Raw genomic sequence first — 72,089 nt, forward strand, 5'->3', positions numbered from 1 at the left:
ACTTGTTTTCAAGTTTTATTTTATTTTATTATATTGAACCTGGAGTTTTGCATAGCATTCATATTAAGCATTGCATTCTGCATACTGCATCAAAAAAAAATGGTGTGCGACGTGACCGCATCATTCATGCGATCGCGTCAAGTTGCGAAAATACTCCCCATGCGTCCGCGTCATTCACGCGGCCGCGTGATCTGGAGATCGGCGTAAATCCCCAACGTCCAGAGAGTTAGGCTGGAATCGTGCGGCCATTGTGCGTTTTGCACAAAACACCCACGCGATCGCGTCCCTGACGCAATCGCGTCACTTGCACAACATCAAGCCCACGCGACAGCGTGAGCGACGCGATCGCGTCGCATGGATTACACAACACCCGAAAAGGAGACAGAGAGTTGCGCTGAAACGACGCTGGAATCGTGTGTTTAGCACAATTTCCAGCGACGCGATCGCATGCCCCAGGCGATCGCGTCATTCACTCTTTTAGTCAATCCATGCGATCGTGCCACCCACGCGATCGCGTCGACCCTCATTTCACCCCAGCCACGCGACCGCGTGCCCCACACGATCGCGTGGATTCAAATTTATAACCCCCAGCCACGCAAAACCCTACCCATTCGCGCCCCCCCAGCCCCCTCTCCTCCCTCTCTTCTCTCCACAACCACCACCCACAACTTCCAACCACCACCCAGCCACCCTATGCCAACCACCCCCCAGACCTCACCATACCACCACTCCCTCCCCCATTCTTCCCCTCTTTCTTCTTCTTTCTTCCTCCGCCACTGCCCCCCTCCGCGACCACCATCCACTGCCGCCGCTCCGTCCCAGCTGCACCACCCATCCGCCACCCACGCCCCCTTCCCTTCCTTCCCTTTTCCCGCCCATTCCCTACCCGAAACCCTACCTCCGAATAGCCGCCACCGCCGCCATGCCACCCTCAACCGCCGTGTCTGCCGCCACCACCGCCATTCCCCAGCCACCTCTCTGCCCCACTTTCTTTCCTTCGCCTTCCAGGTTTCGCTGAACGCCACCATTCTTTTCTTTTATCGTTAATTTCCTATTTTTCTGTTTATGTTCATCATTAGGCTAGTTAGATATGCATGTTGTAGTGGATTCTAGGTTGTTAGGTAGCTTAAGATGTGGTTAGTGGATTTAGGCCTGTTTAATTGCACTGTTCATGTTTCTTGTTTTCTAATTTTTGCAATTCTGCTATTGCTGTGTTGTTACTATTGTTCATATGCTGTAATTTCTTGTTCATGCTGCTTTTTACACTGCTTTTCCATGTTTATATTCCTTTTATGTAATTGCAGCTATATTTTAATTCATATAAGCTATTCTGATTGCTATTTATTTTCCGGGAACATCCAATTTTAGCCGGGATGCTGCCCAAATTTCTGCAAACTATTTTCATTTTCATTCATGTTTTGGTTTTGGCATTTTGAACTCTGCTTTTCCAAACCAATTCATGAATGTCAGGGCATGCTTTCTTATTCTTTTTGATTTCCTGGTTCTTAATATGCATTTTTTATGTTTATATTCCAATTTTTGCTATTTCTATATCTATCTGAATCATCATCAACCTAATTTCCTTGTTTGGATATGAGTTACCTATAGCTTCTAATTGTGAATGCTTGTTACTTGGAACATAACCATTATGCCACTTACTTTAACCCACTTTTTACTAACTCACTAATTTTAACTTCCTAAACTTTTTTTCAATTCTAACGAAACCTAACCTTTCAAAACATCTCTTCTGGTTTTTCACTTTCTTTTAACATTCTAACCAAGGCATGATGATACTTTTTCTAATTGACTTGAATGGAAGTACATTTTAGATTGTGACATTTTTCTTTTCCGTATTCTAACTCTTATACAATCCTTAATGCAAATTTACTTAACTTAATTTCCTCTTCTATTGATCCTTTGCCACTTTGTATTTCTTTTGATTATTTGCCTATTTGTTTTCCTGTTTTTTTTTATATCCTAGTTTTCTGTTTTTCAGGATGTCAGATGATGACAAGTCATCTTAGCCTAGATTAACTAGTCTTTTTCTTTGTTTTTAATAGGATTTATGCACTTTCTTGCATTGTAAGTAAGTAATTTGGAGTGGAATTGCATGGTTTCTTTAAATCAACCAACCACCCTTTAATTGACACAAAATCATGGGGTTTAAGCTTAAATTAATTGATTTTTGAATGAATTTTCAACCTTGTGAATTTGGTGATACTTTGATTGGTTGTTTTGATTATTTGTAGGTGAAGAAATGGTGGAAAAGGGAATTTTGGGCACGCTTTGGAACTTTAGGCCACACTTTTGAAAGCGTGGCCCATGACCATTGAATCTTGGCATTAGCATCATGGTGTCATGCATTGATGCTTATGCATGCATACATTTAATTATTAAGTGACCGAATGAATGAAATGAATGCATGCATGAAACATTTAATTAATAATGCCAAATGAATGAAATAAATGAATGCTATGTTAAGTAATTGGCATTACTAATTAAATGCAATAATATAATGAAAGCATGCATAGAACAATTAATTACTAATGCTAATGAATAAAGGCGTTAAATGAATGAATGATTTAAAGTTAAAGCATTAGCATTATTAATTAAAGCCATGCATTTCTAATGCAATTGGCAATTCATGCTTTACATTAATGCATTAATAAAAGCATGCATTTCATTACTAATGCCCTGGAGGGGAGGCCAACGTTTGCGCCAACGTTTGCCTCAAACTTGAGGTCAAACGTTGGCACAATTTAACACCCAGGGGAGGAGCCAACATTTGCGCCAGTGTTTGCCTCAAACGTGAGGTCAAACGTTGGCTATATTTTAGCATGGAAGAGCACCCCTGTTTGATGGTTTAAATGAGCCACGTTTGCGCCAACATTTGCCTCAAACGTTAGGCCAAACGTTGGCCAAAAGAAATGCATGGGAGGAGCCACGTTTGAGCTCACGTTTGACCTCAAACGTTGAGCCAAACGTGGATGGCAGCAAATGGGGTTTTGCATGATGATTAGTACGAAGACGTTTGAGTCAACATTTGCCTCAAACGTTGACTCAAACGTGAATGGTTCATGGCCCGGTTCACAAGTGGACTTCTTCCCAACACCAAGAGCAATCAACGGAGGCTACTATCAACCCAATTCCATCAAGGCCAAGGCCCACATTCAAGGCTCCAAGACCATTAGAAGAAAGTGTATAAATAGAAGTTTGTTTGATTTAGGAAGGACGTCAACTATTACTTTTGAATTTGTACTTCTTAGAGAATTTTTCTTACTGTAACTTGGATCTTGGAAGAGAATTCAATTCTCTTCCTCTTTGGTTTTCTCGTTTTCTTTACTGCAATTCTTGCTTGAGTCTTGGGTGTGGAGAATTGAGGAAATTTTGTCTCAATCTCACCTTGAGATCTCTGTTTTTGTTTCACTGCATAATTTGAGGAATTGAGATTTGAATTTACTTTTTCTACTGCTTGATCTTTAATTATCTTGCAATTGATTTCTAAATTGGATCAAGGAAGCTAGTGAGATCTAGACTTAGTTTTCTAGTATCTTGACCCCTGAGATCTGGGATTTCTTTTCTGTTCATCTGCTAAGGCTTTTTCAAGCCAATTTACATTTTCTGTTTGAGATCTACGTCAATTCAATTCATCTTTTACTTTCCTGATTGTTGCAATTTACTTTTTCTTGTTTAATTTCGGCAATCCCAATTCCCAATTCCTTTTATAATTCAAGCAATTTACATTTCTTGCACTTTAAGCTTCAATCATTTACCTTTCTTGCAATTTAAGTTTCTGTAATTTATATTACTTGCACTTTAAGATTCAGCTCTTTTCTTTCCTTGCCCCTTTAATTTTCAGTCAATTACCCCTCTCCCTTTAATTTCATGCAATCTAGCTTCTATTAGATACAAATCACTTAAATCAACTCTTGTTCGCTTGACTAAATCAACCACTAAACTAAAATTGCTCAATCCTTCAATCTCTGTGGGATCGACCTCACTCACGTGAGTTATTATTACTTGATGCGACCCGGTACACTTGCCGGTGAGTTTTGGGTGTTTGGAATTTCGTTTTCCAAATTTATCCATCAAGTTTTTGGCGTCGTTGCCGGGGATTGAATTAGATTGATAATGATTAAGTAAAGTAGTGGTCTAGATTAAGCACTTTTTCTTTTTCTTTTTACTAAGCATACTAACTTTTGAATTTTCGCTTAAGCTAACAGTAACTTCACTCTAGCAATAGAGTGTTTAATTCTGGTTCCTGGTTCTTGTTTATGTCAGGAGGAAGAAGCAATGAATCCACACCTTTTGATCCTGAAACACTTTGGAGGTTGAGAAGAAAACCAAGAAATGGAGGAAAATCCAACAAATCCACAAGTGGGAGTGGCCAACGACAATGGTCAGCCCCAAAGGAGAGTATTGGCTTCATATACATTTGCTAATCCAAGGCATTGTGGGAGTAGCATCCTTACCCCAAATGTCGATGCAAATAACTTTGAACTGAAGCCCCAACTCATCACCTTGGTGCAGAACAACTGTTCTTATAGAGGAGGCCCCTTGGAAGATCCAAACCAGCACCTATCCACCTTCCTGAGGATATGTAACACAGTGAAGACCAATGGTGTGCATCCTGACAGTTACAAATTACTGCTATTTCTATTTTCCCTCAAAGATAAAGCCACTCAATGGTTGGAGTCATTTCCAAGAGATAGCATCAACAATTGGGAAGATCTAGTGAGCAAATTCCTTGCTAAATTTTACCCACCTCAGAGGATTATTAGATTGAAGACCGAAGTACAAACATTCACACAGATGGATGCTGAACCTCTCTATGAGGCATGGGAGAGATACAAGGCTCTAATCAGGAAGTGCCCTCCTGAGATGTTTAATGAATGGGATAAACTCCAAAATTTCTATGAAGGACTGACAATGAAAGCTCAAGAGGCACTTGACTATTCAGCAGGAGGCTCAATGTAACTCATGAAGATAGCTGAAGAGGCCCAAAACCTCATTGATATGGTGGCAAATAATCAATATTTCTTTGCTCATCAGAGACAACGCCAGCCATCACAAAGGAAAGGAGTGCTAGAGTTGGAAGGAGTAGACACCATCCTAGCTCAAAATAAGATAATGCAGCAGTAAATCCAGCAACAATTTGAGCAGATGGCTAAAAAGATTGATAGCTTGCAAGTTGCAGTAGTGAATACAAGCCAACCATCAACCACATGGGGGCAAAATGAAGAAAACCAAGAAGATCAGCAGTAGGAACAACCTCAATATGTGAACAACCATGGTTCAGGCCAAAATGAGGTTTATGGTGACACCTACAATCCATCCTGGAAGAACCATCTAAATCTCAGATGGGGAGATAACCACACTCAAAACCAACAACCATGGCAAAGGAATTCAAACCAAAACAACTCAAGAAACAACCAGAACAATAATCAGCAAAACATAACCCATAATTCATATAGAAAACCCCAAAACAACCATCATCCACCTTCCACATCCACATTCCACCCACAAAATAATCCCACAAATAGTTCAAACAACTTCCAGCAACAGCCATCTCATTTTACACAACCACTTGGGTTATGAACCATTCACGTTTGAGTCAACGTTTGAATTTACTTTTTCTACTGCTTGATCTTTAATTTTCTTGCAATTGATTTCTAAATTGGATCAAGGAAGGTAGTGAGATCTAGACTTAGTTTTCTAGTCTCTTGACCCCTGAGATCTGGGATTTCTTTTCTGTTCATCTGCTAAGGCTTCTTCAAGCCAATTTACATTTTCTGTTTGAGATCTACGTCAATTCAATTCATCTTTTACTTTCCTGATTGTTGCAATTTATTTTTTCTTGTTTAATTTCGGCAATCCCAATTCCCAATTCCTTTTATAATTCAAGCAATTTACATTTCTTGCACTTTAAGCTTCAGTCATTTACCTTTCTTACAATTTAAGTTTCTGCAATTTATATTACTTGCACTTTAAGATTCAGCTTTTTACTTTCCTTGCCCCTTTAATTTTCAGTCAATTACCCCTCTCCCTTTAATTTCATGCAATCTAGCTTCTGTTGGATACAAATCACTTAAATCAACTCTTGTTCGCTTGACTAAATCAACCACTAAACTAAAATTGCTCAATCCTTCAATCCCTGTGGGATCAACCTCACTCACGTGAGTTATTATTACTTGATGCGACCCGGTACACTTGCCGGTGAGTTTTGGGTGTTTGGAATTTCGTTTTCCAAATTTATCCATCATCAGACACCCAAAGAAAAGGAAAAGGAAAGGCAACAACTGGCAAACAGAAACGAGGAGAAGCCTCCATGTCTATACTGGACCTCATGCATGATGACTCCTGGCGGGAGAAACACTTTACCCCGCAGGAGAAGGCTGACCAGCTACTCCCTGCCACTGATCCCATTAGATTTGCAAACCGATACTGCGAGCTTAAGTATCCAGTATTTGCAAACTCCAGGAACCTGTACCTGGAGAGGACTCTGAAGATCCAAGAAGAACTCCAGCAATACACCTCTGATCAGATCAAACAAAGAGGCTAGTTCTTCCTGGAGAGAAACCTGACTGAGGTTAATGCATCTTGGGTAAGGGAATTCTACTGCAATTACTTCAAAACTTTTCTAGATGTAGTGAACCTAAGAGGGAAGTAGATTCTGGTTACTGAAGAGGCTATAGAGGATGTTCTGAAGCTTCTGCCTAAATCCGATCAGCCAAATGGATATCAAAAGGCTGAGGAGGACATGCGCTTCATGAAATTTGACTGGGATGCAGTCAAGGCCAGGATAGCCCTTGACCCGACCGTTCCATGGATCATGGGTCAGAACACCACCATGCCAAAGGAAATCAAGCAGATTTACTTGAATGATGAGGCTCAGCTATGGCATCAGATACTTAGCAACTTCATTATGCCGAGTACCCATGAGACTGAGATACCTGCTGCTATGATCACCCTCCTATGGTATGTGATGGAGGGTAAGGACCTGTACCTGCCACGCTTTATCCGGTACTATATGGCCATGGTCCACGTCCGAGGCACTCTCCCCTTTCCTTATCTGATTACACAACTAGGCTGTCGAGCTGACGTGCCTTGGGAGGATGCTGATGAAAAGCCACCTGCTGCAGAATGCAAGAAGATCATCCCTCACAGCAGGAACTTTCTGGCTTTGGGCTACAGACCTCCATTCCTCACTGCTACTGTTACGACAGCCACACCATCTGCCGGCCCCTCTTCCTCCACAGCTACCCCTGCTACCACCACTGTACCTCCACCTGCCTCAGAGCCGGTTTATCACCTAGTGCACCGCCTGTTTCGACAGCTAGACCAGATGGAGCGCTGCAACCGGTGCCGATATGAGAGAGCTGAGCATCGCAGCAAGCGACGCTATGAGCACCTGAAGCTGATGATATGATCTGGGATATCCTCTCCGAGCCTGACACACCATCAGAGCCATCTGAGGAGGAGGCGGATGATCACGAGGCAGATACCCACCCCCAGAGAGAGGCTGAGCAGGCAGGCACAGAGCAGGCTGCATCACATCAAGAGACCCCGCATCAGATTCAGGTTTCTGACCCTGAGATCCCTATTCAGTCAGCACCTCTTCTACAACAGGCAGATCCTCAGACCCACCCCCACAGAGACTCCAGCTACCCACCCTTCCAGTGATGACACCCCTTCACACCCTGCTTGAGTGAGCATCAGGGATGATGCTTCATTTTAAGTGTGGGGAGGTCGCCATCTCTGGCATATTTTTTTGGTGAACCACTACAGACTCTTTCATTTTATTTTGCTATTTTTCTATATTTTTCTCTTTTATTTTTATTTTTATTTTCTCAGCACTTATACATTGCTATTTTCATGTATTTTTACTCTATTTCTGCATGTTGCACCTTAGTTCATATTTTAGCCATTTAGTTTAGTTGCAATTCTAACTTATTAGTTATAGAAATTGTGAATTAATTAGTATAGTTTACCCTTTTTAGCATAAGATAGCTTAGTTTATATTGAAAATATAAAAAAGGAAGTAAACTAGAAACTTGGACATAATAGAAACAACCCACACCTTGTGTATATAGCATTATATGTTAGTTAGTTAACAACATTTCATCAAGAAGAAACATAAACTTTAAAGCCACTCAAAATAAATTTTACATTGAGAATAATGGGAACTCTTGATTTTTACTTGCATGACATATATAACTGATATATGATTTCTGAGTTAGAAAACATACAGCCTGTGAGTTTTGAGCTTAATTGTATGGTTACATTCAAACCATAATTTTTATTCCTGTGTGTTCCACCCTTCTTATTTATTCTGGTGTTCTTTACTTTGTTTTAATCTATATGTCCGATTATAGAATAGAAATACATACCAAGAGAGTGATTGAAGCCATTGTTGATTTTAGCTCACTTATCCCAAATTAGCCTACCTTTTACATCACCCTTGTCAACCCCCTTGAGCTTTTAAAACCCCTCTTATTCTATAAACCACAATACTAGCCTTAAGCAGAAAAACAAAATAAAAATCCAAAGTTGAATTCTTGGTTAGCTTAAGATAGAAAGTGTGTAATTGTTTAAGTGTGGGAAACCTATTGGGAACATGGATGATAAAAACAAAGGGTAGAAAGTTGAAAAGAATAAAATAATTCAAAATAAAAAAAATTTGGAAAGCATGCTCATGTGAAATCAAAATAATTGAATTACCATGTGAATTAAAAATAAATAAATAAAAATAATATATATATATATATATATATATATATATATATATATTTCAATATTTAAATAAAGGGGATACAAAAGAATTCCCCACATGCAAAATAAAGCAATGCACATAGGACAAGATAAAAATTAAAATATGAGCATGTATCAAAAGTGGGAAAAATATGGGAAAATAGGTAAAGAAGCTCTGCTTTACAAAGTATGTATGTTAGGTGAGATCTTAGACTAATCAAGGATTCGCTTAATTAGCTCACTTAGCCTTATACATATACCCTTGCCTTTACCTTGGCCCCATTACAACCTTAATTAAAGACCTCATGATTTTTGGTATGCCTATATTCTATAATTGTTGATTGGTTAGATGAAGAACAAAGTTGTAGAAAGAAAGGATAAAAAGAGGAATAGAGTGATTAACCCAATAAACACTGAGTGACTAGAGAGTAAACACAAAATTCAGTGAGGGTTCAATAGCTCATTAACATATATCTCTGCTTGAATTATTAATTGTTTTGCAAGTTTATAAAATATTTTTCTCTCCCATCTCAATTGTAAAAGTGCTTTATCATTATCTAAGGTTTGGCTATGTATATGTGATTCCTTGAGAATGTGAATTAATTCAACTACATGTAAGCTTTATATACAAGTAAATAACAATTAAGAATTGCATGATGCATGTAGGTAGTTGCATTTAGAATAAATTGCATTGCATGAGATTCTACCACTTTAACCTTACCTTACTCTTTATCTTGGATTTAGCATGAGGACATGCTATTGTTTAAGTATGGGGAGGTTGATAAACCCATATTTTATGATATATTTTGTGCTTAATTTGAGTGATTTATTCAATTCTTCACCCACTTATTCATATTAATTGCATGGTTTTACTTTCCCTTCCTTATCATGTGACGTATGTGAAAAACATGTTTCCTATGCTTAAAAATAATTATTTTGATTACCCTTTATTTCCATTCGATGCCGTGATTCGTGTGTTGAGTAGTTTCAGATCTTCTAAGGCAGGAATGACTTAAAGGATGGAAAGGAAACATACAAAATTGGAAGGAAAGCATAAAACGGAGTTTTTGAAGAAACTGGCAACGACGCGATCGCATGGACGACGCGGCCGCATGCCAGCGCGAACCAACAGCGACGCGACCGCGTGATTGACGTGATCGCGCGCCTTAAGCGAAACGCATATGACGCGGACGCATGACTGACGCGACCGCGCGACAAGGAAAACTCCAATTGACGCGACCGCGTGACAGAGGCCACGCACCAGAAATTACAGAAAATGCTTCCAGCGATTTCTGAAGCCCTTTTTGGCCTAAATCCAAGTCCAGAAGGCACAGATCAGAGGTTATGAAGTGGGGGAATACATCCATTCAAGGGGAGTCTCGAATTTAGTTACTATTCATGATTTAGATGTAGTTTTGAGGGAGAGGCTCTCTCCTCTCTCTTTTAGGATTTAGATTTAGGATTTTAATCGCTTTCAGGATTATCTCTTTCTATCAGGTTCAACATTCCTTTTTATTTATCTTTTCAATTTAATTTATGAATTCTTCTATGTTACAGATTACTCTTTGAATTAATGTTATTTGAGATATTTCAGTTTACAATTCCTCTCTTTTAATTATGTTACTTTTATCCCCAATCTGAAGACATTTTTATTCCAGTAGATTTACTTTTTCCCTTTTGGTCTTGGTTAAGAAATCAATAACTCAGGAGTTATCAAACTCAACATGATTGATAATCGTTATCTTTGCTAATTGAATTGAACTTCAATAATCCCAATCTTTCCTTAGGGATTAACTAGGATTTGAGGATCTAACTAATAAGTCACTTGACCTTCCCTTGCTCTAGCAAAGGTTAATTAAGTGGAATTAAGATTTAATTTTCATCATCATTGATAAAGATAACTAGGATAGGACTTCTAATTTCTCATACCTTGCCAAAAGTTTATTTTATAGTTATTTATTTACTTTACAGTCTTTTATTTAATTCAATTGCAATTTAAATTACTTGCTCCTCATCTTCAAAACCCCGATTTACAATCTCCATAACCGATAATAAGAACATACTTCCCTGCAGTTCCTTGAGAAGACGACCCGAGGTTTAAATACTTTGGTTATCAATTTATTTAGGGGTTTGTTACTTGTGACAACCAAAACGTTTGTACGAAGGGATTTCTGTTGGTTTAGAAACTATACCTACAACGCGACTGTTTTTATAAAATTCTTTACTGGCAAAAATCCTAACGTCAATTAACCAACCGTCCTTATCCATAGGTTCTACAAGCAAGCGGGATAACACCAATCGTCCTTGTCCAAAACATGCAAGCGGGCTTTAACCACTGTCCTTGCCTTACACCACATCGCATCAATAGAGGGGATCCAAATAATTACATCGTACTACATCAAGGAGTGTGTTACATCACACCGCATCAATAGAGTGTGTCCAGATAATTATATCACACCACATCAACAGAATGTATTAAAGAATTACATCACACCGCATCAACGGAGTGTGTTAAAGACTTTATCAAATCAACACGCCATTCAACACCTTTTTCTTAAATTATTTTCCTTTTTTAAAACTCATTTCCACTCAATCAAAGTTTCCTAAACCAACTTCAAAATCATATCCAGTTCAAGTCTCTTTCAGAAAACTCAAAAATCATTATGTTTACAAATTACAATACTAATCGAAACGACATAAATCATTTGTACTTACATTAATCACTTAAGTACTTTAAAACAAGATTATTAATTAAACCCTGCGGTAAGGTCTCTAGACTTTAGGGGAGCAGCAACAAATCTCATTTCTTTATATTCATTTAGATCCTTAAATCATAACTCCTTAATTAGAATAAATCAAATAGCTCACTTTCGATTGAACCGAGTTTCCTCAAAACAATTTCCCGCTTCACTTTTAAGTTTAAGACATTTCAAAAAGCCTTGAAATCCATTTCATTTCTACCAAATTAAGTTTAAATAATTTAACTCCTCTAAAATTTCTCAAGCCAGAATGCTGCAATCAAATTAACCAACTTCAACTTCTTTTCAAGTTCAAAACCTTCAAACACCATTTAACCTTAAATACCCATTTCCATAACTTCATTTTTCGTTTAAAACACCCCCAAAACAAAATTCCTTTCATAATTAACTAAACCCAAAATAAATTAATCCTTATTATTAAATTCACTTAAACACTTATAAAAATTTCGATAGTACCTCCTTTAAAACTCGGACTTTTGCCACCCTTCAAAGGTCCCATCCAGTTCAGATTTTCAAATACAAAATCATTTCTCAATATAAATATATAAATTAGATTTCCAAATCACGCTTTCATTAACTACCACAATGCCAACTCAATCAATCCAGAATTCAATCAAGTAAACAATCACATTCACCCAAAATAACTTAGTCAATCCATAAGACTCACATAATCACCAAAAATATATTTCTCATATCAATATTGATTTATAACAATTCCATAATATAAAATATGTTTTAAGAAAATCCCCTACCTCGAATAGTCAAAATCCACAAAACCAAACGCGTCTAGAAACCTTATTTCTCTTGATCAGCAATAGTAGTAGCCGCAACCACAGCTCCATTATATCCACAGTCACAGCAACAACTTTAATTCACCAACATGCAATAATCGAAACTTGATCCTAAGACATTAACGTCACAAAAATCTCATCAACATATAACAGAACAATGACTAAAAGGGTTCAGAACAAGGAATAGCTTATCGTGCTTATGAATAAGCGAGAGAACAGAGCAGCGGCAGCTTCAGTGATAATGCAATAGCTTGATGTCGCATGCAACATCCATTGAACTCAGCATGCAAGAATCAAAACTCAATCCTATGTCACCAAAACTTCAGAACCTTTAACAACTTAGAACAGTATACTGATTTCAAAGGTTCTGGAACGAAACGCTTACCAAATCTATTCAATATGTGCATGGTGCACGAAATTACGATCATCAACAATGGCGCCAAAGACTTTGTGCTCTCAAACGTGAATCACACTTTGTCACAACTTCGCACAACTAACCAGCAAGTGCATTGGGTCGTCCAAGTAATAAACCTTACGTGAGTAAGGGTCGATCCCACGGAGATTGTCGGCTTGAAGCAAGCTATGGCCACCTTGTAAATCTCAGTCAAGCGGATTCAAATGGTTTTAGAGATTTGATAATTAAAAGATAAATGAGACGTAAAATAAAGATAGAGATACTTATGTAATTCATTGGTGAGAATTTCAGATAAGCGTATAGAGATGCTTTTGTTCCTCTTGAACCTCTGCTTTCCTGCTGTCTTCATCTAATCCTTCATACTCCTTTCTATGGCAAGTTGTATGTTGGGCATCACCGTTGTCAATGGCTACATCACGTCCTCTCTGTGAAAATGGTCCAATGCGCTGTCACTGCATGGCTAATCATCTGTCGGTTCTCAATCATACTGGAATAGGATTTACTATCCTTTTGCATCTGTCACTACGCCCAACACTCGCGAGTTTGAAGCTCGTCACAGACATCCCTTCCCAGATCCTACTCGGAATACCACAGACAAGGTTTAGACTTTCCGGACCTTAGGAATGGCCGTCCATAGGTTCTAACTTATAACACGAAGACTCTAATATCTCGGACTCGGTCCCCTGTATTAGATACCTAAGAGATACTCATTCTATCTCATCTTCATGTAGAACGGAAGTGGTTGTCAGGCACGCGTTCATAGGTGAGAATGGTGATGAGCGTCACATAATCATCACATTCATCATGTTCTTGGGTGCAAATGAATATCTTAGAATAGGAATAAGCTTGAATTGAATAGAAAAACAATAGTACTTTGCATTAATTCATGAGGAACAGCAGAGCTCCACACCTTAATCTATGGTGTGTAGAAACTCTACCGTTGAAAATACATAAGAACAAGGTCTAGGCATGGCCGAGAGGCCAGCCTCCATGATCTCAGAACTACACATCCAAAAATCCCTAAAAGATGTAAATACAATAGTAAAAAGTCCTATTTATGCTAAACTAGTTACTAGGGTTACAGAGATAAGTAAATGATGCAGAAATCCACTTTCGGGCCCACTTGGTGTGTGATTGGGCTGAGCATTGAAGCTTTCACATGGAGAGGTCTTTCTTGGAGTTAAACGCCAGTTTATAACCTGTTTCTGGCGTTTGACTCCAGAATAGGGCAGGGAGCTGGCGTTGAACGCCAGTTTGCGTCGTCTAAACTCGGGCAAAGTATGAACTATTATACATTGCTGGAAATCCCTGGATGTCTACTTTCCAACGCAATTGAGAGAGCGCCATTTGAAGTTCATTAGCTCCAGAAAATTCACTTTTAGTGAAGGGAGGTCAGAATCCAACAGCATCTGCAGTCCTTCTTCAACCTCTGAATCTGATTTTTGCTCAAGTCCCTCAATTTCAGCCAGAAAATACCTGAAATCACAGAAAAATACACAAAATCATAGTAAAGTCCAGAAATGTGAATTTTATTTAAAAACTAATAAAAATATACTAAAAACTAACTAAATTATACTAAAAACTATGTAAAAACAATGCCAAAAAGCGTATAAATTATCCGCTCATCACAACACCAAACTTAAATTGTTGCTTGTCCCCAAGCAACTGAAAATCAAATAGGATAAAAATAAGAGAACATACTATAAATCCCAAATATCAATGAAACTTAGCTCCAATCAGATAAGTGGGACTAGTAGCTTTTTGCCTCTTGAATAGTTTTGGCATCTCACTTTATCCATTGAAGTTCAGAATGATTGGCATCTATAGGAACTTAGAATTCAGATAGTGTTATTGATTCTCCTAGTTCAGTATGTTGATTCTTGAACACAGCTACTTTATGAGTCTTGGCCGTGGCCCTAAGCACTTTGTTTTCCAGTATTACCACCGGATACATAAATGCCACAGACACATAACTGGGTGAACCTTTTCAGATTGTGACTCAGCTTTGCTAAAGTCCCCAATTAGAGGTGTCTAGGGTTCTTAAGCACACTCTTTTTTTGCTTTGGACCTCGACTTTAACCGCTCAGTCTCAAGTTTTCACTTGACACCTTCACGCCACAAGCACATGGTTAGGGACAGCTTGGTTTAGCCGCTTAGGCCAGGATTTAATTCCTTTAGGCCCTCCTATCCACTGATGCTCAAAGCCTTGGATCTTTTTTATTACCCTTGCCTTTTGGTTTTAAGGGCTATTGGCTTTTTGCTCTTGCCTTTTGGTTTAAAGAGCTTTTGGCTTTTTCTGCTTGCTTTTTCTTTTTCTTTCTGTTTTTTTTTCTTCGCCATTTTTCTTTTCTTTTTTTTTTCGTAAGCTTTTGTATTCACTGCTTTTTCTTGCTTCAAGAATCAATTTTATGATTTTTCAGATTATCAATAACATTTCTCCTTTTTCATCATTCTTTTAAGAGCCAACATATTTAACATTCATAAACCACAATATCAAAATGTATATGCACTGTTCAAGCATTCATTCAGAAAACAAAAAGTATTGTCACCACATCAAAATAATTAAACTAGTTTCAAGGATGAATTCGAAACCCTGTACTTCTTGTTCTTTTGTAATTAAAATATTTTTCATTTAAGAGAGGTGATGGATTCATAGGACATTCATAACTTTAAGGCATAGACTCTTAAATACTAATGATCATGTAATAAAGACAAAAACATGAACATAAAGCATAGTAAATGAAAAACAGTAAATTAAGAACAAGGAGATTAAGGAACGGGTCCACCTTAGTGAGGGTGGCGTCTTCCTCTTCTTGAAAAACCAATGGTGCTCTTGAGCTCATCTATGTCTCTTCCTTGTCTTTGTTGTTCCTCCCTCATAGCTCTTTGATCTTCTCTAATTTCATGGAGGATGATGGAGTGCTCTTGGTGCTCCATCCTTAGTTGTCCATGTTGGAGCTTAATTCTCCTAGGAAAGTGTTGATTTGCTCCCAATAATTCTGTAGAGGAAAGTGCATCCCCTGAGGCATTTCAGGGAATTCATGGTAAGGAATTTCCTCATGCTCTTGTTGAGGTCCATGATCTCTTGTTTGCTCCATCCTTTTCTTAGTGATGGGCTTATCCTCTTCAATGAGGATGTCTCCCTCTATGTCAATTCCAGCCGAATTGCAGAGGTGGCAAATGAGGTGAGGAAAGGCTAACCTTGCCAAAGTATAGTAACTTCAGACTGGTTGCTAGTAGCAATGATTGAGCACTGAATGAACTCCAACCATCCTCTAGCTACAGGCTTAAGGTCTAGTCTTCTCAATTAAACCGGCTTGCCTCTTGAGTCAACTTTCCATTGAGCTCCTTCCATATATATGTCCATGAGGACTTAGTCCAACCTTTGATCAAAGTTGACCCTTCTAGTGTAGGGGCGTGCGTTTTCTTCCATCATTGGCAAGTTGAACGCCAGCCTTACATTTTTCGGACTGAAATCTAAGTATTTCCCCCGAACCATGGTAAGCCAATGCTTTGGATTCGGGTTCACACTTTGATCATGGTTCCTAGTGATCCATGCGTTTGCATAGAACTCTTGAACCATTAAAATCCCGACTTGTTGAATGGGGTTGGTGAGAACTTTCCAACCTCTTCTTTGGATCTCAAGTCGGATTTTCGGATACTCATTCTTTTTGAGATTGAAAGGAACCTCAGGGATCACTTTCTTCTTGGCCACAACTTCATAGAAGTGGTCTTGATGGACCTTTGAGATGAATCTCTCCATCTCTCATGACTCAGAGGTGGAAGCAATTGCCTTCCCTTTCCTCTTTCTTGAGGATTCTCTGGCCTTAGGTGCCATTGATGGTTATGGAAAAAAAAGTAATGCTTTTTACCACACCAAACTTAAAATGTTTGCTCGTCCCCGAGCAAAAGAAGAAGGAAAGAAGGAGAAGAAGAATAAAAATAAAGGAGAGGGAGAGAAGTGTGTATTCGGCCAAGGGGGAGAAGAAAGGGTTGTGTTGTGTGAAAATGAAGAAGGAATGAGGGGTTTATATAGGAGTGGGGAAGGTGGAGGGTTCGGCCATTAGGGTTGGGTTTGGGAGGGAAAAGAGTTTGAATTTTGGAGGTAGGTGGGGTTTATGGGGAAGAGTGGATGAGGTGATTGGTGAAGGGTATTTGGGGAAGAGAGTTATGAAAAGGTGTGAAGAGGAGAGAAGAAGTGGTGGGGATCCTGTGGGGTCAAGGACTTAACATTCCTGCTCCAATTAGGCGTTTAAAACGCCCTTAGTATGCATGTCTAGCATTAAACGCCAGCTTGCTGCTTGTTTCTGGCATTTAACGCCACTTCCATGCTCTGTTCTGGCGTTAAACGCCAGTCTGGTGCTTGTTTCTGGCGTTTAACGCCAGCTTGCTGCTTTTTTCTGACGTTAAACACCAGTTTGATGCTTCTTACTGGCGTTTAAATGCCAGTAAGTTTTTCCTTCAGGGTGAGCTATTTTTAAAGCTATTTTTCATTCTGTTTTTGATTTTTCAGTAGTTTTTGTGACTCCACATGATCATCAACCTAAAAAAAACATAAAATAACAATAGAAAAGAAATAGATATAATTAAATAACATTGGGTTGCCTCCCAACAAGCGCTTCTTTAATGTCAATAGCTTGACAGTGAGCTCTCATGGAGCCTTACAGATGTTCAGAGCATTGTTGGGACCTCCCAACACCAAACTTAGAGTTTGAATGTGGGGGTTCAACACCAAACTTAGAGTTTGGTTGTGGCCTCCCAACATCAAACTTAGAGTTTGATTGTGGGAGCTTTGGTTGACTCTGCAGTGAGAGAAGCTTTTCATGCTTACTCTCCATGGTTACAGAAGGAGATCCTTGAGTCTTAAACACAAGGTTGTCCTCATTCAGTTGAAGGACCAATTCTCCTCTGTCCACATCAATCACAGCTCTTGCTGTGGCTAGGAAGGGTCTTCCAAGGATGATGGATTCATCCTCTACCTTCCCAGTGTCTAGGATTATGAAATCAACAGGGAAGTAAAGGCCTTCAACCTTTACTAGCACGTCATCTACTAGTCCATAAACCTATTTTCTTGAGCTGTCTGCCATCTCTAATGAGATTCTGGTAGCTTGCACCTCAAAGATCCCAAGTTTCTCCATTACAGAGAGTGGCATTAAGTTTATTCCTGACCCCAGGTCACACAGAGCCTTCTCAAAGGTCATGGTACCTACGTTACAGGGAATTAGGGATTTACCAGGATCCTGTTTCTTTTGAGGTAATTTCTGCCTATCCAATGCATTCAGTTCATTGGTGAGCAAGGGAGGTCCATCTTCCCAAGTCTCATTACCAAATAATTTGGCATTTAACTTCATGATTGCACCAAGGTACTTACCAACTTGCTCGTCTTCATTCTCTTCAGAAGAAGAATACTCATCAAAGCTCATGAAGGGCAGAAGGAGGTTTAATGGAATCTCTATGGTCTCTAGATGAGCCTCAGATTCCTTTGGTTCCTCAAAGGGATACTCCTTATTGGTCAGAGAACGTCCCATGAGGTCTTCCTCATTGGGATTCACGTCCCCCTCCTCCCTTGTAGGTTCGGCCATGATGGTTAAATCAATGGCCTTGCACTCTCTCTTTGGATTTTCTTCTGTATTGCTTGGGAGAGTACTAGGAGGAGTTTCAGTGACCCTTTTACTCAGCTGGCCCACTTGTGCCTCCAAATTTCTAATGGAGGACCTAGTTTCATTCATGAAACTTAGAGTGGCCTTAGATAGATCAGAGACTATATTTGCTAAGCTAGATGGATTCTGCTCAGAATTCTCTGTTTGTTGATGAGTGGATGATGGAAAAGGTTTGCTATTGCTAAACCTGTTTCTTCCACCATTATTAAAGTCTTGTTGAGGCTTTTGTTGATCCTTCCATGAGAAATTTGGATGATTTCTCTATGAGGAATTATAGGTGTCTCCATAGGGTTCACCCATGTAATTTACCTCTGCTATTGTAGGGTTCTCAGGATCATAAGCTTCTTCTACAGAAGATGCCTCTTGAGTACTGTTGGATGCAACTTGCATTCCATTCAGACTCTGAAAAATCATATTGACTTACTGAGTCAATATTTTGTTCTGAGCCAATATGGCATTCAGAGTATCAATTTCAAGAACTCCCTTCCTCTGAGGCGTCCCATTACTCACAGGATTCCTTTCAGAAGTATACATGAACTGGTTATTAGCAACCATGTCAATGAGTTCCTGAGCTTCTGCAGGAGTTTTCTTTAGGTGAATGGATCCACCTGCAGAATGGTCCAATGACATCTTTGATAACTCAGACAGACCATCATAGAATATATCCAAGATAGTCCATTCTGAAAGCATGTCAGAATGACACTTTTTGGTCAGTTGCTTATATCTCTCCCAAGCTTCATAGAGGGATTCGCCATCCTTCTGTCTGAAGGTTTGAACATCCACTCTAAGCTTACTAAGCTTTTGAGGAGGAAATAACTTGGCTAAGAAAGCCGTGACCAGCTTATCCCAAGAGTTCAGGCTATCTTTAGGTTGAGAGTCCAACCATATTCTAGCTCTGTCTCTTATAGCAAACAGGAAAAGCATAAGCCTGTAGACTTCGGAGTCAACCCCATCGGTCTTAACAGTATCACAGATTTGCAAGAATTCAGTTAAGAACTGAAAAGGATCTTCAGATGAAAGTCCATGAAAATTGCAGTTCTGTTGCATCAAAGAAACTAATTGAGGCTTTAGCTCAAAATTGTTTGCTCCAATGGCAGGGATTGAGATGCTTCTTCCATGTAAATTGGAATTTGGTGCAGTAAAGTCACCAAGCATCTTCCTTGCATTGTTATTATTTTCGGCCATGTCTCCTTCTTTTTCGAAAATTTCTGTCAGATTTTCTCCAGAGTTGTGCTTTAGCTTCCTCTTCAGAGTCCTTTCAGGTTCAGGATCAGCCTCAACAAGAATGTTCTTATCCTTATTCCTGCTCATATGAAAAAGAAGAAAACAGAAAAGAAAATATGGAATCCTCTATGTCACAGTATAGAGATTCCTTATGTAAGTATAGAAAGAGAAGAAATAGAAGAAGGAAAAGATAAGAATCCAAACACATGGGAGAGGAATGGGTTCGAATTCTTGAGTGAAAGAGGAGTGTTAGTAGATGAATAAATAATTAGAAGGAGATGAGGGAGAAGAATTTTCGAAAATCATTGAAAAGAAAAGAAAAATATTTTTGTTTTTAAATTAAATTTAAAGTTAGAATTCAAAAATACAAAAAAGAAAAATTAAATTAAATTAAAGTAAAAATTAAAACAATTAGTTAATAAAAAAAGAATTTTAAAAAAGAGGGAAGGGATTTTCGAAAATTAGAAAGAGAGAGTTAGTTAGGTAGTTTTGAAAAAGATATGAATCAAACAAAAAGATAAGATTAATTGAAAAAGATTTGAAAATCAATTTTGAAAAGATAAGAGGTTAGAAAAGATTTTGAAATTGATTTTGAAAAAGATGTGATTGAAACTTATTTTGAAAAAGATTTGAAAAATAAATTTAAAAAGATTTGATTTTGAAATTAAAGTTGATTACTTGACTAACAAGAAACAAAAAGATAGGATATTAAAATTTAAAGATTGAACCTTTCTTACTAGGCAAGTAACAAACTTAAAATTTTTGAATCAATCACATTAATTGTTAGCATTAATTTTGAAAATATGAAATAAAAATAAGAAAAAAATTTTTGAAAATCAATTTGAAATTTTCGAAAATATGAAAGAAAAAATGAAAAAGATTTGATTTTTGAAAAATATTTGAAAAAGATAGGATTTTTAAATTGAAAATTTGATTTGACTCATAAGAAACAACTAAATTTTAAAAAGTTTTGAAAAAGTCAACTCAAATTTTCGAAAATTTATGAGTGAATAAGGGAAATATATTTTTTTGATTTTTGAATTTTTAATGAAGAAAGAGAAAAACAACCAAAAGACTTAAAACATGAAAATTTTGGATCAAAACAAATGATGCATGCAAGAACACTATGAATGTCAAGATGAATACCAAGAACACTTTGAATGTCAAAATGAACACCAAGAACTTATTTTTGAAAAATTTTTAAGAAAAGAAAAACATGCAAGACACCAAACTTAGAAATTTTCAATAGTTATACACTAATAATTCAAGAATGCATATGAAAAACAAGAAAAGACACTAAATAAGAAATTTTAAATATCAAACAAGAAGACTTACTAAGAACAACTTGAAGATCATAAAGAACACCATGCATGAATTTTCGAAAAATGCAAGAGAGTTTGAAAAATATGCAATTGATACCAAACTTACAATTTGACACTAGACTCAAATAAGAGACACAAAATTATTTTTGGTTTTATGATTTTATTAAATTTTTTTTTTCGAAAATTATTTTGAAAAGGAAAATAAGGATTTCAAAATTTTTAATAGAAATTCCAGGAATCTTGCAATGTTAGTCTAAAGCTCCAGTCCAGGAATTAGACATGGCTTACTAGCCAGCCAAGCTTCCAGTGAAAGCTCCGGTCCAAAACACTAGACATGGCCAATGGCCAGCCAAGCTTTAGCATACAAATCAGGCATACAACAGCTGATACTTCATCCAACTTCATTCTATGCTGATAAGTGGAAGCCCTAGTCCAAATGAATTAGACATGGCTTTACAGCCAGCCAGGCTTCAACATGCTTCATGAAACTCTAGAATTCATTCTTAAAAATTCTGAAGAACATAGAATAATTTATTTCTTTGAAAAATATTTTATATATTTTTTATTTTTTTCGAAAATATAAATAATAAAAACAAAAAGCTTAAAATTAAAATAAAATTACCTAATCTGAGCAACAAGATGAACTGTCAGTTGTCCAAACTCGAACAATCCCCGGCAACGGCGCCAAAAACATGGTGCACGAAATTGCGATCATCAACAATGGCGCCAAAACTTGGTGCTCTCAAACGTGAATCACACTTTGTCACAACTTCGCATAACTAACCAGCAAGTGCACTGGGTCGTCCAAGTAATAAACCTTACGTGAGTAAGGGTCGATCCCACAGAGATTGTCGGTTTGAAGCAAGCTATGGTCACCTTGTAAATCTCAGTCAAGCGGATTCAAATGGTTTTAGAGATTTGATAATTAAAAGATAAATGAGACGTAAAATAAAGATAGAGATACTTATGTAATTCATTGGTGAGAATTTTAGATAAGCGTATAGAGATGCTTTTGTTCCTCTTGAACCTCTGCTTTCCTACTGTCATCATCCAATCCTTCATACTCCTTTCTATGGAAAGTTGTATGTTAGGCATCACCGTTGTCAATGGCTACATCCCATCCTCTCTATGAAAATGGTCCAATGCGCTGTCACTGCATGGCTAATCATCTGTCGGTTCTCGATCATACTGGAATAGGATTTACTATCCTTTTGCGTCTGTCACTACGCCCAACACTCGCGAGTTTGAAGCTCGTCACAACTATCCCTTCCCAGATCCTACTCGGAATACCACAGACAAGGTATAAACTTTTCGGACCTCAGGAATGGTCGTCCATGGGTTCTAACTTATACCACGAAGACTCTAATATCTCAGACTCGATCCCCTGGATTAGATACCTAAGAGATACTCATTCTATCTCATCTTCATGTAGAACGGAAGTGGTTGTCAGGCACACGTTCATAGGTGAGAATGGTGATGAGCGTCACATAATCATCACATTCATCATGTTCTTGGGTGCGAATGAATATCTTAAAATAGGAATAAGCTTGAATTGAATAGAAAAATAATAGTACTTTGCATTAATTCATGAGGAACAGCAGAGCTCCACACCTTAATCTATGGTGTGTAAAAACTCTACCGTTGAAAATACATAAGAACAAGGTCTAGGCATGGCTGAGAGGCCAGCCTCCATGATCTCAGAACTACACGTCCAAAGATCCCTAAAAGATGTAAATACAATAGTAAAAAGTCCTATTTATGCTAAACTAGTTACTAGGGTTACAGAGATAAGTAAATGATGCATAAATCCACTTCCGAGGCCCACTTGGTGTGTGCTTGGGCTGAGCATTGAAGCTTTCACGTGGAAAGGTCTTTCTTGGAGTTAAATGCCAGTTTACAACCTGTTTCTGGCTTTTAACTCCACTTTGCAACCTGTTTCTGGTGTTTGACTCCAGAATAGGGCAGGGAGCTGGCGTTGAACACCAGTTTGAGTCGTCTAAACTCGGCCAAAGTATGGACTATTATATATTACTGGAAAGCCCTGGATGTCTACTTTCCAACGCAATTAAGAGAGTGCCATTTGGAGTTCTGTAACTCCAGAAAATCTACTTTGAGTACAGAGAGGTCAGAATCCAACAACATCTGCAGTCCTTCTTCAACCTCTGAATCTGATTTTTTCTCAAGTCCCTCAATTTTAGCCAGAAAATACCTGAAATCATAAAAAAAATACACAAACTCATAGTAAAGTCCAGAAATGTGAATTTTATTTAAAAACTAATAAAAATATACTAAAAATTAACTAAATTATACTAAAAACTATGTAAAAACAATGCCAAAAAGCGTATAAATTATCTGCTCATCAGTGCATAAACAAACTAAATTTAAAAAATTCATAAGTCTCATAAACTTACCTTCTTGTTCATTTTGGGTTATTATCCTCATAACTTTGCTATCAGTATATGGTGCAAGTTGTGATCTACCACTTAGTTGAGGCATTGGATGCTTATTTATTGCTCTTATTCCCTTTTTTTTCAAGTTTTGCAGTGTTATCCTGTACATTTTCTCCTTTATCTTGGGTTGTATTGTTATTTTTTGCATTGGGTTCCTCATTAAAGGGTGCATGTTGCATCTGGAGTTGGTTTAACATGGACTTCATTAGCATCCCCGTATTCAAGTTGCTCCTCATTTTGGCCTTTCCTCAAAATTGGATCATGTACCTCCTCGTTTTACTCTTCAAATTGAATAGGGGGTTTATTCTTATTTTTTTTATTTTTGGAGGGTTAGACTACATCTTCAACATTAATTTCTACAACTTTTACATTAATCTCATGTGTATCCTTTGAAACTTTCACCTGTTTAACAACCTCAAAGTTTGCAATAACAGGGTGCTCAAAAGAAAAATGAATCTTATTTTCATTCTTCAATGTAGAATCACACATCTTAAACACATTTGCTTTTTTTATAAACACTCTTAACGCATTAATCAACTCCAGCCCTAGCTCCAACCAATAAATCTTATTATAGCCAGTATACCCCCAATCCAAAAATAACTCGTCAATGAAGAATATATTGCAAATAACAATGCTCACCTTCTCAATATTACTCACAAAATCTGCATTATACTAAGCCCATTTTACTGATTTTTATCTAATCTACTCATGTGATGATAAACAAAAGTGGTATGCATTGTCATCTACAAAATAAACAAATAAAATAAGAAGAGAGAATGTTTAATTCGTTAGTTGTGTTATGGTGTCGAGTGAATTCGTTGTCTGAGACATTATTTACTAGAAGGCTAATTTTGTCTTTCTCATTCAATTAGAAAAGTTATAAAATTAGGGTTCAAATTTGAGAGTGGATTGAGAATCTAACAATTTTAATTATGTAATGGATGCTATATTAGCATTTTTATTTGACACTTCAGCTATCCATTAATTGAGAAGGTTTTTTCTTTTTTACAGTTTGACCTTTTTAAAGCATTTCAAAATGTATGAAATATTTTTGTTAGCATTTTCATAATTTTGGGGTAGATTTGATATTGTGAATACGGGTGTTCATGAATTAGATGATATCCACAAACTCGCAGTATTTATCTGTATCCAATCCATAATTTGTGGATACAATTGGATCTAAAAGTTAATTGGATCGGATCAGACATTCGAGTTGGACTGGATCGCGGATATCTCATATATATATATCAACGGATTTGATTCACATGTCCATGGATCCGTAATTAATAAATAAATAATATACATACTATATTTATATTTTATTTCAATTAATAATTATTATTCACATATATTGTATTATTTTACTTTTGTTATTTAAACAAGTTGGTTTATTAAAGTTTTAAAAATAAATATGTTTAAAAGAGTGAAAAAAGGAATTTTATTGACTTTTTTTTATAGATGCAACCATGAGAAATCGACGAGTCACTACTTGCTAAGCTACAACCACTCTCGACATGTGTAGAATTTAAGGGCAATAAGTCCTGAAACAACACATGATGGCGAGACAAGCAGAAATTTCAAAAGTTGTGGCGGAAGAGTATCCAAGAAGCAAATAGGGACCAAAGAAGTGAAGAAATAATTAGACTTACATCTTTCACACTTTGAAAAATCTAGATAGCCAGAAATTAAAAAATATTTGAAGCGAAAGAGAAAATCCCACCAGAAGTCATGGAGGAGGCAAGAAAATTAGTTGGAGAATTCACAGCCACTAGAAGAAGACACCAGAACCTTTACCTTTTCTCTCTCTTCTATTATGATATTTCTTTTCTTTGAGTAATCTCGACATTTTTAATTTGTTGTCCACAAATGACTCACTATGTATTCCTTTTTCATTCATAGAATAAAGTACTACCTTTGCCAAAAGAAAGCCTTTTTAATATATTTTTTATTTTGCAGGTACATTTGATATCCGATATCTGATCTGCATCCGCAAATACGGATCGGATCAGATTCGAGCATAAAAATTGTGGGTATTAGATCTGATATAATTCAATGTGTTTAGTGGGAATCTGATCAGGATTTTAGTCATATATAATCCGATCCGCGAACACTCCTAATTTTGAAGGAAAAAACCTTGATCAGTAACATTTCTATTATTCAAAATAAAGTAAAAGTCATTTTCGGTCCCTAACCATTTATCTGATAGACATTGCACCCCTAACAATTATAAAAACACAAATTAGTCTCCACCCACATTTGTATTTGTTCAATCTCGTCCCTGCAACCGATTGGCAGTAGGTCACATGCTGACGTGTTAGGTAACGTGCCTACGTGGCTTTGTCACCTTCGTAATAGACAACTATCTAGCGTGATCTCTCCACCACTTCTTCCGCTCCCTCTCTGCCGCCTTCTCCTCCCTCTCCTTCCGAAACTCTCTCTCCCTCCACCTAAATCTCCACCACCATAAAAGCATCCGTCTCCAACAAAGCGAATGCAAGAAGTGGTCGGAGCAGGAGGACCAACCCTTCTATCCAAGTACTCTGAACTACTCGGCTCCAGCACCCTAGCTAAGCTCAAGACTCGTGAGAAGAAGTTCAAACCCATCGCTGACCATGTCAACTCCCACCACCACGATTGCAATCCCTTCCCTTTCTCGTGATCATGGCATGACGTGTTCATAAAGGTCTAGAACATGTGCCACTTGTACCTCGGCGTCAAGCAAAAGATCCAAGCTCTCTCGGCTCACTCGTTCAACTGGTCTGGTGGTCTCAATCATTGGAAAAGTTTTCTTTATTATAAGAAAGTTTTGAGGGATATTCCTTCGTCTTCCTTGATTGTGAGAAACAGTTTTAATTATGTGGTTTCGTTATAAAGCCTTGGATTTTTTAATTCTGATGATGATATTATTGATGACGATGATTATTATGATGAGGTGTATAAGTGCGGTGGTGATAATTTTGATAATGATTCCAGGGGAGAGGTGAGGCTAATTGGGGGTGTTGGGTTAGAGTTTTGGAGCTGAGGGAGGCGATGGCGAAGGGGCAGGAGAGAAGGAGGGAGAGGAAGAGGGAGAAGGCAGTGGGAGAAGTGGAGGAGGAATTACGCTGGATGGTTGAGGGACTTGGGGGAGATTTGTCCATATTAGGAAGGAGACAAAGTCACGTGAACACGTTACCTGACACATCAACATGCGACCTGCTGCCAACTGGTTGCAGGGACTGGATTGAACAAATATGAAGGTGGGTGGGAACCAATTTGTATTTTATAATTGTTAGGGGCACAATGTGCATTGAGTAAATAGTTAGGAACCAAAAAGTGCTTTTACTTTTCAAAATATAGAGTAAAGTACCATTTCTACCCATGAAAGTTCAGAACGCTGACAAATCTACTCACGAATAAACAAAACTACCATTTCTACCAATGAAAGATGGACTTTTGCTAACAAAACTACCCAAACCCTAAAAAATTATTTAAAATTTTTAAAATACCCTCTAATATAACCTAACTCTAACTTCTCTTTTTATTCCACACCACTACTCTCCCAATCCCAAACCCTACCACCACCCAAATCCTTTCTCACCACCACTCTCATCCCAACTACCACCATCACCACCACTACCATAACCGTCTCTTTCTCTAATATCACGACAAAGGAAGAAATAGAGTGACAACAGTGATGGCTTGGCAGTAGCGATTCCAGCAGTAACGGCAACAAGATCTGTGCATCATCATCGTCTTTGCCTAAAGATTTGTGTTCGTCACCGTTGTCACTACATCAACGAGGGTCGTGAATGTTCTCTGCCTTTCCTTCACAAACACGCATGAGGTCCTCATGGTGGTGGCATTCTTGATTCCCTTGAGCTCCGCTTCGATGACCCAATCCTTAGTCTTTGTGTTGTCTTTATAAGAATGTCGTGGACTCTGATTGGGACCATCTCTGACAACAGCCTCTGCGCCAGCGTTTCGACTTTGAACGCTGCTCTCGGAGTTTTGAGGCAGGGACTGAGGGGTTCGAAGATTCAGCAATATGCCGTCGTCGTGGTCTTTTTTAATTTTTGTTGCTGCATTCTCTAATTCTACATCGACATAATCTGACTTATTATTGAATTGTAGATCTATGATGGTTGAATTTGAATGCTCCACTTCTACTGTTAGGATTTGAATTTGTGTTTGCAGTTCTGTTGGTTATGTTGCTGAATTGGTAATAATATGGTTCTGTTGAGGCATTATTGTTTGAATTTGAATGTGAAATTTTAAATTTAAATGCTCCTCCTCTTTAAAATAAAATTTTTAATAGCAATGAGTAACTTCTTTTTTTAGTTATTTTCTAACTCTCTTTTTGTTTCGTTTCGTTCTTCTTCCATTGTTTGATGGTAGTGGTAAAGAGAAAGATTTAGAGAAAATGATGACGACAGTAATGATAGTGGTTGAAGATAAGAATGGTGTTATGGTGATAAAAAAGAATTTAGGTACGAATGGTGGTATAGAGACGGTAAAGTAAAAATAGAAGTTAAAATTTTGGAGATATTAAATAATTTTTTAAAATTTAGTTAATTTTATTAGTAAAAATCCATGGTTTATGATTGAAATGATAGTTTTATTTGTTCGTGAATAAATTTAGTTTTGAGTAAAGTACCGTTTTTGTCCCCAACGTTTGGGGTAAATCTTATTTGTGTCCCTCACGTTTAAATTGTCCTATTTGTATTCCTAACGTTTGTAAAAGTGATTCAATGTTATCCTGTCGTCAATTACATATCATGAGTGCTTTAGTTTGAATTTTAAAAATCTCTTATTGAAGTTAGAATACAAATTTGTGGCATAGAATCGATGATCTACTCCGAAGAATAGCTCATCAAATATTTAAATTAATTCCTACAACATTTACTTAATTTACTTTTCTAGGGATATAATTGAATCTAAACCCAAATAGTGGGTATAATATTAAAATCGAATACATCCAAGTGAGACATAATTGAGAATGAATACATTCAAGTGAGAATAATTGAAAAATATAATCTGATTTGTTAGTATAATTGATAGTAGAATAACACTGAATCACTTTTATAAACGTTAAGGATACAAATAGGATGATTTAAACGTTAAGAACACAAATATGACTTACCCAAATATTTGGGACAAAAACATACTTGTTTTTAACATTTATGGTAGAAACTTCAAAATATATAAATAAAAAAATTCTTCAATTACATGTTTATTGTTGTGATGTGTTCTCCGTTGCTCTCTTCGCTCTTTTCTCTTCAAGCTGCTTCAATCCTGAATTCCTCATCTACGTGAATCTCTGTGTGTTTCTCTCTTCATCAAGTTTCAATTTTGATCACAATACCCCCTTGACTCCCTCTCCAATCCCTTTATTCAAAACAGAAAAGAATTAAAAAAAAAAAAAAAAAGAGAAACAGAAGAACAAAAAGAAAGAAATGGGTTGCACTGTGAGGGAAAAGCACATCAGAGCGAATCGGAGGCCCCGATCATCATCGAAACCCGATTCTGATTCGTGCGACAGAGACCCGATTTCCAAATCTATAGCTGAGTCTGGCCTCAAGCCCTTCAGGTACCATCACCATGTGCCTCCCAACAACAACAACAACGAACCTTCTTCTACCCAGAACACGAACCCTAACTCCGATGAAACGGGTTGGGGTTACTGCACGGAGGAACAGTTGGAGGAGATCCTCTTGAAGAACCTCGAATTCATTTACAACGAAGCGGTTTCCAAGCTCGTCGCTTTGGGTTACGATGAGGACGTTGCGGTCAAAGCTATTTTGAAAAACGGCCATTGCTACGGCGGAATGGATGTTCTCACCAACATACTACATAATTCGTTAGCCTACTTGAATAATAATAATAACAATAATAATAATAATAGTGCTGGAAATGGTGGGAATTTGGACGAGAGTGAGGCTGCTTTCTCTGATTTGAGGCACTTGGAGGAGTATTCTCTTGCTGGTATGGTGTGTTTGTTGCAACAGGTGAGGCCTCATTTGAGCAAAGGTGATGCAATGTGGTGTTTGCTAATGAGTGATCTTCATGTTGGTAGGGCCAGCACTATGGAGATTCCGGTCCCGGGAAGTGGGTACCCGAGTACTGCCACTGTGGCTGCCACGGTTGAAGGTGGTGGTAATTCGGTGGTAGTTGGTGATGGTGGTGGCAATTCGGCGGTTGGTGGTGGTGGTGTTATGGCTCCTGCATTGTGTAGGTTTCATGGTGGTTGGGGATTTGGGAATGGGGCAGGCTCAGGGTTTCAGGCGAATGGGTTGTTCTCTTATGGTGCTGCTGAGATGAATTTGCATCTGCAAAGGGATATTGAGTTCCCTAAGAGGTTTAATCTTTCGCCTTCCATGAAATCATTGTTGAAGAGGAATGTGGCTGCGTTTGCTGCTGGTTTTAGGGCGAATTCGAAGCAATTGCAGACTCAGGCTCAGGTGAAGGCCTTTTCTGGTAGTGCTTCTGTGTCGAAGTTGGATTCTCCGGCTGTGAATGGGGCTGAAGCACTGGTTGAGCAGCCTGGACAGGTGGGAGAATCTCAGAATGTTGATAGCCAAGATGCTGTGAATTCAGTGCTGAGTAAGTTTCGTGATCTTAATCTTGATGAGAATTTGGAGCTTGTGGCAGAGGATCAGAAGGATGAGGTGATAGTCACTTTGTTTCATCAGATCAAGGATCTTGAGAAACAGGTCAAGGAGCGAAAAGATTGGGCTCATCAGAAGGCAATGCAAGCTGCGAGAAAGCTAAGCAGTGATCTTACTGAGCTCAAGATGTTGAGGATGGAAAGAGAGGAGACTCAGAGATTGAAGAAAGGGAAACAGGCACTCGAGGACACCACCATGAAGAGGCTCTCAGAGATGGAAAATGCTTTGAGAAAGGCTAGTGGTCAAGTGGACCGTGCGAATGCAGCCGTGAGGAGACTAGAGACAGAGAATGCAGAAATTAAAGCAGAGATGGAGGCTTCCAAGTTAAGTGCATCAGAGTCCGTGACAGCTTGCTTAGAGGTTGCAAAAAGGGAGAAAAAATGCTTAAAGAAGCTTCTTGCTTGGGAGAAACAGAAAGCTAAGCTGCAGCAGGAGATTGCTGATGAAAAAGCAAAGATATCGGAGACACAAGAAGTCTTGGCTCAGATTAGACAGCGCCAAAAAGACGCGGAGGTTTGCTCGGACTCTCTCCCCCTCATTTATTTATATTTTATACATTAATAATGTTACTTGCTGAAATAAGGATTTGCGATTTTTTCCTATGTTTGCTTGGTGAATTACTGTACTGTGATAATTGATTAGATTTGAATCTCTCACTTCAGAATTATAGTTAAATGTTTCAACCATGAGGCATAGCTCAACTCTGAAAGTGAGCTCCGTGGTTGGGCTTAACTGTAATAGAGAGGCTTGATGCCCATTGCAAATGCTTTGTGGTTAGGGCCAAGCACAAGTCTGAAAGTGCTAATCCAACATTAGATTGGTGTGACGCACAACTTGCTATTGCCATATTGACATTGAATCAAGACAAAGACTGGTTAGTTTTAATTAAAAACTGAATGCATTAACTTCCCTTGAAGTTTGGCGTCATAGTTGATAATGCGATCTTTTTCTTGGGGAAAAAAAACAATCAAAATATTAAGTATCCCTTCCCTATATCCTGCTCTTTCATTATTTCAAATAACAGATTGCATTGCTTATATGTATTGGTTTACATGTTCGACATAGAAGTTAAATACCAACTATGGCATAGTCAAAAGCTAAAATCTCAAAAGAAACACCAAAGATGAAATGAACTATTGGTTGTCTTGAAATAGAGATAATGAGTAGTTCCCTTTGTAAATGGAAATAAAGGATGTAAGAAGAGCGGCTTATAATTTAAGACAAAGAAGGATGGAAGAAGAGAGGTTTATAACACTCGATCAGGCGGGGAAAAAGAGGAACGAATCAGAGAGAAGACAGAGGGAGCAGACTTAAGCAGCGGTGGTGATCTGCGGCGATGATCTGCAGCTGCGATCTGCAGTGGCGACGGCTTCATTTCTTCCTTGAGCTGACTGCACTTCCAGCAGCAGAGAGAACGACAGAGAGGGAAGAAGGAGATGGAGGAAGAAGAGTTGGAGTCGGATGGTGGTGCCTGGCATGCCGCCGATGGCTCTTCTGGCAGCACCCCAGCAGTGCAGCAGAGAGGGATTCCGAGAAAGATAGAAGAGATTTTTGGGTTGGTGCCGGAGGAAGAGACTGTTTCTGAGTGAAAGTTCCTGAGAAAGATGATATCTTGCTTTTAGAGTTTTCTAAATTACCGAAATGACCCTCAAATTCAAAAAAACTTGCAACAAAACCTGCCATTCATGTTGTAGATCGCCATGGTGTTGCTGCGATTGCGGCCACCATGGTGTTGCTGCAATTACAGTTGCCATGGTGTTGCTGCAATTGTGGTTGCCATTGCGGGCAGGGTGATTCTGACACCGCAACAGCCTTTACACTGATTGGAAATCCCTAATTTTGTGCATACAGAGGCTTCATCTTCCTCAACCGTGAGTGCTGCAACAAACCCTAAAAATTTGCCTGTGTGATGGCAGTGAATCTAACTCTCCCTCAATAAGTGGATGCATCGTACAGCTGGATTTTAGTCAGCGTAAAACACGGATTTTTGAGTGAGGGTAGAAGTGTAAAACAAACATTTAATTCCTCAATTATGTGAAGGGAGAGCTGCAGAAAACCCTAAAACTTTGCCCCTATGTGTGATGGGTCACGGGAATCCAGTTCTCCCTCAATAGGTGGATACGTCATACAGCTAGATTTACATCAGCGGAAAACAGGGAGTTTCGAATTTCGAGTGAGGCAGAAGTGTAACACAAAGATCTTTTGAAAAGGAAGAAGCCGGGGTTTCTATGCAATGGCAATAAGCCACTATTTACACTGTATGATCTGTGGCAGCAGGAGCTCTTTGAAGCAATAAAGCAGTGGTTTGCCACTACCATCTATGAGTATGCCTGCTTGATAGGATTGTGGAGATGGTATTCAATAGTCTGGGATTGGTGCTATAGATTTTTCTTTAAATATGTTCCATGTACAATGAATAATTGTAAATCAGATTTAATTTAATCTTGACCAAGAAACTGCCTGATAATTTAGGAAAGAAGATAATGCGGCATAATATATACTTATTCGATTCCTTTTAGGCGGTTTTATTGGAAATTCATTTTTTTTTAAAAAGGAAATAGAAATCAATACTCATGAGTCATGATCTATGTGGCCAGCGTTGTCTATTGGGAAAAGTTGAGGGTTTTCTATTTCATTAGCTCACTTCATATGTCTGAGGTATTCTAGCTCTTATAAATGTATTTGTTTTTAGCTAACTTGAAGAAACCATTAACATATCTCTTTGCCCATCTATTTTCTATTTTATATTCTTGTTTGGTATCAGGCTATTTATTTCGTGACATGTTACAGATATTCATGATATTTAACCAATCCAACTCAATGGCATCACCTCTCAGTTGTATCGTGAGATTTATCTCTGCAGTTTGAATCTACCCATTTGTTAGGACTTAGGAGTGTGTTAGGATGGACATGGGATTTCTGTTTGGCATTTATAAGGCTTTGGCCTTTCAGATCACAGTAAATAGCTTCTATGATGTGGTTCTCCCAAGGTTCGTATCAATTTGTATTAGTGTCTTCAACCATATGTTAGTTGCAGGAATGGTGCTGGCTGTAACAATAAAATTGTAGTGATCATTTGATACTAGTAAGAAAGGGAGTTAGCACAAAGCCAGCCCACATAGCCAAGGGGGCTGCAGAGCATCCTGGAATGTTAGGATCCTATTTAAATATATGGGACTCAAGATCCACATCAGAAGTTTGAGATTCTTGTGTGGCATATATATGGCCTTCAGCTGGCTCTCCTACCTTGCAATGGTTGGTTCTGCGAATGTAGCTCCGTTTGTCATTGTTCTCTGTTATGCTAATAAACTTAAACATCAAATTCTGTCCCTTAAGGCTGCATTTGGGTCTGAGAACAGAATAAGATAGCACATTGAAAATAAGACACAAAGGACAGACACAAAAATTAGTATTTTTGTATTTTGTTTTGTGATATAAGAAACAACAAATTATAAAAGTCTAATTTACTTTCATGTTTATCTATACAGAAAATTTAGAAAGAAAAATATAATGATATAAATCTAATTATGAAAAATTGATAGGAATAATGAAAGGAAAAATGAAAAAATAAGTCTTTCTTACTAGTGTTTCTGTGTTCTTTTTGTCAAGAAAGACACAAAATATACTAATTCAATGTCTTAGGACACAATGTTTGTATCCATGTCTCATTTGCCAAACATAATTTTGTGTATGTGTCCTTGTTTTAGTGTTTCATACCTGTAAACAAATGCAACCTAAGTTGAAATCTCTTGTATTGTACTGACGTACTAGGTTTGGAACTCATGGAATTGAATTAATTTCAATTAATCGAATGAACTACAGTAATTCTGTTTATTTCTAGCCTTGATCATTTTTGTTACCTTAAGATCTGGTCCCAATCCAGTTATCAGGTAAGAGATCCTGCCTACTTTTCGTTATTGAGTTGCCACTTGAAAAGTAAATTTTCTCAGTTCTTGAGGATCCTAAATTGTACAACTATGGAGTGTTATAATCTTGGGGGATTATCATCTTATTATTGCTCATTATTAAATCTTGGTTTTTCATCAAGTCCTCTCAATTTAGCTGTTGAATTTTTTATTTTTATTTTGTTTTTCTAGCTCCATAGAACGTATTTGTGCTGGTTTCGTTGTCCTTCCTGCTGAATTCCATGCTATGAAAACTTTAGTTTCTGCAAAAATACTTGTCAAATAAATTGTTTAGTATTTCTGATACATAGTTAAACCAGTGAGTTTCTATAATGACTTATGACAGGTTAAGTGGAAAGAAGAGGTGAAGGCTAAAGAGGAAGCTTCAGCACTAATCGAAGAGGAGCGCCACTCTAAGGAAGCAGCTGAATCTAATAATAAGAGGAAACTCGAGGCTCTACGTCTGAAGATTGAGATAGATTTCCAGCGCCACAAGGACGATCTACTGCGACTTGAGCAAGAGCTCTCACGGCTTAAAGCGTCTGCACAGTCTGCCGAGCTGCATCATCAGTCAAATGCTGCTTCACCTGTTGGTGGCAACTCTGAGGGCGCAATGCCCCAGAGAGATACAATTGCCAAGCTACTTCAAGAACTAAATAATCTAGAGGATTATTCGGAGAAGGAAGTCAATGGCAACAGAGAATGCATTATATGCATGAAAGATGAAGTTTCCATTGTTTTCTTGCCGTGTGCACACCAAGTTATGTGTGCCGGTTGCGGTGATGAGTATGGAAGAAAGGGAAAAGCTGCTTGTCCTTGCTGCAGGGTTCCGATCCAACAACGAATTCGGGTGTTTGGTGCAAGCTCATAGGTTATTTTACAGTTTTTTTGTTCAATGGGTAATGACCAGGTATAAGCTTTGAATTTTTACAATTATTACTTTGGAATTAATATTTGGGACTACTTATCTCCTATGATCTCACATTGCATACAGTGAGAACTTAGCATGTTGAGGAATTATTATATATTAATTATATAATAATTATTATTGTGTAAATAAAAGGCAAAGTCTTGGGCTCTTGGCATTACACTGTATCTTGGAACGTCTGTAATTTTGTTGGTTCCTGCCTTGGCTTGAAAATATAAGGAATAAGAGTTTTGGTTTGCAAAACAGTCTAAAGATTAAACTTATTAAGAATCTCTTATTTCTATTCACTTGTCTAAACAGTGATAAAAATGTCTGTGCGAGTTAAATTCTCTCACACTGAATACAATCTATTGTTTTTATAATTGGATATGCATTTTGTTTGGTTATATTTGTATGGCATTCCTCTTATCCGATTAGCTAAATTTTATTCCTTTATGAATGAAAATCAATATTGGGATAATTCTAACTTCTAAGTTTAATTTGACTTTAAACGTATATTGTTGCGTGGGATGTACTTTAGAACTTAGGAAAACATGAGTGATGGATTTTGGTGAAAGGTTGAGAATTTTGTGGATGGTTGGATGAGTTTCATAGATGAAACTGACTGGTTGAGAATATTTGTAAGGCTGTATTTGATTTTGAGGATAGAATAAGATATGATATTAAGAATAGAATATAAAAAATTGAGATACAAAAATTAATATTTTTGTATTTTGTTCAATGATAAATTAAATATAACATAAAAATAGATAATAAAAATTTCAATTTATCTTCATTTTTTCTTCAAACAAAATTTAGGATGGTAAAATCTATAATTAAAAAAATTGATAGTAACAATAAAAAGAAAAAAGAAAAAAATAAATTGTATCTTCGCCGAGCATTTTTGTGGTATAATAATTCCGTGTCTCAGTTTTTGTTTATGTCTCATGCAAAACATAATTTTTTATGTCCATGCAAAACATAATTTTATGTCACTGTATTCATATCTCAGTGTTTTGTGATTATAAACAAATGCAGTCTAAGAAATTTTGTTGTTTAAGCTAGTAAGGGAATAAAGCAGGTGTTAGATAATTGAAATGAATTCATATCTGAAGGTATTTATAAGGTGGTTGATGAGCCAGCCTGCTTGGGAGTTAAATTACGGAACTCTCGTGAGTAGTTGATCTCTTGTTGATTGTGGGATGGTTATTAGCAACTAATAAGGCATTGGATGCAAAATGGAAAATAAAAAGAAAGAAAATGGAAGGAAAGAAAATGAGAGGAAAGAAAATAGATAGAAAAGTTAAATTTTTTTTGAATAAATTACTATTTGTACCCATAAAAGATACAGATGCTGACAAATGTATCCATATAAGAATAAAACGACAATTATAATCACGGAAGATGGCTTTCGTGTGCCAAGAGTACCCGGATGTTGGTTACACAATTGGTCCGTTAGGGTATTCTTGGCACACGGAAGCTATCTTCTGTGGGTACAATTATCGTTTTATTCTTATATGGATACATTTGTCAGCGTTTGTATCTTTCATGGATACAAATGGTAATTTATTCTTTTTTTTTGTTGTTTGGATGAAGAGAAAATAAATGGAAAAAAAATAGAAGGAAATTGTTCTTTTGTTTGAATGAAAAGAAAAATAAGAAAAAAGAAAACTATACCAAAATAAAATTACATTAATACCCTTACCTATATTATATATAAATTATAATTTATTAATGTATTCAAGTTATTTTTTTAATAGAAAAAAGTCATTCAAATTGTATTTTAAGATTTTAATATATTATTTTTATTAATTGTTACGATGGGTAACCGGAGATTAGTGGGCTGGACGGCGTTGGTTGGCCCAAACGTATGGAGGAGGAGGCTCGCAAGTGGATCTGCAACTCGGTGCCCTCCGTCCGACTCGTGAGTATGAATGAATGGGGGGTGGTACCTGCAAAGACATTCCGATGCCTAAGTCAGCAAGAGTGTTAGCAGGTCTAGAGAGTATTGGGACTTAGAGATACCTGAGAAGTGTCAGTGTATTTATAGTGGTGAACCAATAACCACCGTTGGAGTAGTGCCATTTTTTTAGGGTGTTAACCGTCCCTTTATCTTAGGGAAGTTAAGATATGGCTTGGGGAAGTGGTTAGAGAGATTCTAGGGGCAGTTATTCATTCAAATGAGTGCTTATCTACCAGCTAACCCTCGTTCCCGACTTCTTTAGAGCAAGTCGTGACAAGTACCGACTTCCTGAGACGAAGATTGGTACTGGGTGAGGCCCAACCCTTTGGATTAGGCCTTTCGCTTGGTTCTGGGCCTTTATTATTGGGCCAGGGTATGAACAGTGCCCCTACTCGAGCCCAATTTCTCTTTAAGATTTGGGTTCGAGTACTCTACTCGGGGTTGTAGCCGACTTGTTGGAGGACCGACGTGATGGTCTGAAGCCGACGTGATGGTCTGAAGCCGACGTGACTTTTCGTGACCTTTTGGTTCTGACAGTTACGTCTAATCAAGCGTCGTATCCGTTAGGGATGTGCGTAGGGATTAATGGCCTTGGTAACGGTGCGTCTTTAATGACTGCCCCGTTTTTTACCATTGTGCCCCTAACGTACTTATAAATACTTTCCCTCTCTTTCATTGTTTCGTTTCTGCGATTTTTTAAATTTTCCCTTCATTCGTTCGTGTTGCATTCTCATATCTTCGAAGGCTTTCGTTTCCTCCAACCCTCATTTCCAGATAAAGGTTAGTTCTTTTTGGAACATGCTTTTCTATTTGCATGCCTTTATTTTGTAGATAGGTTGGTTTGTAGATTTTAGTTCCGTATTCCCTCCCTTTAGAGACCGTGTTTTTTATTTTTCTTTTCTTTTTTTCCCTTGTAGGTTTTTGTTACCTTTTTAAGAAAAAGAAATGGCTTCTGTAGATGTCCTTTCTCAGTGGGTTGATGTCACGGTCCTAGGGGAGGAACCCTCGGTCGATACTGATTTTATCACCCACCTTCGTACTCACCACATAATTTGTACTTCTGAGGAGGACGAGCCGAAGTATGAGTTGGTAGTCCCGGGTCCTGAAGAACGGGTTTGCTTTGGGAGGGCCAATGAGGCGGCCCCTCATTTTTTCTTTATGTATGAGTGTATGATCACCCGTTTGGGTGTTTTTCTTCCTTTTTCCAACTTTGAGATGTCTGTTTTGCATCACTGTCGAGTTGTCCCTACCCAGCTTCACCCCAACTCTTGGGGTTTTTTAAAAATTTATCAATTTATTAGCCAAGCTTTGGAGTTCCCGACTTCTTTGAAGATTTTTTTCTATCTCTTTCATATGACCAAACCCTTCAGTGGGCTGAACAATAAGCAACAGTGGGTGTCTTTCCGAGCCATACAGGGTCGGAGAGTTTTTACCCTTTTTGACGAATCCTTCCATGACTTTAAAAATTATTTTTTCAAAGTTCAAGCTGTAGAGGGTCACCACCCCTTTTTCCTGGATGATAATTCTTCTCCCCGCTTTCCTTTGTACTGGCTGGAGGCCTCCCCCTGCGAGAAATATGGTCTGGATGACCTGGATGAGGTAGAGGCAGCCGTTGTGGGGTTCCTCCGAGAAGTATGGGGGAGGGCCCCGTACTTGGACACTAAAAAGTTTCTCCAGGGGTCCCCGACCTTTGTCTAGGCACAGCTAGGTAGCTTTTATTTGTTTGTTAGATTACCGACTTGTTTGATTGACCTTCCCGACTTGTCTTAATCTATTATCTATTGTTTTTTCAGAGATGGCGAAGGCAAACGCTCAGGAGTCTTACCAGAGAGTCCAGGAGGCGAAAGCAAGGTCTCGCGCCAGGACTGGTGGCGCCAGGGCGGTTATCTCTCCTCCTCCTCCTCCTCGAAACGTTGGGACTCCTTCCCAACCCATTGTGATTTCTTCCTCTGCTTCCTCTTAGCCGCCCCCTCTGCCCGACCTTCTCCTGAGCCAGAGAAGAGGAAGCATAAGACCTTAGAGTCTGGCTCTTCTGGTGAGGTTAAGGCGGATGCTCTTGCATTCGTCCGAAAGAACATCTATCCCCATGCTCGTATAAGCATGGATGATGCTTCTGTTCGGCACTACCTTACCACTCTGGTTGAGGAGAGTCTCAAGGCGGCGGGGGTTTGCAGCAAACTCTTAGATATTTTTGAGAAGACTCCTCTCAGCTCTTTGGGGGTGACCTCGAGGGTCGAGGAGCTGGAAAGGAGGCTTCTTATGTATCAAGAGCAGGAGAGGGAGTTGAAGGAGAAAGTCGCCAAGTTGAAGGAGGAGAGAGATAGCCTCCGGGAGAAGGAGAGGAAGTTGCAAGCCCAATGCAACATGGAGGTGGGCTTGAGGAAGACAGCACAGGACAGCTACCAAAGTTTATTTGACGATCTTGTGTCTGTAAAAAATGATCTGCTGAATTCTCAGAAGGCCTATACCGAGTTGGAGGACTCTATTGCTGATGGGGCTGAGGAGGCTTGGAGGATCTTTAAGGAGCAGGTCGGAGTCATTGCTCCTGACTTGGACCTTTCTCCTTTAGATCCTGATAAAGTTGTCGTTGATGGTGCCATTGTGGATCCCCCTGTCCCCGTAATTATTTCCGAGTCAGAATTGAAGACTTGGGGGCAGAGGATCATAGAGTCCCCTCCTCGCCCTAAGGACGCTCCGAGTTCTTCTACTGTTCCTCCGACTTCCTCTTCATCTCCTATGGATGCCTCTCTTCCTGGTCCTGGCGGCGTTCTTCCTGACTCTGGTGGTGGTGATCCGTCTACTCTTCTTCCTAAAAAGTAATTTATTGGCTATTTTGGGGACCCGGCCTGTGGGTCCCCCCTTCTTTAAACTTCTTTATTTGTGTTGGTGGTGATGTTCTGAACAATTTGTTTTTGGCCTTATAAGGCCGTAAACAAAACATTTAAAATACCCTTTTTTAATAAGGGTTTAAATTAACAAAAAATAAATACCCTTTTTGGATAAGGGTCTAAGTTACCTTATGCGTTCATGCTTTTCTGATTGCGATTTTTTCGAATTCTCCTTGATCTTTTCTGGAAAACCTTTTCTTTGGCTTGTCTGTCTTTCTGGACCCTTTAGTTTCAAGGATCTTTAGGACAGCCTTTTAATTTTTCTATCTCTTTCGTTATTCCTAGTACTCAATTTTGTTTTATTGAGTTTTCATGACTTAGGTTATTTTTGCGATTCGTTTTCTATTTCTACTCGGTCTTTTCATTTCGACTTATGAGTCGGAATGTTTCCGAGTTTCTTACGATCACCTTTTATAACCTCTTTACACCGACTTGTACCTCGTCGTTTTATCCTGACGACTATCTAGGTCGGTTCATGGGATTTTCACGTTTTGTCGAGCTTAAGTCGGCGCGTTTCGTAGAAAGAGAAAACAACAAAGGAATTTAAGAGATATTTGTAAAAAAGATCTTTATTAATTGGGGAGGTACTTTATTGCTGCTAAGGATTTTTGACAGTCTATTTCCCTTAGCCCCTACTATGATGCCTCATTAAAAACCCTTCTCCAGAAAAAATCCTTTGGTTTTGGGATTGGAAAAAGAGTACATCAGGGAGTAGAGTTCGCTTTTAGCTATAGTACCTTTTCATATTACAAGCATGCCACGACCTTGGTAACTCGGCGCCGTCCAGGTCGGTCACTTTATAATAGCCTTTTCCTAAGACCTCATTGATTTTGTATGGTCCCTTCCAATTTGCAGCAAGTTTTCCTTCCCCTGATTTGTTGACTCCAATGTCGTTTCTGATCAAGACCAAGTCGTTCGGGGCGAATGCTCTTCGAATGACTTTTTTGTTGTACCTTGTAGTCATTCTTTGTTTCAGCGCTACTTCTCTTATCTGGGCTTTCTCTCGTACTTCGGGGAGCAAGTCGAGCTCCTCTTTGTGCCCCTGTACGTTTCCGACCTCGTCGTGGAGAATTACTCTTGGGCTTTGTTCGTTGACTTCTATTGGTATCATGGCTTCTACGCCATAGACTAGTCGGAAGGGCATTTCTCCAGTGGCGGACTGGGGGGTTGTCCTGTAAGCCCATAGTACTTGTGGGAGCTCTTCGGCCTAGGCTCCTTTAGCATCTTGTAATCTTTTCTTCAGCCCTGCCAGTATGACTTTGTTGGCGGCCTCGGCTTGCCCATTGGCTTGCGGGTGCTCCACCGAGGTGAACTGGTGTTTGATTTTCATACTGGCTACTAGGCTTCTAAAGGTAGAGTCGGTGAACTGGGTTCCGTTATCTGTAGTAATGGAATAGGGTATCCCATATCTTGTGATGATATTTTTGTAGAGGAACCTCCGACTTCTTTGTGCGGTGATGATGGCCAGTGGTTCCGCTTCTATCCATTTTGTGAAGTAATCTATTCCCACGATCAGATATTTGACTTGTCTTGGCGCCTGGGGAAAAGGACCTAACAAATCCATTCCCCATTTTGCAAAGGGCCATGGAGAAGTGATGCTGATGAGCTCCTCCGGGGGAGCCACGTGGAAATTTGCATGCATCTGGCATGGTTGGCACTTTTTCACAAATTCGGTCGCATCTTTCTGCAAGGTCGGCCAGTAGAATCCAGCTCGGATCACTTTCCTAGCCAATGACCTTGCTCCGAGATGATTTCCGCAGATCCCACTATGGACTTCCTCTAACACCTCGGTGGTTTTTGAGGTCGGTACGCACTTTAACAATGGTGTTGATATCTCCCTCCTGTAGAGAATTTTTTCACCAATGTGTAGTGCTGTGCTTCCCTTCGGATTTTCTTGGCCTCTTTCTCCTCCTTTGGGAGGATGTCAAATTTCATATATTCGACCAAGGGGTTCATCCATCCGAGGCTTAATCCGACTACTTCAAGGACCTCTTGTTTGTCTTCTACTTTTACCACGGAGGGTTCCTGGAGAGTTTCTTGGTTCAGGCTTCTGTTATTCCCTCCTGGCTTGGTACTTTCTAACTTGGATAGGGCGTCTGCTCTGCTATTTAGATCCCGAGTTATGTGTTTGACCTCGGTTTCTGCAAAGCGCCCAAGGTGTTCCAGAGTTTTTTCCAAGTACTTCTTCATATTTGGGTCCTTTGCCTGATACTCTCCACTTATCTGGGAGGTCACCACTTGCGAGTCGCTGTATATCATCACCTTTGTAGCACCAACTTCTTCTGCCAGCTTCAATCCAGCAATCAAGGCTTCATACTCTGCTTGATTATTTGAATCTGGGAATTCAAATTTGAGGGAAACTTCTATCTGGGTTCCTCTTTCATCCACCAATATTATGCCTGCACCGCTTCCTGTTTTGTTTGAGGATCCATCTACATAGAGTTTCCATGTAGTTGGTTTTTCCTCTTGGTCTCCTGCGTATTCTGCAATGAAGTCGGTGAGGCACTAGGCTTTAATCGCCGTCCGAGTTTCATACTTCAAGTCGAACTCGGAGAGCTCTATTGCCCATTGAACCATTCTCCCCGCAACATCCGTCTTTTGGAGGATTTGCTTCATGGGTTGGTTCGTGCGCACTCTTATTGTGTGAGCTTGAAAGTAAGGCCGTAGCCTTCGTGAGGCTATTATTAAGGAGTAGGCAAACTTCTCTAGTTTGTGGTACCTTAGCTCAGGGCCTTGTAGAACTTTACTGATGAAATATACTGGGTACTGACCGACCTCGTCTTCTCTTATTAGGGCCGATGAGACGGCCTTGTCTGCTACAGATAAGTATAGGACGAGGTCTTCTCCAGCTATAGGTCGGGTCAGAATAGGAGGTTGGCTCAAGAATCTTTTGAACTCCTGGAACGCTTCTTCACATTCAGGAGTCCATTCGAGCTGACATCCCTTTCTCAATAAGGAGAACAGTGGAAGGGATTTTAGTGCTGATCCTGCAAAAAATCTGGAGAGGGCTGCAAGTCGGCCATTCAGTTGTTGGACCTCTCTTAAACAAGTCGGGCTTTTCATCTCCAGGATAGCTTTACACTTATCGGGATTTGCTTCGATCCCTCTTTGTGTCAGCATAAACCCTAGAAATTTTCCTGCCTCTACCGCGAAGGCACACTTTGCGGGATTTAGTCTCATCCCGTGTAACCTTATAGTGTCGAAGACTCGTGATAGATCTGATAAGAGGTCAACTTCTTTTTCGGTTTTCACCAACATGTCGTCGACGTATACTTCCATTAGGCTTCCAAGGTGAGAGTCGAACACCTTATTCATCAACCTCTGATATGTGGCCCCTGCATTTTTCAGTCCAAATGGCATGACCACATAGCAGAAATTAGCTCTGGGTGTGATGAATGATGTTTTCTCCTGGTCTGGCTCGTACATCGGGATTTGGTTATACCCCGAGTAGGCGTCCATGAACGACAAGTATTGATACCCCGAGCTGGAGTCTACTAGGGTGTCAATACTTGGCAGTGGATAAGGGTCCTTGGGACAGGCCTTATTTAAGTCGGTATAGTCGACACACATTCTCCATTTGCCATTTTGTTTTTTGACTAGCACTACATTGGCTAGCCATGTTGGGTATTTGACTTCTCTGATGAAGCCGGCTTCTAGGAGTGCCTGTACTTGCTCTTCTACTACCAGGGCTCGTTCTGGGCCGAGCTTGCGTCTTCTTTGTTGTACGGGTTGGGACCCCGGGTAGACCGAAAGCTTGTGGGACATGAGTTCGGGGTCTATCCCAGGCATGTCGGAGGCCTTCCAGGCGAAGAGATCGGAGTTATCTCTTAGGAGCTTAGTCAACCCTTGTTTTAGGGTTTCTCCTAGGTTGGCTCCTATGTGAGTATTTTTCCCTTCCTCTTCGCCTACCTGTATCTCCTCGATTTTTCCTCCTGGCTGTGGACGCAGCTCCTCTCTGGCCCTCGCTCCCCCGAGCTCTATTGTATGAACTTCTCGACCTTTTCTTCTCAGGTTTAAGCTTTCATTGTAGCATTTCCTTGCCAATTTCTGGTCTCCCCTTACCGTTGCTATCCCCGCTGAGGTCGGGAATTTCATACAAAGGTGGGGTGTGGATACCACCGCTCCGAGTCGATTAAGGGTAGCTCTGCCGATTAAAGCATTATATGCTGACCCTACATCGATGACTATGAAGTCTATACTCAGAGTTTTTGATTTTTCCCCTTTTCCAAAAGTGGTATGGAGGGGCAAAAATCCCAGTGGCTTTATTGGCGTGTCACCTAATCCGTACAAGGTGTCGGGGTAGGCTCTTAACTCTTTTTCATCCAACCCTAGTTTGTCGAAAGCGGGCTTGAAAAGAATGTCCGCTGAGCTTCCTTGGTCTACTAGGGTTCTATGGAGATGGGCATTTGCTAGGATCATAGTTATTACCACTGGATCATCGTGTCTAGGGATTATTTCTTGCCCATCTTCTTTTGTGAATGAAATGGTAGGAAGGTCGGATGACTCTCCTCTGACCTAGTAGACTCTCTTGAGATGCCTTTTGCGAGAGGATTTGGTGAGTCCCCCTCTCGCAAACCCCCCTGAGATCATATGGATATGTCTCTCCGGAGTCTGTGGTGGTGGGTCTCTTCTATCCATATCATCTCGCTTTCTCTTCCCATGACTGTCCGACCTTTCTATGAGATATCTGTCAAGCCGACCTTCTCTAGCCAGCTTTTCTATCACATTTTTAAGGTCGTAGCAGTCGTTTGTGGAGTGGCCATATATTTTATGGTACTCACAGTAGTCACTGCGGCTCCCCCCCCTTTTTATTTTTAATGGGTCTGGGGGGTGGTAACCTTTCAGTGTTACAAATCTCTCTGTATACATCCATTATAGAAACTTTCAGAGGAGTATAAGAGTGATATTTTCTTGGTCTATCGAGACCGAGTTCTTCCTTTTTCTTGGTTTCCCTCTCCCTCTCTTTTGCTGAGGGAAGGTGCTCGGGTCGCCAACTCAGGTCTCTTAACTTGGCATTTTCCTCCATGTTGATGTACTTTTAAGCTCTTTCTTGTACATCACTTAAGGAGATGGGGTGTGATGAGCGGATAATTTATACGCTTTTTGACATTGTTTTTAGTATGTTTTTAGTAGGATCTAGTTACTTTTAGGGATGTTTTCATTAGTTTTTATGTTAAATTCACATTTCTGGACTTTCCTATGAGTTTGTGTGTTTTTCTGTGATTTCAGGTATTTTCTGGCTGAAATTGAGGGACTTGAGCAGAAATCAGATTCAGAGGTTGAAGAAGGACTGCTGATGCTGTTGGATTCTGACCTCCCTGCACTCAAAGTGGATTTTCTGGAGCTCCAGAACTCGAAATGGTGCGCTTCTAATTGCGTTGGAAAGTAGACATCCAGGGCTTTCCAGCAATATATAATAGTCTATACTTTGGCCAAGAATATATGACGTAAAATGGCGTTCAACGCCAGCTCTCTGCCCAAATCTGGCGTCCAGCGCCAGAAAAGGAGCCAAAACCAGAGTTGAACGCCCAAACTGGCACAAAAGCTGGCGTTCAACTCCAAGAAGGACCTCTACACGTGCAACACTCAAGCTCAGCCCAAGCACACACCAAGTGGGCCCCGGAAGTGGATTTATGCATCAATTACTTACTCATGTAAACCCTAGTAGCTAGTTTATTATAAATAGGACCTTTTACTAGTCTTTTTGACCATCCTGGATTGTATTCTAATCCTGTGATCACGTTTTCGGGGGCTGGCCTCTCGTCCATGCCTGGACCTTTCACTTATGTATTTTCACGGTAGAGTTTCTACACTCCATAGATTAAGGTGTGGAGCTCTGCTGTTCCTCAAAGATTAATGCAAAGTACTACTGTTTTCTATTCAATTCATCTTGTTTCGCTTCTAAGATACCCATTCGTACTTCAATCTGAATGTGATGAACGTGACAATCATCATCATTCCCTATGAACGCGTGCCTGACAACCACTTCCGTTCTACCTTCGACTGAATGGGTATCTCTTAGATCTCCTAACCAGAATCTTCGTGGCGTAAGCTAGAATGATGGCGGCATTCAAGAGAATCCGGAAAGTCTAAACCTTGTCTGTGGTATTCCGAGTAGGATTCAATGAATGAATGACTGTGACGAGCTCCAAACTCGCGATTGCAGGGCGTTAGTGACAGACGCAAAAGGATAGTAAATCCTATTCCAGCATGATCGAGAACAGACAGATGAATAGCCGTGCCGTGACAGGGTGCGTTGACCATTTTCACTGAGAGGATAAGATGAAGCCATTGACAAGGGTGATGCCTCTAGACGATTAGCCGTGCCGTGACAGGGCATTGGATCATTTTCCCGAGAGATGACCGAAAGTAGCCATTGACAGTGGTGATGTATCACATAAAGCCAGCCATGGAAAGGAGTAAGACTGATTGGATGAAGATAGCAGGAAAGCAGAGGTTCAGAGGAACGAAAAGCATCTCCATTCGCTTATCTGAAATTCCTACCAATGATTTACATAAGTACCTCTATCCCTATTCTATTATTTATTATTCGAAAACACCATATCAAAAAGACACCCTGGTACGCGGAATCGTGATTACACTTTAATTATGTAAAATTCATCGCTCTTTCTTTCCCTGGTAATGGCGCCAAAAACATGATGCCAAGACCATGGTTTACAACTCCGTGTAACTAACCAGCAAGTGCACTGGGTCGTCCAAGTAATACCTTACGTGAGTAAGGGTCGAATCCCACGGAGATTGTTGGTATGAAGCAAGCTATGGTCACCTTGCAAATCTTAGTTAGGCTGATATAAATTGATAATGGTGTTTTCGCTCCATCTCCTCTTTTAGGTTCTTTTCAGTTTCCTTTTGTCGCTCCCGTTCTTGTTCTAACTGTTCTAGGCGACTGTGGACTAATCCCAGGAGCTCAGTTGCATGGGAGGGTCCTTCTTTCTCTAATTCGCGCCCTTCTGAAGAATTCACCTTCGGATTTTTTATTCTGGAGGTACCTTCCCTGTGTTGGTCATTGGCTTCCTGGTGAAGGGTCAAGTCTGCATCATTGTTTCCGGTGTCCAGATTCTCTTGTTCAGAATCTAACTCCACATGACCCTCTTCAGGGGATCTATCCGCCATCACTGGTCGATCTCTCGGGTCCCCGGCAATGGCGCCAATGTTACGATGGGTAACCAGAGATTAGTGGGCTGGACGGCGTTGGTTGGCCCAAACGTATGGAGGAGGAGGCTCGCAAGTGGATCTGCAACTCGGTGCCCTCCGTCCGACTCGTGAGTATGAATGAATGGGGGATGGTACCTGCAAAGACACTCCCAGCAAGAGTGTTAGCAGGTCTAGAGAGTATTGGGACTTAGAGATACCTGAGAAGTGTCAGTGTATTTATAGTGGTGAACCAATAACCACCGTTGGAGTAGTGCCACTTTTTTAGGGTGTTAACCGTCCCTTTATCTTAGGAAAGTTAAGATATGGCTTGGGGAAGTGGTTAGAGAGATTCTAGGGGCAGTTATTCATTCAAATGAGTGCTTATCTGCCAGCTAACCCTCGTTCCCGACTTCTTTAGAGCAAGTCGTGACGAGTACCGACTTCCTGAGACGAAGATTGGTACTGGGTGAGGCCCAACCCTTTGGGTTAGGCCTTTCGCTTGGTTCTGGGCCTTTATTATTGGGTCAGGGTATGAACATTAATAACCACTTTTTTGAAGTTATTGTCTTTTAAATGTGGTAAACAAAAAGATGTATTATTATTTTTTAAATATATACAAATAAATAATTTTATAAAAAACTAATAAAAATTACTTATACATTATATCATTAATTTCATTAATTATATTTAAAGAAAAGATGAAGTTTAATGGTGCTATAAAACTGGAAAAAACACAAAAAATGGGTTTTCAGATTTAGAAAAAAATAAAATGGAGAATTTGATTTTTTTTATTAAGTAGAGGGTAAATTTGTAATTGCCTCATTATTTTCTCCTCCTTGTTAGTTTTCATCGCAAAAATGATGAGAAAAGTTTTACGTGGACTCCATTTCATTTTTTTCTTTTCCTCTCCATTTTCTTTAGTGATTCAAACAATGGAAAAGTTGATTTTCCACCCATTTTCTTTCTCTATATTTTCTTTCTCTCCATGTTCCTTCGAAACAAACAGAGTGTAAGTCTAGGTGATAACGGTTGAGTTGTGCCTGGGAGAATCCTGCTTTGGGCGTGAGATTCCTGGGTTGAGGATAATGGTGGCTTGCTAACTAGTCAGCTAGGTCCTTGAGGGTCCCTTCTTATTGGGCCAATTGGCATTGGGCTAGGTCGAATTTTTGTGATTTGAACGCTTATTTGGGCTAGATGCGTGCTAGGCTTTAATCTATTACGCCTATGTCGAAATAATGCTCCTACTCAAGTAATAAATTATTGGCCAGCGGCAGACCCTTAAATGAAGCTCAGATCCGCGACGGATTAGTCTTTGACCTGTCGGGTTGGAGGATACTGTGCAAAACCAAAAGAAAAAAAGTTGTTAGCCAGTGGTCAAGTGAGATAAACTCGTACAAACTACAAAGTGTTGATTCAATCTTGTAGAATTTTAAGCTTACTTATCCATCAATTATAGATTCGGGTTGGAATCATATTTTTTGTTATCTTATTTTAGCACATAGAAAAGAGGTTCATGTTTTCTTTCTTTTGGTTTTCCACGATATCTTTCATTCTGGCAGGTTAAAGATTAATTCGTCACAGACCGGAACTTCATTTAAGGATTTGTCACTGACCAATGGATTGCTGGATGCACAAGGTAGGATTTGAATCTCAACATTTATTTAAACGGACTAGTGAACTAACTGCTAGACTAACTCAACTCAACATGATTTGAAGGAAGTGCATGTTGACAAAGTCTGAATTCGAAGGAAGCTCATATGCGAGTACAAAAAATGGTTGGGAATCAAACACATCTTTTCGATTCTAAATTAATATGAAAAGACAAAAATGACCCTGCTTGTAGAGATAAGAGAAGAAAAAGGACTTGGTCAAAGTTCAGTTAATCAAGATTAGTTAAATATGTGGAATTGGGATTTGCTAGTCTTGGTCAGTGTATATAAAGGATGTGGTGCAAAGTGTGAGCGTTGTACAAGTCTATTTCCATCTTGTATTATTTTATTATTCAGTATTGAATAATAACAACTCATTCTTTTTTCCCTATTTTCTCTGGATTTCTTATTAATTGTGTAACCATCCCAATATCCCTTTATGGCATCTAATATAACATCTTGAATATTTGAAATTTAAAATAATGAGTTAATTATGATTTATTATAATTGTTTAGGATTTTATATGCAAAAAATTATTTCACTAAAAATATTTAAATCAAATTGATGATACTTTGAGTTTATATTAATTAGGATTCAGAGATTTTTATAGTAATTAAAAGATTTTCTTATTTACAATTTAAAGTTTTAGCAATTGAAAAATAATGAAGATTTGTTGATTTCATTTGAATAATTGGAATTTAGTTCAATTTTATAAACTAACAGAAATTAATTGATTTGTTTCTAATTTTAAATTAGAGTACTTATTTGAAAATAATTTGTAAGTTGATAAATAAATAGTATTTTTAAAGATAATTATATTGAATTATATTTAGTTTTCAATTACTACTCTACCCTCTAATTTTATTAAAATTTCTATATTACCCTTAATTTTTTTACCAAACCCTAACCTTAATTTCCAACTCAAACCCACACTAACCCTAATTGACACACACACAGCTACACTCACTCACTCTTGCTCTCTCACGCACCATACTGAAGAAAGGGATTTTTGCTCTAATTGAATATTTAAAGAAACTGAAATAATTTGAAAGAATAATTACCATGGAAAGTAGAGGAAGGAAACTGAAATGATGTTTTTACAGAAATGATATGAAAGAACAAATGACTGAAAATGAGAATTGCTAAGGCTAACTGAGAACTAGAAACTGAGAAAGATATAGGGATTAGTAAACGAAAACTAAATAATTGAAGGTTTACCTGGCATGGGCGAGGGTTTTGTCCCACTTGCCCAGTGCACGTACTGATTAATGGTTGAACTTGAAAAAATCCCACGTACTGATTGATTGTTGAACTCGGAAAAATTCACGTACTGATTGATTGTGGAACTCGGGAAAATCCACGTACTGATTGATTGTTGAACTCAGGGATGCCCATGTACTGTTGATTTTTGTTTCCCATTGTGCATATATTTTGGCATTTAGCTTTGCAACGATTGCCGGTAGTCACGTACTGATGGTGTTCTTAACCATATCGACACATATGCACGTATAATATGCAATAGAAAACCATATCTGGGAATGGTTCTTAGGTAATGTCAGGTTGCAGGGTGTAAACCAACACATGAGTTCATGGCCTATATAGGACAGACATGCATCATATTTGGTTGCGCATATTTTTTTATGATGTGTTTTCTGTGAATATGTGTGGGTGCTTTGTATGTACTTTATGATTATTTAACTTTTCTGTTATTTATTTGTTAATTCAAATGTATTCTGCTACTTGTTGCTGTTGGCAATTAATGGTAAAATGAACTTAACTGCTACCCCGAACTTACTAAGGACTCTGCAGTTCTTACTCCCTCTTTCTAACCCTTTCAGCTACAGGTTTAAAAGCTCATTGTAGAGTTATGGAAGCATAAAAAAGTTTGTTTGCGAGTTGAGTTGTTGCTAGAATTTATTTTCTCCTTGCCTTGTTAGTTGGAGTATAATTCAGAGGAGTAGGTTTTGTAATTGATTCTGTATATACTATTATAATGTATTATTAATATTAAACATGTGAATATGTGTTATTTGTTGTTGACGGAAATGTTTTAACTTTTTAGTAAAACTGTCAATAGATTAACGCGTAAAGGCTCAATATTAAATAGATAATAAAAGAATTATGTTAGTGACGCCTTACTTTTGGCACGATCATGATGTGCTGGAAGTTGGGTCGTTACACGCGAGCAAGTGACTAACAAGAAGAAGTTGCTGCCTTTCATGCTCGTCGCTGCTAAATCTTCGATCACCACTGCTAGGTCTTGTTTCCATCGTCATCGCGGCTTTGAAGGAAGTCACCGCCATCGAGCGATGAGAAGAAGACGAACGCAAACTAGAGAAAGAACAGGGAGGTTGCTGCTGCTGGAATCACTGTCGGGGAAGGAGAAGACCACGTCGCCGTGATTCTAGCCAGTAGGAATGGAGATTTTGTCGCCAGAACCACCGCTGGAGCTACTGCTGCTCTGTTCCGTCGTTCCTCCTTAGTTACAGTAAGTATTCTTGTTTCGAAACCCTCGCCATTGGTGTTCTGTTTTAGTTTGTTAAAGATTTTGAGGTATTGATGTCGTAGGGTTGAGTACCGTTATTGCATGCTGGGTTTGTGGTTATTGCTGCTGTGGGAACGATCAGAAACTGATGCCGCTACTGTAGAATAAGGTTGAAAGGAGTTTGTTGCAATTAAATACCGATTTTCAACTAATCGAGGTAGGGGCTTTTCTCAAACCCATTCTTCTTTAAGGAATTATTATAAATCGATATTGATGTGAAAAATATATTTTTGTGATTTTGTGAGTCTTATGAATTAAATTGGATTGTGTGTGTGGTTTTGAACTGTGACTGATTTACTGATTGTTGGAAAATGATTCCTTTCTGGAATTCTTGATTAGGTTTGACTGGTATATGCTGAGTATTATTGAATGTTTTGGATGGTTTGATTGGTATACGTTGAAAAACTGTTTGGTTTAGATGGAATCCTTGAAGGGTAGAAAAGTTTGAGTTCCTAGAGAAGACTCTGCTTTTATAAGAATTTGAGTTAAACTGAATAATAAGGATAATGAAAATCGGTGCTAATTTTATAAAAATTAGAGACTTTGTTTTGGAGTTTTATTTAGTAAAATTTTGACTGAAGAATTATGTTTTGAGACATTTTAATGAATTTAAAGTATTTGAATTTGAATGGTAAAACGAAATGATTTTCGAGTCTTTTAGGAAAGTCTTAAACAAAAAAGAAAGTTGAAATTAATTTTAAAAACTTGATTAAGCAAAAATGAATTTTATTTGATTAATTCTGATTAAAGGACTATGTCTTTGTGGAACTTTAATGAAATCTAAAGTAATAGAAGTGAACTGAAAAATTAACTTATTTGAGTTGAATAACCATGAAAAGTATTATGTTTTTGGGGTGTTTTAGCAAATTTAAAGTAATTGTTTAAGAACAAATGATTATGTTTCAATTAAGATTTGATTGGAAAAATAAAATAATTTTTAAAGGCTTTTGACATGTTGTGGGGATGGCGGTTGATGAGCGGATAATTTATACGCTTTTTGGCATTGTTTTTAGTATGTTTTTAGTAGGATCTAGTTACTTTTAGGGATGTTTTTATTAGTTTTTATGTTAAATTCACATTTCTAGACTTTACTATGAGTTTGTATGTTTTTCTGTGATTTCAGGTATTTTCTGGCTGAAATTGAGGGACTTGAGTAAAAATCAGATTCAGAGGTTGAAGAAGGACTGCTGATGCTGTTGGATTCTGACATCCCTGCACTCAAAGTGGATTTTCTGGAGCTACAGAACTCCAAATGGTGCGCTTCCAATTGCATTGGAAATTAGACATCTAGGGCTTTCCAGCAATATATAATAGTCTATACTTTTCCCGAGTTTAGATGACGCAAAAGGGTGTTGAACGCCAGTTCTACGCTGCAGTCTGGAGTTAAACGCCAGAAACACGTCACGAACCAGAGTTGAACGCCAAAAACACGTTACAACTTGGCGTTAAACTCTAAAAGAAGCCTCTGCACGTGTAAACTTCAAGCTCAGCCCAAGCACACACCAAGTGGGCCCCGGAAGTGGATTTATGCATCAATTACTTACTTCTGTAAACCCTAGTAACTAGTTTAGTATAAATAGGACTTTTTACTATTGTATTTACATCTTCGGATCATTTTTAGTCTTGGTTACTCCGGTTCCCCTCTGGGGCTGAGACCAATGAACTCCATTATCACTTATGTATTTTCAACGGTAGAGTTTCTGCACTCCATAGATTAAGGTGTGGAGCTCTGCTGTTCCTCATGATTTAATGCAAAGTACTACTGTTTTTCTATTCAATTCGACTTATTCCGCTTCTAAGATATCCATTCGCACCCAAGAACATGATGAATGTGATGATTATGTGACGCTCATCATCATTCTCACTTATGAACGCGTGCCTGACAAACACTTCCGTTCTACATGCAACAAGCTAGAATGAGTATCTCTTAGATATCTAATACAGAGGACCGAGTCCGAGATATTAGAATCTTCGTGGTATAAGTTAGAACCCATGGATGGCCATTCCTGAGATCCAGAAAGTCTAAACCTTGTATGTGGTATTCTGAGTAGGATCTGGGAAGGGATGGCTGTGACGAACTTCAAACTCGCGAGTGCTGGGCGTAGTGACAGACGCAAAAGGAGGGTGAACCCTATTCCAGTATGATTGAGAACCTCCAGATGATTAGCCGTGCCGTGACAGAGCATGTGGACCTTTTTCACAGAGAGGATGGGATGTAGCCATTGACAACGGTGATGCCCTATATAAAGCTTGCCATGGAAAGGAGTAGGAAGGATTGGATGAAGACAGCAGGAAAGCAGAGGTTCAGAGGAACGAAAGCATCTCTATACACTTATCTGAAATTCTCACCAATGAATTACATAAGTATTTCTATCTTTATTTTCTGTTTATTTATTATTATTATTCGAAAACTCCATAACCATTTGATATCTGCCTGACTGAGATTTACAAGGTGACCATAGCTTGCTTCAAGCCGACAATCTCCGTGGGATCGACCCTTACTCACGTAAGGTTTTATTACTTGGACGATCCAGTGCACTTGCTGGTTAGTTGTATCGAAGTTGTGACAAATTATGAATTAAGATTAGAGCACCAAGTTTTTGGAGCCATTACCAGGGATCATAATTTCGTGTACCATGTTTTTGGCGCCGTTGCCGAGGATTGTTCGAGTTTGGACAACTGACGGTTCATCTTGTTGTTCAGATTAGGTAATTTTCTTTTTGTTTTATTTTCAAAAATTTTTCAAAAATCTTTCAAAAAATTTCTCATCTGTTTTCGAAAAATATTCTAAAATTTTAAGAATGAATTCTAGTGTTTCATGAAGCATGTTGAAGCCTGGTTGGCTGTAAAGCCATGTCTAATTCTTTTGGACTGTGGCTTCCAACCATCAGCATAGAGGCAAGTTAATTGGAATATCAGTTGTTGCATGCTTGATTTATATCCTAAAGCTGGCTGGCTATTAAGCCATGCCCAACCCTTGGATTGGAGCTTTAGGCCAACATTGAAAGATTCCTGGGATTCTTATTAAAAATTTTGAATTTCTTATTTTCTTTTTCCTATATGTTTTTCGAAAAAATTTTTTAAAAGAAAATACAAAAAAATCATATAATCATAAAATCAAAAAATATTTTGTGTTTCTTGTTTGAGTCTTGAGTCAATTTTTAAGTTTGGTGTCAATTGCATTTTTTTCTAAAAAATTTATGCATTTTTCGAAAATTCATGCATTCATAGTGTTCTTCATGATCTTCAAGTTGTTCTTGGCCAGTCTTCTTGTTTGATCTTCATATTTTCTTGTTTTGTGTCTTTTCTTATTTTTCATATGCATTCTTGCATTCATAGTGTCTATACATGAAAAATTTCTAAGTTTGGTGTCTTGCATGTTTTCTTTTCTTGAAAATTTTTCAAAAAAATAAGTTCTTGGTGTTCATCTTGACATTCAAAGTGTTCTTGGTGTTCATCTTGACATTCATAGTGTTCTTGCATGCATCACATGTTTTGATCCAAAATTTTCATGTTGTGAGTCATTTTTCATGTTTTTCTCTTTCTTCATTAAAAATTCAAAAATAAAAAAAATATCTTTCCCTTTTTCACTCATAAATTTTCGAAAATTTGATTTGACTTTTTCAAAACTTTTTAAAATTTAGTTGTTTCTTATGAGTCAAATCAAAATTTCAATTTAAAAATCTTATCTTTTTCAAAATCTTTTTCAAAAATCATATCTTTTTCATTTTTCTTATTTATTTTTGAAAATTTTAAAAATATTTTTCAAAAATCTTTTTTCTTAATTTTATATCATATTTTCGAAAATATCATCAACAATTAATGTTTTGATTCAAAAATTTCAAGTTTGTTACTTACTTGTTAAGAAAGATTCAAACTTTAAGTTTTAGAATCATATCTTGTGATTTCTTGTGAATCAAGTCATTAATTGTGATTTTAAAAATCAAACCTTTTTCAAAACTAATTTCAATCATATCTTTTCAAAAATATATTTTTATCTTATCTTTTTCAAAATCATATCTTTTTAATCATACCTTTTCATATCATATCTTTTTCAAATACCTTTTCTAACTTCTTATCTTCTTATCTTTTAAAAATTGATTTTCAAAATTTGTTTCAACTAACTAATTAACTTTTTGTTTGTTTCTTATCTCTTTCAAAACTACCTAACTAACTATCCCTCTCTAATTTTCGAAAATACCTCCCCCTTTTTCAAAAATTCTTTTTAATTAATTAATTGTTTCAATTTTTAATTTTAATTTTAATTTTATCTTAATTTTCAAAAATCATTAACTCTTTTTCAAAATTTATTTTTCGAAATTCTCTCTCTCCCATCTCCTTCTATTTATTTATTCATTTACTAACACTTCTCTTCATCTCAAATCACTGCTCCTATCCTCACCCTTGTGTTGGGATTATCTATTCTTCTTCACTCTTATTCCCTTTCTTCTTCTACTAACAACAAGGGAATCTCTATATTGTGGTAAAAAGGATCCCTATTATTATTTTCTGTTCCCTTCTTTTTCATATGAGCAGGAGCAAGGACAAGAACATTCTTGTTGAAGCAGACCCTGAACCTGAAAGGACTCTGAAAAGAAAACTAAGAGAAGTTAAAATACAACAATCCAGAGACAACCTTACAGGAATTTTCGAACAAGAAGAGGAGATGGCAGCCGAAAATAATAATGCAAGGAAGATGCTTAGTGACTTTATTGCACTAAATTTCAATTTATATGGAAGAAGCATCTCCATCCCTACCATTGGGAGCAAACAATTTTGAGCTTAAACCTCAACTAGTTTCTCTGATGCAACAAAACTGCAAGTTTCATGAACTTCCATCTGAAGATCCTTTTTAGTTCTTAACTAAATTCTTGCAGATATGTGATACTGTTAAGACTAATGGAGTAGATCCTGAAGTCTACAGGCTCATGCTTTTCCCGTTTGCTGTGAGAGATAGAGCTAGAATATGGTTGGATTCTCAACCCAAAGACAGCCTGAACTCTTAGGATAAGCTGGTCACGACTTTCTTAGCCAAGTTCTTTCCTCCTCAAAAGCTCAGTAAGCTTAGGGTGGATGTTCAAACCTTCAGACAGAAAGAATGTGAATCCCTCAATGAAGCTTGGGAGAGATACAAGGAACTGACCAAAAAGTGTCCTTCTGACATGCTTTCAGAATGGACCATCCTGGATATATTCTATGATGGTCTGTCTGAATTAGCTAAGATGTCATTGGATACTTCTGCAGGTGGATCCATTCACCTAAAGAAAATGCCTGCAGAAGCTCAAGAACTTATTGACATGGTTGCTAACAACCAGTTTATGTACACTTCTGAGAGGAATCCTGTGAGTAATGGGACGCCTCAGAAGAAGGGAGTTCTTGAAATTGATACTCTGAATGCCATATTGGCTCAGAATAAAATATTGACTCAGCAAGTCAATATGATTTCTCAGAGTCTGAATGGAATGCAAGCTGCATCCAACAGTACTCAAGAGGCGTCTTCTGAAGAAGAAGCTTATGATCCTAAAAACCCTGCAATAACAGAGGTGAATTACATGGGTGAACCCTATGGAAACACTTATAATCCCTCATGGAGAAATCACCAAAATCTCTCATGGAAGGATCAACAAAAGCCTCAACAAGGCTTTAATAATGGTGGAAGAAACAGGTTTAGCAATAGCAAGCCTTTTCCATCATCCACTCAGCAACAGACAGAGAACTCTGAACAAAATACCTCTAATTTAGCAAACTTAGTCTCTGATCTATCTAAGGCCACTCTGAAATAAAACAAGGTCCTCCATTAGAAATTTGGAGGCACAAGTGGGCCAGCTGAGTAAGAAGATCACTGAAACCCCTCCTAGTGCTCTCCCAAGCAATACAGAAGAAAATCCAAAAGAAGAGTGCAAGGCCATTGAATTGACCATCATGGCTGAACCTACAAGAGAGGAGGAGAACGTGAATCCCAGTGAGGAAGACCTCCTGGGACGTCCAGTGATCAATAAGGAGTTTTCCTCTGAGGAACCAAAGGAATCTGAGACTCATCTAGAGACCATAGAGATTCCATTGAACCTCCTTATGCCCTTCATGAGCTCTGATGAGTATTCTTCTTCTGAAGAGAATGAGGATGTTACTAAAGAGCAAGTTACCAAGTACCTTGGTGCAATCATGAAGCTGAATGCCAAATTATTTGGTAATGAGACTTGGGAAGATGAACCTCCCTTGCTCATCAATGAACTAAGTGATCTGGATCAACTGACATTGCCTCAGAAGAAACAGGATCCTGGAAAGTTCCTAATACCTTGTACCATAGGCACCATAACCTTTGAAAAGGCTCTATGTGACCTTGGGTCAGGGATAAACCTCATGCCCCTCTCTGTAATGAAGAAACTGGGAATCTTTGAGGTGCAAGCTGCCAGAATCTTATTAGAGATGGCAGACAACTCAAGAAAAGAGGTTTATGGACAGGTAGAGGACGTGTTAGTAAAGGTTGAAGGCCTTTACATCCCTGCTGATTTCATAATCCTGGATACTGGGAAGGATGAGGATGAATCCATCATTCTTAGAAGACCCTTTCTAGCCACAGCAAGAGCTGTGATTGATGTGGACAGAGGAGAATTGATCCTTCAACTAAATGAGGACAACCTTGTGTTTAAAACTCAAGGATCTCTCTCTGTAACCATGGAGAGGAAGCATGAAAAGCTTCTCTCAGTACAGAGTCGACTAAAGCCCCCACAGTCAAACTCTAAGTTTGGTGTTGGGAGGCCTCAGCCAAACTCTAAGTTTGGTGTTGAACTCCCATATCCAAACTCTAAGTTTGGTGTTGGGAGTCTATAAAATTGACCTGATCACCTGTGTGGCTCCATGAGAGCCCACTCTCAAGCTATTGACATTAAAAAAGTGCTTGTTGGGAGGCAACCCAATTTTTATTTATCTAATTTTATTGTCATTCTTATTGTTCTTTCATGTTTTATTAGGTTCATGATCATGTGGAGTCACAAAATAAATAGAAAAATAAAAAACAGAATCAAAAACAGCAAAAGAAAAATCACACCCTGGAGGAAGGGCTTACTGGCGTTTAAACGCCAGTAAGGAGCATCTGGCTGGTGTTCAACGCCAGAACAGAGCATGGATCTGGCGTTGAACGCCCAAAACAAGCAGCATCCTGGCATTCAGACGCCAGGAATGCACACTGAGGAAAGCTGGCGCTGAACGCCAGAAACAAGCACCAATTCGGCGTTTAAATGCCAGAATTGCATGCAAAGGCATTTTACATGCCTAATTGGTGCAGGGATGCAATTCCTTGACACCTCAGGATCTGTGGACCCCACAGGATCATCTCAGCATCTGTGGACCCCACAGGATCCCCACCGACCTCCACTCATACTCTTCCCTCTTCTCAATGTTCATCCTCTCTTCCCAATAAACACCTTTTCCCAAAACCCTTCACCAATCACATCAAGCTCTCTTCCCTACTACCCAGTCACCACTCACATCCATCCACTCTTCCCCATAAACCTACCTCATAAACCCCACCTACCTTCAAAATTCAAAATCACTTTCCCACCCAAACCCACCCTAAATGGCCGAACCTCACCCCTCTCCCTTCACTATATAAACCCCTCCATTCTTCTTCATTTTCACACAACATAACCCCCTCTTCCTCTTCTTGGCCGAAACACAAACCTCTCTCCCTCTCCTCCATTTCTTCTTCTTCTTCTTCATCTCTTCTTTCTTCTCTTGCTCGAGGGCGAGCAATATTCTAAGTTTGGTGTGGTAAAAGCATAAAGCTTTTTGTTTTTCCATTACCATTGATGGCACCTAAGACCGGAGAATCCTCTAGAAAAGGGAAAGGGAAGACAAAAGCTTCCACCTCCGAGTCATGGAAGATGGAAAGATTCATCTCCAAAGCCCATCAAGACCACTTCTATGATGTTGTGGCCAAGAAGAAGGTGATCCCCGAGGTCCCTTTCAAACTCAAGAGAAATGAGTATCTGAAAATCTGACATGAAATCCAAAGAAGAGGTTGGGAAGTTCTAACAAAACCCATCCAACAAGTCGGAATTCTAATGGTTCAAGAGTTCTATGCTAATGCATGGATCACTAGGAACCATGATCAAAGTAAGAACCCGAACCCAAAGAATTATCTCACCATGGTTCGGGGGAAATACTTAGATTTTAGTCCGGAAAATGTGAGGTTGGTGTTCAACTTGCCAATGATGGAAGAGAACGCACGCCCTTACACAAGGAGAGTCAACTTTGATCAAAGGTTGGACCAAGTCCTCGTGGACATATGTGTGGAAGGAGCTCAATGGAAGGTTGACTCAAAAGGCAAACCGGTTCAACTGAGAAGACTGGACCTTAAGCCTGTAGCTAGAGGATGGTTGGAGTTCATTCAACGCTCAATCATTTCCACTAGCAACCGGTCTGAAGTTACTATAGACCGGGCCATCATGATCCATAGCATCATGATTGGAGAAGAGGTGGAAGTTCATGAGATCATACCTCAAGAACTCTACAAGGTGGCTGACAAGTCCTCCACCATGGCAAGGTTAGCCTTTCCTCACCTCATTTGCCATCTATGCAACTCGGCTGGGATTGACATAGAGGGAGATATCCTCATTGATAAGGACAAGCCCATCACTAAGAAAAGGATGGAGCCAACAAGAGAGCCTATTCATGGATCTCAAGGGACGCATGAAGAAGCTCATCACCAAGAAATCCCTGAGATGCCTCAAGGGATGTACTTTCCTCCACTGAATTTTTGGGAGCAAATCAACACCTCCCTAGGAGAATTAAGTTCCAACATGGGACAATTAAGGGTGGAACATCAAGAGCACTCCATCATCCTCCATGAAATTAGAGAAGATCAAAGAGCAATGAGGGAGGAGCAACAAAGACAAGAAAGAGACATAGAAGAGCTCAAGGACATCATTGGTTCCTCAAGAAGGAAACACCACCATCACTAAGGTAGACTCATTCCTTGTTCTCAAATTTTCTGTTTTTCGTTTTCTTTATGTCAAGTGCTTATCTATGTAAGTGTCTTATTACATGATCATTAGTATTTAGTAACTTTGTCTTAAAGTTATGAATGTCCTATGAATCCATCACCTCTCTTAAATGAAAAATGTTTTTAATTCAAAAGAACAAGAAGTACATGAGTTTCGAATTTATCCTTGAACTTAGTTTAATTATATTGATGTGGTGACAATACTTTTTGTTTTCTGAATGAATGCTTGAACAGTGCATATGTCTTTTGAAGTTGTTGTTTATGAATGTTAAATATGTTGGCTCTTGAAAGAATGATGACAAGGAGACATGTTATTTGATAATCTGAAAAATCATAAAAATGATTCTTGAAGCAAGAAAAATCAGTGAATACAAAGCTTGCAGAAAAAATAGCGAAAAAAAAGAAAGAAAAAGAAAAAGCAAGCAGAAAAAGCCAAAAGCTCTCAAAACCAAAAGGCAAGAGCAAAAAGCCAGTAACCCTTAAAACCAAAAGGCAAGGGTAAATAAAAAGGATCCCAAGGCTTTGAGCATCAGTGGATAGGAGGGCCTAAAGGAATAAAATCCTGGCCTAAGCGGCTAAACCAAGCTGTCCCTAACCATGTGCTTGTGGCATGAAGGTGTCAAGTGAAAACTTGAGACTGAGCGGTTAAAGTCAAGGTCCAAAGCAAAAAAAAAGAGTGTGCTTAAGAACCCTGGACACCTCTAATTGGGGACTTTAGCAAAGTTGAGTCACAATCTGAAAAGGTTCACCCAATTATGTGTCTGTGGCATTTATGTATCCGGTGGTAATACTGGAAAACAAAGTGCTTAGAGCCACGGCCAAGAATCATAAAGTAGCTGTGTTCAAGAATCAACATACTGAACTAGGAGAATCAATAACACTATCTGAACTCTGAGTTCCTATAGATGCCAATCATTCTGAACTTCAATGGATAAAGCGAGATGCCAAAACTATTCAAGAGGCAAAAAGCTACAGGTCCCGCTCATCTGATTGGAGCTATGTTTCATTGATAGTTTGGAATTTATAGTATATTCTCTTCTTTTTATCTTATTTGATTTTCAGTTGCTTGGGGACAAGCAACAATTTAAGTTTGGTGTTGTGATGAGCGGATAATTTATACGCTTTTTGGCATTGTTTTTAGTATGTTTTTAGTAGAATCTAGTTACTTTTAGGGATGTTTTTATTATTTTTTATGTTAAATTCACATTTCTGGACTTTACTATGAGTTTGTGTGTTTTTCTGTGATTTCAAGTATTTTCTGGCTGAAATTGAGGGACTTGAGCAAAAATCAAATTCAGAGGTTGAAGAAGGACTACTGATGCTGTTGGATTCTGACATCCCTGCACTCAAAGTAAATTTTCTAGAGCTATAGAACTCCAAATGGCGCGCTTCCAATTGCATTGGAAATTAGACATCCAGGGCTTTCCAGCAATATATAATAGTCCATACTTTAGCCGAGTTTAGATGACGCAAAAGGGCGTTGAACGCCAGTTCTGCGCTGCAGTCTGGAGTTAAACGCCAGAAACACATCACGAACCAGAGTTGAACGACAAAAACACGTTACAACTTGGCGTTCAACTCCAAAAGAAGTCTCTGCACGCGTAAACTTTAAGGTCAGCCCAAGCACACACCAAGTGGGCCCCAGAAGTGGATTTATGCATCAATAACTTACTTCTGTAAACCCTAGTAACTAGTTTAGTATAAATAGGACTTTTTACTATTGTATTTACATCTTCGGATCATTTTTAGTCTTGGTTACTCCAGTTCCCCTCTGGGGCCGAGACCAATGAACTCCATTATCACTTATGTATTTTCAACGGTAGAATTTCTGCACTCCATAGATTAAGGTGTGGAGCTCTGCTGTTCCTCATGATTTAATGCAAAGTACTACTGTTTTTCTATTCAATTCAACTTATTCCGCTTCTAAGATATCCATTCGCACCCAAGAACATGATGAATGTGATGATTATGTGACGCTCATCATCATTCTCACTTATGAACACGTGCCTGACAAACACTTCCGTTCTACATGCAACAAGCTAGAATGAGTATCTCTTAGATATCTAATACAGAGGACCGATTCCGAGATATTAGAATCTTTGTGGTATAAGTTAGAACCCATGGATGGCCATTCCTGAGATCCGAAAAGTCTAAACCTTGTCTGTGGTATTCCGAGTAGAATCAGGGAAGGGATGGCTATGACGAACTTCAAACTCGCGAGTGCTGGGCGTAGTGACAGATGCAAAAGGAGGGTGAACCCTATTCCAGTATGATCGAGAACCTCCAGATGATTAGCCGTGCCGTGACAAAGCATGTGGACCTTTTTCACAGAGAGGATGGGATGTAGCCATTGACAACGGTGATGCCCTATATAAAGCTTGCCATGGAAAGGAGTAGGAAGGATTGGATGAAGACAGCAGGAAAGCAGAGGTTCAAATGAACGAAAGCATCTCTATACACTTATCTGAAATTCTCACCAATGAATTACATAAGTATTTCTATCTTTATTTTCTGTTTATTTATTATTATTATTCGAAAACTCCATAACCATTTGATATCCGCCTGACTGAGATTTACAAGGTGACCATAGCTTGCTTCAAGCCAACAATCTCCGTGGGATCGACCCTTACTCACGTAAGGTTTTATTACTTGGACGACCCAGTGCACTTGCTGGTTAGTTGTATCGAAGTTGTGACAAATTATGAATTAAGATTAGAGCACCAAGTTTTTGGAGCCATTACCAGGGATCACAATTTCGTGCACCAGCGGTTCGTCCCGCCCACAGTGAAGAGGGTGGCTTTGTCTCGCTCACGGGTTGAAAATGATTATAAATATGGTATGAAAACTAAATTGGCAAGGACGTGGGTTTTGTCCTGTATGCGTGATTATGAAATATGTTTATGATGAATTTGATGATGATTATTGATTGACAAAGACGTCGGTTTTGTCCTGCTTGCATTATTGATATTGTGGGGATGGTGATTCGTCCTGCCCACGATGAGGACGGTGGCTTTGTCCCGCTCACAGATAGACAAGTTGAGGTTGAGGATTTCCTCCCTTGTGTTACGGTGGACAATAAGTGGGGTTGAGGATTTCCTCTCTTGTTACATCGGGAGATTAGATAGAAGGTTGAAGATTTTCTTCGATTCAATTTCTGATTGTGGTGTGAACTAGATAGGTTGAGAATTCCCTATTGTTGCATCACAGTCCTCTCTGATTGTGAAGTGTGATGGACACTATATTCCAAGAGTGTGGTGGGCACTATATCCTAAGATAGTACTGTGATGTGAGAATTATTGTTAATCTAGAATTTTACAAAAACAGAATCTCGTTGCAAGCATAGCCTAGAACAACAATTAGCTCTCAATCAAAGTTTAAAATAAAGATAAGTCACAATCAACACAAAATAACCGAGAGTAATTAAACCTCGGGTCGTTCTCCCTAGGAACTAGTACCCAAGAGCGCACAATTTTGGTTGTGAAAAGCAAGGGAATTTTCAATGGTTGAAGCAAGCAATTAAAGGAATTAAAGAACACTCAAAATTGCAATTAATAAACTAATAAAGGAATAAAAGAACTATCTATGTAATATGGATAAGTAATGCTTTAAAGTGATTGAAAAGTGGTTCAAAACATAAATCGAAGCCTTGACTTGGGATGAGTTATGGAATCCTTCCTTATAATAACCACAACTATGATAATTATGATAGATTAATCTCACCTAGTCAACCCTTAACATCGAAGAGTAAGTCAAGTGAGCATAATTGTTATTAATCCAATCCTAGCTAACTTACTAATTACCTTAGTAAAAAGCTAGCGTTAGTGGAAACAATAACAACTAACAACCCAATAATTATCACTAAATATCGGACATTATGACTCTAGTATTCCATCAATTCATTTCCCCAAGCCAAGGGGTGAAAATCTACCCCATAATCAAAATTGGCATTTCATCAAACACATGGTGGGCATAATCATAAAACATGGCAAAATTAGGAAAATGATAAAAACTATGAACAACCAATGATCAAAATCAACAATGGTAACTCAATAAACATATAAAAGCCATCTGGTGCACGAATTGTGAATCACACTTTTCACAACGCGTACTACTAACCAGCAAGTGCACTGGGTCGTCCAAGTAATACCTTACGTGAGTAAGGGTCGAATCCCACGGAGATTGTTGGTTTGAAGCAATCTATGGTTATCATGTAGATCTTAGTCAGGAAGTTAATTATGTTAATCAGTTGAATTGTGAATAAACAATAGAGCATAGACTAAAGGTTACTTGTTGTGCAGTAATGGAGAATATGTTGGAGTTTTGGAGATGCTTTGTCTTCTGAATCTCTGCTTTCCTCTGTCTTCTAATTCACGCACGCACGTCCTCCTATGGCAAGCTGTGTGTTGGTGGATCACCGTTGTCAATGGCTACCTTCCTTCCTTCCAGTGAAAACTACGCTCACGCGCTCTGTCACAGCACGGCTAATCACCGGTTGGTTCTCGATCCGGTTGGAATAGGGTTTACTATCCTTTTGCGTCTGTCACTAACGCCCAGCCTTCAGGAGTTTGAAGCTCGTCACAGTCATTCAATCCTTAAATCCTACTCGGAATACCACAGACAAGGTTTAGACTTTCCGGATTCTCATGAATGCCGCCATCAGTTCTAGCTTATACCACGGAGATTCTGATTAAGGAATCTAAGAGATACTCATTCAATCGAATATAGAACGGAGGTGGTTGTCAGGCACACGTTCGTGGTTTGAGGAAGGTGATGAATGTCACGGATCATCACCTTCATCACAGTTAAGCGCGAATGAACATCTTAGATAGGAACAAGCGTGTTTGAATGGAAAACAGAAATACTTGCATTAATTCATCGAGACACAGCAGAGCTCCTCACCCCCAACAATGGGGTTTAGAGACTCATGCCGTCAGAGAATACAAAGTTTTGATCTGAAATGTCATGAGATCCTAAATAAGTCTCTAAAAGTTGTTTAAATACTAAACTAGTAGCCTAGGTTTACAGAAATTGGAGAAACTATGATGGATGATGCAGAAATTCACTTCTGGGGCCCACTTCTGTGTGCTGGGGCCCACTTGGTGTGTGCTGGGGCTGAGACTTAAGCAATCCACGTGCAGAGGCCATTTGTGGAGTTGAACGCCAGTTTTTATGCCAGTTTGGGCGTTCAACTCCAGTTTTTGATCCTTTTCTGGCGCTGCATGCCAGAATTGGGCAGAGAACTGGCGTTGAACGCCAGTTTGCGTCGTCTATCCTTGTGCAAAGTATGGACTATTATATATTTCTGGAAAGCCCTGGATGTCTAGTTTCCAATGCAATTGGAAGCATGCCATTTCGAGTTCTGTAGCTCCGGAAAATCCAATTTGAGTGCAGGGAGGTCAGAATCCAACAGCATTAGCAGTCCTTTTTCAGCCTGAATCAGATTTTTGCTCAGCTCCTTCAATTTCAGTCAGATAAATACCTGAAATTACAGAAAAACACACAACTCATAGTAAAGTCCAGAAATATGAATTTTCCTAAAAACTACTAGAAATAGACTAAAAACTAACTAAAACATACTCTAAACTATATGAAATTATCCCCAAAAAGCGTATAAAATACCCGCTCATCACAACACCAAACTTAAACTGTTGCTTGTCCTCAAGCAACTAGACAAATAAAATAGAAGACTAATAGGTTGAGAAGCAATAATATCTCAGAGTTTTTGATTGAAGCTCAGATTCTAATTAGATGAGCGGGACTAGTAGCTTTTTGCTTCTGAACAGTTTTGGCATCTCACTTTATCCATTGAAGCTCAGAGTGATTGGCATCTATAGGAACTCAGATTTCAGATAGTGTTATTGATTTTCTTAGTTCAGTGTGATGATTCTTGAACACAGCTTCTTTATGAGTCTTGGCCGTGGCCCTAAGCACTTTGTTTTCCAGTATTACTACCGGATACATAAATGCCACAGACACATAACTGGGTGAACCTTTTCAGATTGTGACTCAGCTTTGCTAAAGTCCCCAATTAGAGGTGTCCAGAGTTCTTAAGCACACTCTTCTTTTTGCTTTGGACCTTGACTTTAACCGCTCAGTCTCAAGTTTTCACTTGACACCTGCACGCCACAAGCACATGGTTAGGGACAGCTTGGTTTAGCCGCTTAGACCAGGATTTCAGTCCTTTAGGCCCTCCTATCCACTGATGCTCAAAGCCTTGGGATCCTTTTTAATTGCCCTTGCCTTTTGGTTTTAAGGGTTATTGGCTTTTTCTGCTTGCTTTTTTTTTTTTCTGCAAGCTTTGTTCTTTGCTGCTTTTTCTTGCTTCAAGAATCATTTTTATGATTTTTCAGATTATCAATAACATGTCTCATGTTCATTATTCTTTCAAGAGCCAACATATTTAACAGTCTTAAACAACAAATTCAAAAGACATATGCACTGTTCAAGCATTCATTCAGAAGACAGAAAGCATTGCCACCACATTTAACCAATTAGAATTTGTTTTATTTAAACTCGAAATTTTATTGCTTCTTATTCAAAAGATCTACTATTTTATTCATGTTTAATGATGATGAGAAAAATAAACTATAGCTTAATTGGAGATAAAATCAAATAGATACTAATTACTATTATATGACTTCTAAGGTACTTTTATAAGGACACTGTCACAGAGTTAAGGCAGAAATTGGAAATTAACAACCTTTATTCTGGGGGTATGGGGGTTCCTCTGATCCTTGGCAGGCTTGGTATCACAGAAGACTTTTGGCGCTTCAGTTCCCTTAAGTCACGTCCCTGCTCCTCTTGTTCTTTAAGCATATGGGTCAGCATTTGACTGTGTTCCTTTTGTTGTTTTATTATTTGCTCCATAGCTTCCTGTATCTTGGTGATAGATGTCTCAAGATATTCCTAATATTCTGCTTGAGGAATCTCTGGGAGGAATTCCTGTGCTCTCTTCTTGATAAGATCCTCCTGTGCTTGTTGTCTCTCCATTGATGCTTTGGTGATTGACTTTTCAATTAGGATATATTCAGTTATTCCCATCTTGACTCCAGCATCCTTGCAGAGCAGAGAGATCACGTTTGGATAAGCCAACCTGGCTTCTTTTGAATTTTTGTTAGCAATCTTATAGAGCTCTGTTGAAATCAGCTGATGAACCTCCACTTCCTTTCCCATCATGATGCAATGAATCATCACTGCTCTTTTAACTGTGACTTCAGAACGGTTGCTAGTGGGCAACAGAGAATGCCCAATGAAGTCCAGCCAACCTCTGGCAACTGGTTTGAGATCCTCTCTCTTGAGTTGATTTGGGACGCCCTTTGTGTTGGTGGTCCACCTGGCTCCAGGGATACATATGTCCTCTAGGATCTTATCCAGGCCAATGTCTACTCTCATCATCCTCCTGTTGAAGGAGTCTGGATCATCCTTTAGCTGAGGTAGCTTTAATATCTCTCTGATCTTGTCAGGGGTGGTATGAACAATCTTTCCCCTGACCATGGTCCGAAATTCGTAGCAGGCTGTTCCAGATAGTCTTTGCTTGTCAGTCTGCCACATATTAGCATAGAACTCCTGGACCATGTTCCTTCCTACTTTTGTTTCAGGATTAGCTAGGACTTCCCAGTTCCTGATTCAAATTTGCTCCTGGATCTCCGGATATTCATCTTCTTTCAGATCGAATCTAACTTCCGGGATCACTGATCTCAGACCCATTACTTTAAGATAATGGTCTGAATGTTCTTTAGATAAGAACTTCCCTTGATTCCAAAGTGGTTTTGGAACGCTCTCTTTCTTGCCTCTTGGAGTGGGTTGTTTTCCTTTGGGAGCCATGATCTTGGTGATCTCGGAAAAACACACCAAACTTAGAGGTTTGCTTGTCCTCAAGCAAAAGAAAAGAAAGGAGAGGGATAGAAGGAGATCGAGGTGCACTTGTTGATGGAGGAGGGGGGAGGCCGAACCCAATTTTAAAGGGGTGGGGGGTGGGTTTTCGAAAAATTGGAAAAGATAAGATAAAAAGATTGAGTTGAAAAAGATAAGATAGAAGATATAGTTTGATTTTGAAAAGATAGGATAGATTTTTGAAAAAGATCAATTTGGATTTTGAAAAAGATAATATGAGGATTTGAAAAAGATATTGATAAGATTTTTAGAGTGAAAAAGATAGATTTGTTTTTGGAAAAGATTTGAAAAGAGTTGGATTGAATTTGCAAAGAGGGTGTGTGCTTATGAATTAAGATACATTTGATATTTTGAAAGTAGGATTTTTAGAAATCAGGGTTCTTGACATGTTTATGTAAATAAAATCATGTATTGGATCATAAAATTATAAATTAGAATGGAAATACGTGTGGGATAAATGGATTTGGCTCCTCCCTGGCTTCCTGGCGTTTGAACGCCCAAACACTGCTTGTTTTGGGCGTTCAGCGCCCAAATGCTGATCTCCTGGGCGTTCAGCGCCCACTTGCTGTCATTCCTGGCGTTCAACGCCCAGTGGGTGGCCATTTCTGGCGTTGAACGCCCAATTGCTGCCATTACTGGTGTTCAGCGCCCAGTGGATGCCCATTTTGGGCGCTGAACGCCCAAAATGCCCCTTTACTGGCGTTTTCTTGCCATTGAGCTCCCTTTCTCTGTTTTGTGTGCAAATTCCTTCTGTAACCCTGTAAACTTACACAAATGATTCTGTACCTTAGTGTCAGTGAACTTTATATAAACAAATAAAAATAAAAATAGGGCAGAAATGCTTAGAGGATTAATGCCCCATGGCTGGGTTGCCTCCCAGAAAGCGCTTCTTTATTGTCTTTAGCTGGACCTTGCTGAGCTTTTAATCTAGCTTCAGCCTTGAGCATTCTTGCTCAATGTTGCCTTTAAGATAATGCTTGATTCTTTGTCCATTGACAATGAACTTCTTATCAGAATCAATATCTTGAAGCTCTATGTAACCATATGGTGACACACTTGTAATCACGTATGGTCCCCTCCACCGGGATTTCAGTTTCCCGAGGAATAGCCTGAGTCTAGAGTTAAACAACAGGACCTTCTGTCCTGGTTCAAAGATTCTAGATGACAGCTTTCTGTCATGCCATTTTTTTTATTTTTCTTTATAAAGCTTGGCATTTTCGAAAGCTGTGAATCTAAATTCCTCTAGCTCATTTAGCTGGAGCAATCGTTTTTCTCCTGCTAATTTGGCATCTAAGTTTAGGAATCTGGTTGCCCAGTAGGCCTTATGTTCCAGTTCCACGGGCAAGTGGCATGCCTTACCATACACGAGTTGGTATGGAGAGGTCCCTATAGGGGTCTTGAATGCTGTTCTGTAAGCCCACAGAGCATCATCCAAGCTCCTTGCCCAATCCTTTCTACGGGTATTTACTGTCCGTTCCAGGATTCTCTTTAATTCTCTGTTAGAGACTTCAGCCTGCCCATTGGTTTGTGGATGATATGGAGTGGCCACCTTGTGGCGAATTCCATACCGAACCATGGCAGAGTAAAGCTGTTTATTGCAGAAGTGAGTGCCCCCATCACTGATTAACACTCTAGGGACACCAAACCTGCTAAAGATATGTTTCTGGAGGAACTTCAGCACTGTTTTAGTATCATTGGTGGGTGTGGCAATAGCCTCAACCCATTTTGATACATAGTCAACTGCCACCAGAATATAAGTGTTTGAGTATGATGGTGGGAAAGGTCCCATAAAGTCAATTCCCCATACATCAAACAACTCTATTTCCAAGATTCCTTGTTGAGGCATGGCGTAACCATGAGGCAGATTACCAGCTCTTTGGCAACTGTCACAATTACGTACAAACTCTCGGGAATCTTTATAGAGTGTGGGCCAATAGAAGCCACATTGGAGGACCTTGGTGGCTGTTCGCTCACCTCCGAAATGGCTCCATATTGAGATCCGTGGCAATGCCATAGGATTCTCTGTGCTTCCTCTCTGGGGACACACCTACGGATAATTCCGTCTGCACATCTCTTAAAGAGATAGGGTTCATCCCACAAGTAGTACTTTGCATCAGTAACTAATTTCTTCTTTTGTATTCTATTGTACTCCTTGGGTATGAACCTTGCAGCTTTATAGTTTGCAATATCGGCAAACCATGGTGCTTCCTGAATGGCAAATAGATGCTCATCAGGGAACGTCTCAGAGATCTCAAGAAAGGGGAGGGACGTCCCTTTCACTGGCTCTATCCGGGACAGATGATCAGCCACTTGGTTCTCTGTCCCTTTTCTGTCTCTTATTTCTATATCAAACTCTTGCAGAAGCAATACCCATCTGATGAGCCTGGGTTTTGAATCCTGCTTTGTGAGTAGATATTTAAGAGCAGCATGGTCAGTATACACAATCACTTTTGATCCTACTAAGTATGATCTGAACTTGTCAATGGCGTAAACCACTGCAAGTAGTTCTTTTTCTGTGGTTGTGTAATTTTTCTGGGCATCATTTAAAACGCGACTGGCATAATAAATGACATGCAGAAGCTTGTCATGCCTCTGTCCCAATACTGCACCAATGGCATGATCACTGGCATCACACATTAACTCAAATGGCAATGTCCAGTCTGGTGCAGAAATGACTGGTGCTGTGACCAGCTTAGCTTTCAGCGTTTCAAACGCCTGCAGGCATGCTGTGTCAAACACAAATGGCGTGTCAGCAGCTAGCAGATTGCTTAGATGTTTTGCGATTTTTGAAAAATCCTTTATAAACCTCCTATAGAATCCTGCATGCCCCAGAAAGCTTCTGATTGCCTTAACATTGGCAGGTGGTGGTAATTTTTCAATTACCTCTATTTTTGCTTGATCCACCTCTATTCCCTTGTTTGAGATTTTATGCCCAAGAACAATTTCTTCAGTCACCATGAAGTGACACTTTTCCCAGTTTAAAACTAGGTTGGTTTCTTGGCATCTTTTCAGAACAAGTTTCAGGTGATCAAGACAGGAGCTGAATGAGTCTCCATATACTGAGAAGTCATCCATGAAGACTTCCAGAAATTTTTCCACCATATCAGAGAAAATAGAGAGCATGCATCTCTGGAAGGTTGCAGGTGCATTGCATAGCCCAAAGGGCATCCTTCTATAGGCAAACACTCCGGATGGACATGTGAATGCTGTTTTCTCTTGATCCTGGGGATCTACTGCAATCTGGTTATATCCTGAGTAGCCATCCAAAAAGCAGTAATAATCATGACCTGCTAGTCTCTCTAGCATCTGGTCTATGAATGGTAAAGGAAAATGATCCTTTCTGGTGGCTGTATTGAGCCTTCTGTAGTCAATACACATGCGCCACCCTATAACTGTTCTTGTAGGAACCAGTTCATTTTTTTCATTATGAATCACTGTCATGCCTCCCTTTTTTGGGACGACTTGAACAGGGCTCACCCAGGGGCTATCAGAAATGGGATAAATAATCCCAGCCTCTAGTAATTTGGTGACCTCTTTCTGCACCACTTCCTTCATGGTTGGATTTAGCCGCCTCTGTGGTTGAACCACTGGTTTGGCATTATCCTCCAATAGGATTTTGTGCATGCATCTAGCTGGGCTTATGCCCTTAAGGTCACCTATGGACCACCCAAGAGCTGTCTTGTGTATCCTTAGCACTTGAATAAGTGCTTCCTCTTCCTGTGAATTTAAAGCAGAGCTTATGATCACTGGAAAGGTGTCACCTTCTCCTAGAAATGCATATTTCAAGGATGGTGGCAGTGGCTTGAGCTCTGGTTTAGGAGGTTTTTCCTCTTTCAGAAGAAAGTTCAGAGGCTCTTTCATGTCCCCTGAATCCTCCAAATCAGGCTGAACATCTTTAAAGATGTCTTCCAACTCTGATTCGAGACTCTCAGCCATGTTGATCTCTTCTACTAAAGAGTCAATAAGGTCAACTTTCATGCAGTCTGTTGATGTGTCTGGATGCTGCATGGCTTTGACAGCGTTCAACTTGAACTCGTCATCGTTGACTCTCAGGGTTATTTCCCCCTGTTGGACGTCAATGAGGGATCGTCCAGTTGCTAGGAAGGGTCTTCCTAGAATGAGAGTAGCACTCTTGTGCTCCTCCATTTCCAGCACAACAAA

The 72,089-nt window shown here is 39.0% G+C and overlaps 1 protein-coding gene and 2 non-coding genes across 3 annotated transcripts; 2 read left to right on the forward strand and 1 right to left on the reverse strand.

Moving 5' to 3' along the window:
* The first annotated feature begins 19,064 nt into the window (after positions 1 to 19,064).
* Positions 19,065 to 19,168, forward strand: LOC112725647 (small nucleolar RNA R71). Its single transcript, XR_003164740.1, has one exon. It is a non-coding gene; the product is annotated as a small nucleolar RNA R71 (small nucleolar RNA).
* Positions 19,169 to 28,575: 9,407 nt separating this feature from the next.
* On the forward strand, positions 28,576 to 35,095 carry LOC112720671 (MND1-interacting protein 1). The gene is made up of 2 exons (XM_025771704.2): positions 28,576 to 30,532; positions 34,271 to 35,095. The coding sequence occupies exons 1-2, from the start codon at positions 28,808 to 28,810 to the stop codon at positions 34,793 to 34,795; spliced, it is 2,250 nt and encodes a 749-aa protein (XP_025627489.1). The 5' UTR covers positions 28,576 to 28,807; the 3' UTR covers positions 34,796 to 35,095.
* Positions 35,096 to 56,091: 20,996 nt separating this feature from the next.
* Positions 56,092 to 56,199, reverse strand: LOC112725142 (small nucleolar RNA R71). Its single transcript, XR_003164268.1, has one exon. It is a non-coding gene; the product is annotated as a small nucleolar RNA R71 (small nucleolar RNA).
* Between the last annotated feature and the right edge of the window lie 15,890 nt (positions 56,200 to 72,089).

This window comes from Arachis hypogaea, chromosome 11, assembly GCF_003086295.3.
Source record: "Arachis hypogaea cultivar Tifrunner chromosome 11, arahy.Tifrunner.gnm2.J5K5, whole genome shotgun sequence".
Taxonomy (NCBI): domain Eukaryota; kingdom Viridiplantae; phylum Streptophyta; class Magnoliopsida; order Fabales; family Fabaceae; genus Arachis; species Arachis hypogaea.

Bases quoted from the DNA above. Each gene is read 5' to 3' on its own strand.
- LOC112720671 (XM_025771704.2), top strand. From the start codon at position 28,808: ATGGGTTGCACTGTGAGGGAAAAGCACATCAGAGCGAATCGGAGGCCC. The intron at 30,533-34,270 runs GTTTGCTCGGAC...GACTTATGACAG, and splicing joins AGCGCCAAAAAGACGCGGAG to GTTAAGTGGAAAGAAGAGGT.